This window comes from Hydra vulgaris, chromosome 04 (assembly GCF_038396675.1).
Source record: "Hydra vulgaris chromosome 04, alternate assembly HydraT2T_AEP".
NCBI lineage: Eukaryota > Metazoa > Cnidaria > Hydrozoa > Anthoathecata > Hydridae > Hydra > Hydra vulgaris.
In genome coordinates, this window is record NC_088923.1 from 37864160 (window position 1) to 37934373 (window position 70214).

General features: G+C 28.3%; 3 protein-coding genes across 4 annotated transcripts; 1 reads left to right on the plus strand and 2 right to left on the minus strand.

Moving 5' to 3' along the window:
• Positions 1-7605: 7605 nt before the first annotated feature.
• Positions 7606-38063, plus strand: LOC136079795 (uncharacterized). 2 transcript variants are annotated; one of them, XM_065796249.1, is made up of 11 exons: positions 7606-7696; positions 7860-8630; positions 21269-21340; positions 29816-29896; positions 30000-30077; positions 31902-31946; positions 32181-32300; positions 32401-32448; positions 32565-32639; positions 33755-33861; positions 37889-38063. In XM_065796249.1, exons 2-10 carry the CDS (start codon positions 7860-7862, stop codon positions 33845-33847), a joined length of 1383 nt encoding a protein of 460 aa, XP_065652321.1. In that variant the 5' UTR covers positions 7606-7696; the 3' UTR covers positions 33848-33861; positions 37889-38063. The 2 variants fall into 2 exon arrangements, with proteins under 2 accessions (XP_065652321.1, XP_065652320.1); XM_065796248.1 differs by lacking the exon at positions 7606-7696 and having other exon boundaries at positions 7718-8630.
• Positions 38064-45866: 7803 nt separating this feature from the next.
• LOC136079386 (uncharacterized) lies at positions 45867-46934 on the minus strand. The gene has a single exon (XM_065795121.1). The coding sequence runs from the start codon at positions 46932-46934 to the stop codon at positions 45867-45869; it is 1068 nt and encodes a 355-aa protein (XP_065651193.1).
• Positions 46935-50579: 3645 nt separating this feature from the next.
• Positions 50580-50951, minus strand: LOC136079387 (piggyBac transposable element-derived protein 3-like). The gene has a single exon (XM_065795122.1). The coding sequence runs from the start codon at positions 50949-50951 to the stop codon at positions 50580-50582; it is 372 nt and encodes a 123-aa protein (XP_065651194.1).
• Positions 50952-70214: the final 19263 nt, after the last annotated feature.

The window sequence follows — 70214 nt, forward strand, 5'->3', positions numbered from 1 at the left end:
GAGTCAGGTGCTGTAGAAACGCACTTCATAGTAGTTTACAATCTAATAGAACCTTATGACCTCAATTATCATATACAGTGTATATGTTTTGATACTTTTGCTTCCAACACTGGAAAGCAGCACGGAGTAATAACGAAAATGGCGCATAAGCTTGGGCAGCCACTACTCTCCCTTGTTTAGAAAGACATATTACTCACTTTAACAAGATTTTTACCGGTAGTAAAATGTCTGGTCCAGACAACCAGCTTTTTAAATACCTAAATTCATTAAAGGCCGTTTCTCAAAAAGAGAGATTCAAATTTTGTATTCCTGGTCTGTTGCATTATAAATTATATTTACTTTTGGAAATCATTCCAAACTTATCAGGGTGAAATGTAAAAGAGATATGGCTATGCTTGTACGTATCTTTTACACTCAGTGGTTCCTTAGAGCAGTATCCGCAACTGCTGCTTCATTTAAGGTTTAAAATAATTAGAAGAAACAAGAAAACAGATTAAAAAAGATTAATTAACTAATCAATCAATTAATCAAATTTACTAATTAATTAATTAATCAAATTTTGTTAAAATATTTTGTTGGATATCAAAACGCTGTGTCAGATGAAGAGGTTCATGGGTATAAATCTTCATAGAGCTATTTCAGCAGTAAAACTATTTGGCAGGCACAGCTGATATCTTGATCCTGCCTTAGTTGTGTTTGTTTAAGCAGATGAACATTGCCCAAACAGAGAAGATATTGCCAAAGCATTATACAGTACACTTCCAGCAAAACCTAAAGTATATCCACTTGAACGTGTTATGGTCAATGAAGAGCTTCTTCAATCTCTAGATGTTGCACAAAATCATTCTCCATCTATTAGTGCTCAAGTAACTAAGCAATCTTGGCTTACTTTTGATAAGATTAGACATGAAATGAGTGAGTTGCAGTGACTTAAGGTCCCTTCAAAGTTCGTAGAAAAAACCCGTAGAAATAGGGGAAATTTTTTTTTGTCTGTTTTATTACTTTTTAAAATATACAGAAAGAGTGCCTAACTTTTTTAAAATATTAGTCCTTGTGAGAATAAATATAGAAAGAAAAAAAAAATTAAATAATGTTAAGTGGTGGAAACAAAGGGTCAAAAATGTCAAAAAAGGGTAAAAAAAAAAGCTACTTTGGGGCGGCGTGCCACCCTTAAACTTTTTTTAAATTAAAAAAAAAATTTTTACATATAAAACAAGGGTCTGCTCACCTTATAAGCTTTCACTCTAGTTTGAAAAAAACTTTCACCCTAACCTGAACCACCCTAATATTTATACAGTGCTCGAAGTGAGGCGCAATGCGGTGGTATGCAATCCGTCACCTTTTTATAAAGTACAAACCATCCCGCCACCTTTTCATAAATCTCTATAAATAACAATGATTAGGCGGGATGGTATTTTTAATTTACCGAATACCATCCCCTTACTTTTTTTTCTCCGCTTCGAGCACTGTATATATATATATATATATATATATATATATATATATATATATATATATATATGTATATATATATATATATATATATATATATATATATATATATATATATATATATATATATATATATATATATATATATATATATATATATATATATATATATATATATATATATATATATATATATATATATATATATTTATATTCAAAAAGTCTCTTTTTTATAAACTGTTTTTAAAACAGATAAGGTTTTTTTCTATATATATCTAATAAAATGTTTTCATTTATAAAATAAATTTTGATTTAAACTCCAAACATTTATATATTTATACTTATGTCAAATATGCTGTTTCCAAACATTTATATATTTATACTATTAAAGTTATTTATACGATTAAGTTGAGAACAGTATATTTATGTCAAATATACTGTTCTCAACTTAAGTTATATTCATCGATAAATTTTCAGTTTCATAGTATCATTTCTCAGCGTTCAAAAATTATGACCATATAAAAATTAAATCCCCCTCAATTTGAGGGAGGTTAATCCTAATAATTTATTAAATAATTTCTTAACAAAACTAAAATTTAAAAATAATTGAAAATCATGAATATAAGTTTTTACAAAACAACATGTGTATATTACCAGAGTTGATAATGCCGCCCAGCAGCAAAGTAACTTTCTGCTGAAAGATCAACTTCTTTGGGAGGCGAAAGCTTTTGGCGGCGGCCTCCAAACAATTTTTAGCGGCAAAATTTACTTTCTTCCGCCGACAGCAGGAGTTATTTTTTGAAAAAAAAAAAATTTGTAAATTTTAAATATATACACTTTTGTAAATATTATCTATATTTTACTCTATACTTTTAAAACGTTTAATTAAACGTTTTGAAAGTATAGAGTAAAATATAAATAATTTTTACAAAAGTGTATTTGTTTAATATTTATAAATTTTTTTTTTTTTCAAAAAATAACTCCTGCTGTCGGCGGAAGAAAGTAAATTTTGCCGCTTTAATTAAAAATATAGACTAATCAACTTTTACACGTTTTAAAGTTTTAAATGATTAAAAATTTAAAACGTTTAAAAGTTAAAAATTTATTCGATAGTTCTAGAAAAACAACCGCTGTGACAAAATTATAGGCTTTTTTTTTAAAAAAATTTTTGAATAGTCAATAAACTATATAAAACAAAACTTTGATTTCAAATATTTAACATTTGTTCTCAGTTAATATTTTAATTGCTTGTTAACATAAAGACAAACGTGCAATTATTTTTCGTTACATCCGCCGGCGGGAAGCAAATATTTCCGCCTCCAATTTAGTGGCCGCAGCCAGCTGGGAGGCAAAAGCTATTGGAGGCAGCCTCCAAATGATTTTGCATCCAAAATTTTTTCTGGAGGCAACCACCATTGGCTTCCGCCTCTCTATTGGCGTCGGCCTCGAAAATATTTTGCCTGATTGCAGCCGCCAATAGAAAGGCGGAAGCCACTGGAGGCGGAATAAAGAAACACTGTATATTACGGGCTGATTTACGTGAGTTAAACACGTGTTATTTAAGATATTAATGTCAAATTTAAATATCGCATGCTTTTATAAGTGGTTTTACATTCCTTACAGAAATTTATTATAATATAATACTACGTTGCCGCAACGTTGAAACCAATAATATTTTAACTGGTATTTATGGTAAATAGTAATAGTTAAATTCACCAAGGACGTGTTAATAGATTCTAATAAAGATCCTCCTTGGTTTCACGGTTTAAAAACCATTCTTGACGCGTGTTATTCTTTTTTTTTTTAAGAAAATTTCACGCAACAGAAACCAAGCGTAAAGATTAAATTTTGCACAAATGTAAAGTAGTATATGACTCTTCTAAAAAAATATTTTTTATAAAAAAAGAAATTATTATAAAATTTGTAAATCAAAAACTTCTTTGTTGTCATTTTTTTTAATTTTTAAATAAACGTGTTCTTTTTAATAATATGAAAAAACTTTAAAAGTATTAGAAACGACAAAAAATACATGAAAGCCTATTTTAATTGCAAAATTTATTAATATTAAATTTATATATATATATATATATATATATATATATATATATATATATATATATATATATATATATATATATATATATATATATATATATATATATATATATATATATATATATATATATACTAGCTTTCGGCAAAAAACTTTGTCAATAACAAACAGGTTTTTTTTTTAAACCTTTTTACAAACATTTTCCTTATATTAAGCTAAATTGCTTTATCAATTTGATTTTTAAACTTTAGCGTGTAATTATTTAAATTGCATATATTTCAACATTTACATTATTTACACATTTACACAATTTTTATACAGTGTGTTTTTATGGAATAATTTACTTTTAAATAAGTTACTTAATAAAAATTTATAAAATAAGTTACTTATAAAAATTTTAAATAAGTAACTTACTAAAAACTCAATTAACTAAAAACTTTATAATCACGTTCTTACCATTTTTTAATATAAAACTATACTTAAATGTTTTTGAGAATAAGATGTTTGCTTTTTAGATATGGATGTGTTTAACGTTAAAAAAATTAACAATTTGTTATATTTGAATAACTTTCTAAATCCCATTATTTTTTGTCCAAAACAAACGTTTTGATACGAAAAATTAATTTTCAGTTACCATTTTTCGCTAATTTACTGTTAGTCTGATTGCAAAATCAATGCTTTTAGACTGGAAATTCAATGCAGTTACGCCAACTTACTCAAAAGGTATTTGAACCAACAGCAAATTAATCCAATGCTGTTGCGCCAACTAAATCAAAAATATGTTTGGCTTAAATGCAGATTCAATGTTGTCGCGCCTACTAATTCAAAATTTGATTTGTCCAACTGCAAACTCTATGCAGTTGTGCCAAATAAAGCAAAATCTGTATAGTAAAACTGAAAATCCAATGCTGTTAGACCAAGTAACGTAAAATGCGGTTGGCCAGACATTGAATCCAATGCGGTTGCACTAACTAACGCAAAATGAGGTTGGTCCAACGCACGGCGTTAATTTTTGCTCAAAAATCTCCCGATTGCCAGTTTGCGCGTGTTTTTACACTTACCGACATATTAAATAAAAACCATGTAAGAATAACAATAAAATTTTAATAAACCAATCATTATGGAAAGTTTCCTGTGAGCGGTTTTTACCGGCACAGATATTTTGCGCTAAACTTTTATATGATTTATAAAAAAACAAACGTATCGATCTTAGGTCTATAAACTTCATCCCACTTTTTTTTTAATTATATCTTGAGATTATACTCTCACAATGATAACATAATAACATTTGCAGCAAAATTATTACAAAAAATGGACACTCCAATTATAATTATACTCCTGAATAAAAATTAATTACTAAAAATCTATATGAGCAATAATTTTTTTTAATTTAAAATTTGCTAAAAAACTAGCTTCAAACAATCTCCAAAAATAATTTAAAGAAATCATTCTTAGAACTTGCTGCTATGAAAAATATTTTAAACTGGCTTTGTTGTTGGAGGTTGTTTTAACCTCATTACAGGAAGGTAAGTTGTCAAGAACAGCCTGCCAATACCTAAAAAACAAAAACATAAATTACTACTGTCCTATCAATTAATCATATATATTCTACTTTCATTCAATTTGTAAGTTCTAATTTATAAATCTGCGCACACTGTAATAAACTGGGTGATCAACATAGCTTGTTAAACAGCTTAGTTTTAGTTATGTTATGGATTTAATAGTTAAGCTTAACTTAATCTTAAACCAATTGAATAACTTAATCTTAAACCAATATAATAACTTAACTTTAAACCAATAGAACTACTATATACACCTACACCTTAATTTATTCAAAATAAATAAAAAGCATAAAAAGAAAAGGGGTAATATTTATCAAAACTAATATAAATTAATCAGTTTCATATTTATCCTATCTTTTTCATGAATTATATGAAAGTATCTTGAAATGTGATATAAAATCCAAGCCTGAAAAAATATATTAACTATTATGAAATTATGAATAAAAATAATTTTTGAAATCGAGACATAATCAAAATGAAAAAAGATTTTCAGAAATGAAATAAAACTATCATCATTATCACTAAAAAATATGTTGCTTGTACGTTCTTTTTGATACAATACTAAAAAGAAATAATACTTTTAATATAAATATACACATCCTGGAATGGAAAGGTGGGAGCTAGCGATTTTCAAGCGATTTTTTTTTCTCGTTTTATTTTTTCCTAACATCTTTAATAATTCGATTTTCAGTGTTGAGTTTATTATAATTATGAGAATAGTTAAACTTTAAACATTGCGGTTTTGTAGTAATGTGTCGCTAGCTACGTATCGCAGCTTTAGAAATCTATGACTTTACAAATCTATGGCTGGTTGAAAGCTTCATATCAAAATTTTCTAGACAGTGATTTTATTACGATATGATGCTAGCTAAAATAGCCAGTGGGTCTTTAGCTTTTTTAGCTATCTGTCCTTGTAGCCAAACCGCTGTCTTTATCTTTCAAATATCGATAGCTTTTCGCTAACTTAAAAAAGCTAGCGATCATCATGGCCAAATTGCTGCCTTTATCGTTACAATTATAGCAAGCTATTCGCTAGCCGATTTCCCATCGGAATAGTATCATAAAATTTCATTACATACTGTATAACTACAGTATTCAAAAATTTTCAATTATATTTAATGAAGTTTTAAAATTTATTTTTGAAGATTGGAAAAGTAATCGATACACCAAAGTTTGGTAAAAAATTCATATTCCAGAGATATGGTGCACGTACGAAATACAAAATTAATTAAATCTTGTTTGACGAAAAGGTTTATTTACAAAATCATTACTTTTAAAAGTGTTTCAAACAAAATAAATCTTTAAAAAATAAAGGGCATAAATCGTTTTTCTACACATAAATGAAACATAAAACATTAAATACATTTGATTCGTTTACATTGAGTGTTCTCGTTTCGATAAAAAAATTCAGTATGTGATAATTGATCTGCTAAATTGATGAAACGCATAGCTTGTTTTTGACGGCGGTAAAGACGTTTTAACTTATTTTTGCACGTACTAACAGGCAGTAATTGCATAATTTATGTAACTGTGATCAACTGAGTAAAAAAGTTATGCTAAACTTTTTTTATATATAAATATATTCTAACTTTGTCAAAGATTCCAATACTTTTAGACACTTTAGTAAAAATGTAATTAATGTGTTGCTTCCATGATGTTCTCGTCAAGAAAAATATCTAAAAGCTTTGTTACTAAATCTCTCTTAGAGAGATTTAGTAAATCATGTTGATCAAGATTCATCTTGATCAACTTGGTTTACTAAATCTCTCTTAATTTTATCGGTAAAATTAAGAGAGATTTAGTAAATCAAGTTGATCAAGATTGCATTTTGATCAATAAAAGTTTGAGTCATATTTGTGGGTAAGGAAGGTTATTAGGAAAGGCAAAAATTAAGAATGTTTTTTGGAGAGTCAAAAATTAAGAAAGTTTTTTGAAGAATCAAAAATTTTTTATCAAAGAAAAAAATTAACTTGTAAGAAAAATTTTTTATATCTATAATTAAATTTAATGCGATTTTGACTTACCGTAAAATATTCATAAAAAGTTTGAAATTTACGAAAAAAAGAAAAGGATCTGTAATTTCTTTTTCAATTTGAATGTCTATATCACTCCAATTTCTAATGTTTTTCGTTCAACAAAAATATCTTTAGGCACTCTCTACAAATTATTTGGCTCGCATTAATTTTTGCGATTCATCGTGAAGATAAACAGATAACATGTTCATTAGAATAACAAAAATTGCCTTTATAATATCATGATTCAAATTTCCCCTTATATGAGAAAATTTTTTACCAATTAGGGTTTATATCTTGAAAAAGTACTTCCTTTTTTTAAAGAAAAATAACTGTTGCTTAGATGTTGCCGAGGTAGCATAAATCTTAAAATATAAACAACCAACTCTTATTTAAAATTTTTTCAAGTTAAATATCCTTAAATACTTAAGAGAGATAAATTCTTAAAAAAAATTTTTTTATAAAAATTCTCTATTTAAAGTATAAAAAAACCGATAGAAATTCCTTTTTTCACCAAAAGGAATTTCTATCGGTAGCCGAAATTTCCTGATAGGTTGAAGGTTAATTCCCAAAGTAGTTTCTGAAGAAGCGTAGCAATCGTAAGCACTAAAAAAAATGTAATTTAATGCTTAATTTATGTCTATGTTTAATGCTTAATTTTATGTCTATGTTTAATGCTTAGCTTTGTGTGTTAAATTTTAAACTTTGGCATTAACTTATAAAAAAGATAAAAGTTGTTTTGATTTTTTTTGTGGAATAGTATTTTTTTGGAAATTATAGATGGAGATGGATAAAGATAAACAGAAAGGCCTTGATTGGTTTGTTTATTTGAATTCAGAGCTTAAACGTGAAAATCAGAAATTAAATATTGAAAATAAGAAACTAGAAACAGAGTTATTTTTCTATAAAAAAAGTTCAGAAGAATCAAAAGAAACAATTTCGAGAATATTAAAGAAAAACGATCCTAATGAAATAAGCTATGTGTTTTTAAATGAATCAGCAAGAAAATTTCTTAAATACTTAATTGAAGAAAACTGTAAGATGAAAGAAATCATTAAAAACAAAGACATTTTTTCAAATGTTTCTAATTTCATTGAACAAAAAAAAAAAATCGAGGATTTGCAAAACCAGATTAATAGTCGAAATATTGAAATCAGTTGTCTTAAAAATCAAATTAAACAAAATGATGAAGTTTATATTCTTCACTCAAAAATATCTTCCCTTAGCATCGAGAACTATAATTTAAAAATAGAATTGTTAAGTAAACAAAATGCCATGGACTATTTACAGACATTGTTAAAAGGATTTCAAAGTAACCTTGTTAAAATTTTTTGTGAGTTATACAAAGTATATGGTGACACATTTTTAAATAAGTTAAAAAGTGATTTCATATTTTCTGAATGTCTTGTACCAGAATTCTCCTTTGATGATAATAAAAGTCAGATAAATCTTTTAAGTTATGAACTTAATCAATGCAAAAAACTCAATGAAAAGTTAACGAGTGAAATTTTAGAATATGAGCAAAACATGGATGCTGTTATTAAGCAAACTGTAAGCTACTTATAATTTCTTAGTTCTTTGTATCTATAAAATGAATTATACAAATATACCTACATATTTGCATCTATATAGAGAAAGAGAGGGGAGAGTGGCGTACCCGGGAGATATTTTCAAATTTTTACAAATATAAAAAAGAGTTCTTACAATACGTTCTGTAAAAATTTATTTTCTTTCACTTGATGGTATTAGTTAATTTACGATTTTTTATTAAACATCCAGTCATATCTTTTCATCCCTTTTTTTTAATTTAAAAAAATAGTGTTTTACTTACACTACAGCAAAAGTACACCACCGGTGGTGTACCTTGGAGGTATGTATGTTGTACCTTGGAGGTATTATTGTTTTAACAGTTTAAACACTCGACACAGCTGAAATTTGACATAATGTTTACTTATAGAATAATTGGACTTCACATTAGCTTCATTTGAGATATTTATCAAACTAGTTAGATTTATATAAATTTATTTTATATAAATATTTTACTTAATATCTATATTTTAATTTATATAGCTATATATATTTAGTTTATATAGCTTATATAGCTATATATACTCTATATATTTTAATTTATATAGCTATATATGATTATAAATTTAAACTAATTTAAATTTAAAACTTACATAAGAAATAAAGTTTATTAATGAAAAAGTAATAAAAAATGTCTTTTTTAAAGTTTTGTAATATTAAGTCTTTCACCTTGATTTAGCATTTGTCTAATCTACATTCAGGTAATCAAAGCTAATGCCAAATAATAGTTTTTCCAGCTGTTCTGCTGAACATCCTGTAACAAAGAGATGCTATTTATTAATAAACTATAAGCTTATTAAAAAAATAATGACAAATTAAAAAAGAAATACACACATATTATACTAAAGAAATTCTTTTTAAACAACAACAACAAAAAATCATAATAAACTATAACAGTATATATATATATATATATATATATATATATATATATATATATATATATATATATATATATATATATATATATATATATATATATATATATATATATATATATATATATATATATATATATATTTGTTAATTCTCCTCCCCAAGGCCCAGAAGGCCACTACAGACGAGGAGACTCCTTAATTGTGATTATAACCCTCTCTCAACTCTATAACTTCGAAACACGAACATTATTGAACAAGGCCGCTGCACAGAGAAACAAGTTGAGTTTATTACATTGAAGAAATATTTTCATAACAAATTTTACTCTTAATAGTATTTACAAAATCATGCAACTGTGTACCTTGGTGGTACCCCCTAGGTACAGAACATTAGTTATCTCCAAGGTACACCACTACCATAGTTTTTAAAAAGTCATTACCACATAATAGTAGGTTAGGAGTTAAGCAGTTTCAAACATGCATAAATGTAGCTGAAAATATGCTATACAAATTTTGATAATCAGTTTTAAAATAAATTTTATACCTACAGTTGTAGAAAAAAAACGTATGCTCTAAAAAAGTAATTTTCTGGCACTGGAAACTTTTATTTTTATTACAACAACGCATGTATTATACAGTGGTAAAACAACTTATTACGAGCCTCTAATGGCCAAAACATGGAACTAAAATCTCAGTTTGAATTCATTACTCAAGATGGCAGCGCAAATAATGTGCCTCCAAGCTACACATACCTCCAAGGTACACTCTCCCCTATTTATAATAATAATAATAATATATATATATATATATATATATATATATATATATATATATATATATATATATATATAAATATATATATGTATCAGGCCTTGTTAAGAAGCGTTACGCAGCTCGCATTTTGCTTGCGAAAAGGCGATTTGCCTACGCGCTCAGCAGTTTTGCGCTACGCAAAAACCTATATCTTTTAGAATATTTAAATTATCTTTTGATTATTGTTAACGTGACGTTTATTCTGAAGAAATAAAGTCGTAAGTAAAAGCATTTAACCGCAATTGTAAACTAATAAATTTTTTTGTTAAACAACAAAACAAACTCTTTCTTGTTTAAAAACATTATTAAAAAGAGTTCACAAATTAAATAAGAAAAAAATTATTAACAGTTAATAAAATAACCAAAAACCAAATGTAAAATCATAAGAAAATAAACAAATATTTTACGTTTCTTGAAAAAAATATTTTTTTCAAAATAAAATTTAGTTTATATTTGAAAAAAATAATAAAAATGATTTTTTTAATAAGAACTTAGATTTTATTTGTAACTTTTGTTATAGTGAGAAAAAAAAAACTGTTTGTATGATTTTTAACGCGTTGATAAAATAACTTTAATTACAATGCGGTACTTGTAAAGACGCTAGTGACGCAATATAACTTCTAACGATGCAAAATATATTTGCTGAGTTGAGTTACTTAAAAATGCGTTACGCGTTTTCGCTACGCAGCGAAATCTCGTATCAAGGCCTGATATATATATATATATATATATATATATATATATATATATATATATATAGTATATATATAGTATATATATATGTATATATATATGTATATATACACTCTCCCCTGTTTATAATAATAATAATATATATATATATATATATATATATATATATATATATATATATATATATATATTATATATGTATATATATATGTGTGTATATATATATATATGTATATATATATTAGTGATGTGCCATCAGCAAAGGTCGATTAAGGCTAATTATAGAGTTTAATGTATGTATATAAAGGTAATATCTTAATATTAGGTATGCAACTTGCATAGATAAGGTGTGTCTATGCACCTGTTTAGTTTGGCTTAATAGTCAATACCGATGCATCAGTCAATACCGATTAATCACCCGATGCCATCGACCGATTAATCGGCCAATGGCCAAACTGATTAATTGGTTGCTGGTTACCAATAAGATAGGCTGGTAGGTTGAATTACTTCTGATGAATAGGAACATGTTAAATATGTAATTTAAATCCTTAATATTATTATAATACCCTTAAATAAATACATTAAACCTATTATTAGCCACAATCGGCATTACCCGATGACACATCACTAATACACTGTTGTAAAAAATGACCAAAAACTACTTTGAGCTGACCCGAGAAAACCGCTTTGACAGGGTGAAACTACAATGTTTCCTGACTCCAAAAATGTAAAATTTGAAATCTAACTATTTCGTCCAAGAAAATAATTTTGATTTTTAGTTTTAGTACTTTGCACAATAGGGCAAAATGACAGCTTTTCAAATTTTGCATTTTTACAGCATTCAAAAACTCTCCAAAATTAGCATTTATTACTCTAAAACATAACAGTCTATATAGCAAGTATAATTTGTATTTATTTTAACTCAGAAGATAAAATTTTACCTACAATTTCATGGTTGAACTATATTATAAACATTTTGTTGCATCAAAATTGTAAATAAGCTAAAAATTCCGGGAATAGGCAGTGAACATGTTTATTTTAAGTTTTGCATCAAAATTGTAAACAAGCCGAAAATTCCGGAAATAGGCAGTGAACATGTTTGTTTTAAGTTTTGCATCAAAATTGTAAACAAGCTAAAAATTCCGGGAATTGGCAGTGAACATGTTTATTTAAAGTGTTTCACTTATCAGAGAAAAATTTCAAAATGCCAAATTTTTCAAAAAAATCATGAAGATTGTCGGAAATCTGTCTGTGTCTTGTGTCTGAAGAAGTGCTCTCAAGAGTAGACACAGTTCCTTGTTGAAAAGATCCTCAAGCATTACCATACAAGTCTTGATTTGACTGATACCAGAGTGCCAAGAGGCATTTGTAACTCATGTCAAACAATTCTTCGGAGAAAAGATGAAGGAAAAGATGTTAACCTGCCACCTTTGTTTCCTTTCTCATCTATAAAAGTTAGACCACCAACAAGAGATCAAGGTTGCAACTGTCTTATTTGTCAAGTTGGACATTTGAAGTTGAATTAGAAGAGCCCAGTGGACTATTCTAAACCTGTGGAAGATTGTACCCCTCAAAGATGTGGTGATTGTTTGAGTCTAGTTGGAAGAGGTCTGCCACATCAGTGCACTCCATTCACTTTTAGAGAGAATCTCAAGCAGCTAGCTACAGCTGATCCACTTGCTGCAGAGCAAATAGCTACTCAAGTCATCTCTACTAAACCTTCCACACCTGGTGGTACTGTCAAAATATCGCATCCTAAAGGCGGCCCACCACTTAGAGTTAAAACAGGTGATACTTTTATATATACATATAAAGATGGCAGGTTCAGAGGGAATACCTTTAGTTTTAAAACTTAAAATTACAAAAAGTGTTAATATAATTTCATTTTTAGGAAGCTCAAGTGCAAGAGCTCTTTTTCCTGAACCCAGCATCAAAACTGAAGATCTTGTACAAGTTCAGCTAAACACAGGACTGTCCAACCTTGGCATGAAGAAATTGGCATCAACCATCAACAGAGTCAGTGACACCAAGATTGTGGAGACTAGTTTTCTTGCTAAGTTTGAAGCCATTGGCAAACAGTTGTCTGAGTTTTTTACTCAAACCAGCATCCAAGTTTTATCAGAGAGTAACTCCACTGACTTTGTGGTTGTGCATTGCAAGGATCTTGCCGAGCTTTTAAATGAAGTCCTGCTTTCTCGAAGAGTTTTCCAGAATCATATTGTCAAGTTGGGAATTGATGGAGGTGGAGGATTTCTGAAAGTTTCTCTTGGCATCATGGAGTTGGATTCTCACTGTGATTCAAGGTCACCACCACGGAAAAAACTTTTAACTCAGAGGACTGCCAAAGACAGTATTGTAAAGTGTCAAATGCTTGTGGCTTTATCAGAAGGACTACCAGAAAACTTTGAAAATGTGAGGCAGATCTTGTCTTTAATCAAGTTAGACAAAGTCAACTTTGTTGTCTCATGCGACATGAAACTTGCCAACATCCTTTGTGGCCTTCAGAGCCATGCAAGTACTCACCCTTGCTCTTGGTGCAACACAGAATCAAAGCATCTTTCTCAATCAGGATCTTTGAGGACACTAGGCTCACTTGTTGCCTGTTATCAAGAGTTTGCTAAGTCTGGTGGTGATATCAAAAAGGCAAGATCTTTTGGCAATGTAGTGCATGAGCCTTTGCTATCTGGTTCTGAAAACAAACTCATCTTGGAGTTCATACCACCAATGGAACTCCATCTTCTCCTTGGTGTGGTCAATCACATGTACAAAGCCATGACAGAAGTTTTGCCCAATGTTGTCAAGTGGCCCTCAGCTCTCCACATTCAACAAGAACCATACCATGGTGGGCAGTTTGCAGGGAATGCCTGTCACAAGCTTCTCAGCAATCTTGACCTCCTTCAAAGAATTGCGAGACTGAGTCTGCTTTTCAAGTCTTTGGAATCATTGATGCCCTTAGAAAGTTTAAGTCTGTGGTGACAGCATGTTTTGGTATGGTTCTGGAGGATGACTTTTCTGAAAAAATTGATCGCTTTAGAGACTCATATTTGGCAATCATGAACATCAGTGTGACTCCAAAAGTTCATGCTGTTTTCTTCCATGTGAAGCAATTCATTGAGATCAAAAGGGCTCCCTTGGGGATCTTTAGTGAGCAGGCAACAGAATCAATGCATCATAATTTCAGCTCACATTGGCAGAGATACAAAAGAGACCGCAATCATCCTGAGTATGCAAAGAGGCTTCTTTCATGTGTTGTGGACTACAACAGCAAGCATTTGTGAAGAATCAAATATTGAGAAGAATTTATTTTATGTACTATTTGCTCTTTATGTGTTTAGAATCAAGAGGTTGTTTTTGTGTTTTGGCTTAGAATAACTAAAAGAATTATTTAAGAAAGTGTTTATTATTTCCATCTTGTTAATGAAAAACTATATCAGTTGTGTCAGAATAAACTATTACTCAAGTGAATTTTAGACAGTTATGTTTTGGAGTAATAAATGCTTATTTTGAAGAGTTTTTGAATGCTGTAAAAATGCAAAATTTGAAAAGCTGTCATTTCGCCCTATTGTGCAAAGTACTAAAAACTAAAAATCAAAATTATTTTTTCGGACGAAATAGTTAGATTTCAAATTTTACATTTTTGGAGTCAGGAAACATTGTAGTTTCACCCTGTCAAAGCGGTTTTCTCGGGTCAGCTCAAAGTAGTTTTTGGTCATTTTTTACAACAGTGAATATATATATATATATATATATATATATATATATATATATATATATATATATATATATATATATATATATATATATATATATAGTATATATATATATAGTATATATATATGTATAAATATATATATAGTATATATATATATATATAGTATATATATATATAGTATATATATATGTATAAATATATATATATATATTATATATATATATATATATATATTATATATATATATATATTTATATATATATATATATATATATATATATATGTATATATACACACACACATATATATAAATATATATATACATATATATATATACATATATATATATACATATAAATATATATATACATATATATATATATATATATATATATATACATATATATATATATAAATATATATATATATATATATATATATATATATATATATATATATATATATATATATATATATATATATATATATATATATATATATATATCAGGCCTTGTTTTAAAGCCATTTAATGTAAGCCATTTTTTATCATTTTTAAATATTTAAACAAATCTAAAGAAATCATTTAAGTAGTATGATAAAAGAAGTAATTAACATTATAAAAACCACTTTGGAAGTTTGAATGACGATTATGTAACAAAGTTTGCATGACATTTACATTTGATATTTACACTACTTTGTTTTATCTTAAGTTATTACATTTACAAATGTAATAACTTAAGAAAAAACAAAGAAAATTTTATTTTTATAAACCTAACTTTTCCATCAAAAATGTTTAGTAAAAGAAAAAGGAAAAAAGATGTTATAGACATGTAAAAAAAAAAAAAAAAAGTCATAAATTAAACATAATAAAAAATTTTTTATTTATCATCTAGCATTTATCAAGGATATTTATTTAGACAATTTCTCACAACAAACAATAAGAAAAGTAATTACCCAATTAAAAAAATTATTAGCTAAAAATACATGTTAAATTTTATTTTATATTAAAGCCACTTTTGATATTTTGAATTATGTTTGTTTTGTTTGAATGATTGATTCGGTAAAAGATTGCTACATCTGTCCAACAACAACTGTGGAGTAGTCCAAGATCATCTGTACACTTTTATCCAAGATCATCTGTAGTTTTCTTTTACTCTAATAACTGTCCAATATTATCTGAAAATTCAACAACCTCTAACAGCATCTTTAGAAAGATGTAACTACATCTGGTAATTTTTCTCCAAGTCCAATAACATCTAGAAGAATTTTCTCCAGATGTAGTTACATCTGAAAAAAATTCTGTGTAACTACATGTCGTTAAAATAATGCATTATTAGGTAATATTTTTTTCCCAATGTGATTGCATCTGAAAAAAATCCTTTGTGTAACTACATCTGGTTAAAATAACGCATTATTAGTTAATTTTTTTCCCAGATGTATTTACATCTGAAAAAATTTCTATATAAAATAGCATCTGGTTAAAAAAATGCAATATTAGTTAATATTTATTTCCAGATGTAATTACATCTGAAAAAATCCTATATGTAACTACATCTGGTTAAAATAATGCATTATTAGTTAATTCATCTTAAAAATGACTTTATCTTAAAATCTACAGATGTAGTACCATAGATGTAATAACACTTTCATAAGTTAAAAGATGCAACTACATCTGTAGAACCCACAAATGTAGTTGCACAAATGTTATTACACTTTTATAATTTAAAAGATGTAACTACATATGTAAAATCCAAAGATGTAGTTGCAAAGATTTTATTACACTTTGATAATTCTAAAGATGTAACTACATCTGTAGAACCCACAGATGTTATTATGTTTTGATAATTTTTAAAATATAAGTTTAATTTTTGCACAGATGTTATCGACAGCGACAGCGTCGACTGTATTTGGACGCCCAAAATACATTTTTTTTTTTTACGTTTTTTTTGGCAAATATTGTAATTTTCACAAAAGAATGCTTATTTTTCCCTTTATTTCTTCTGGACGGGGGAGGGGGATACCGCTGCCCAAATTTTTCTCCTAAAATAGCCCCTAATATATACATATATATTTATATTAGTGCTGGGACACGTTTTTTTGCCATTAATTGCAGAAATTAAAAAAAGTTTAATAATGAAATCTCAAGTACTGTATTGTGTAAATTTATTCTTTCATAGTTCTGCTGTATGAACCAAAGGGTAATAACATTTGGTTTGTCAAAACTTTAAATAATTTTATCTATTCTTCCAAGTTTACATTTACTTACTCATCTGAACCAAGCCAGTTGCTAAGACAAACAAGGCCAAACACATTTTCAGACGATAAAGAAACCCTCTTCGTTCGTACGATATGACCAGCACAAGAAAACAACCTTATGCAAAGTTACGGATGTTGGAGGTACTTTGCCAAGTACTTCTATGCAATTGAGACCAGCCTGCTGTGTGAGCATGAACCACCACTGTAATGGACAGGCCTCTGCACTGATGGTGGGTTATGCTCTGTATTGACACACACTGTTTTCAATCCAGTCTTCCTTGTGTTCAGAATCAGACTCTGATAATGCAATCAGAAGAGCAAATTTTCTCTTTACTGGCTTTTATGTTGTTGCTTCCACAGGTTCATCTGCAATAACCCTCTGTTCCTTGAGACCCACACCTCACCTCTCTCAAGATCTGGATACTTGAGGTCTTTGAATCTTGGGTTTAATGCAGTTGCATTCTTTAAATATACAATGTTGGTATTTTGACCGCATAGGCAGGGTCATCATCTGAGCTCTCCATCACCCGTGAGATGATAGCAAAAGGCAAACAGAACCACTGAGGGTGAAACATTTTTCTCCATCCTGATGTTCAATCACATGACTGCAACAAATCAAACCCATTTCACTCAAATGTTTTGCATTCATTTATACACACAAAAAATGTTTTCATAATCAATTCTCTCTCACATGCAATCAAACCAGTCTGTGAGAAATATATGACGTAAATATACCTTGCACTTGCCGGGCTGTGTTAAAATTACTGCATTTGGCCAGGGCATTGTCAAACATGCTGTTGGTCATAGATACTGTGACAGAACGCTGGAGACTGTGCAACACAGGGGACTGGTTCAAAAGGCAGACATTATGCAGCAGCGATAATTCATTTGGAATGTCCCATTGCTATACAACATGAATAAAATGACTTAATTTGAAATATCCCACTGCTATGCAACATGAATAAAATGTTCTGCGTACATTTCAGCAAAAAGTCTTTTTTGTATCTTCATTACTGTCAGAGCAAGTGAATGCAGTTTTCATTGTTCATCAATGTATAAGCAGTAACTCCAAGGTAATTATTGGTAGCAAGCTATATCTAGTAATCTCCGGTGATGGCAACAGTTTGTGCAAGTCGTTGTCGTTGTCAATGTCGTTGCCTTTATAGTCCTCTTCATAGTCCTTTATAGTCCTTTTCATAAAATTCATGTATTTTTCTTGCGATGGTGCATCTTGGACGAGGCTCATTCATTGCGATCCTAATAACTTTCTTCATTTAGTCCAATATCTTCAACAATACTAATGTGCCTGCAGTTTTTAGCTACCCAATTTGCAATGGCATTTGTTGCCTTGCCTTTCTCTTGTTTCTCTATAGTTTTCTCACAGTTTAAAATAAAAATGTCTGTTTACATTTCGGTACCTTTTTCCATTTTTATAATCTTTCTCTTACATCACAACACTTTATCAAATTTATTTATTTATCTCTTGTCGTTTGAACATAAGCAATAACATAAATTTACACAAATTTTATCTATGCCAAGCCTTCCTGGAAAACTCGTACAATTTTTTGTCTTACATGACCACAGGCAAGTGTTTTATTTTAGACAACATTGTCATGGCAGTTTTATAATATTAATTATTGCAGATAAAACTAAGTTTCAAAAACTAAAAAACGAAACTAACAAAATAGAAAATAAAAAGAAATTTATATAGAAAAAAACAAAAAGAAATTAATAGTTTGTGTACTGTTTTTATCTTTGTTTCTTTAGAGTGGTTTCTGTTTTCAGCAACAAAGTTAGATAACGCAAAGCAAAATAAAACAACAGTTTGAAGTCTAAAATATATTTGTATAATGTAACAAGTAAATATTGTCCTTTTATGACGTCTATGTACTAAATGTGTATACTTTTATGTATAACTTTTTGTATTATATAATTATATTTATTTTTTTAATAGTATACGCACATTTAGCTCATTTGGGGATAAGGCATAAACTTTGTAAATGGAGAGTCTGTGGTTTTTTTTTTTTTAACTTCCTTAATTTTTTTGTTTTTTACACACACAGAGCCGAATATTAAAAAAAAAATGCGTCTTGGTTAAAATATTAGGTTTAAAAAATGTACAGGAAAAGAATGGTATAAGAAATCTGAATGTGATGAGATGTGTATCATTCAGAAACATACAAAAAAAATACTTTTTATACAGTACACAAATTATTTAAATTAATATTATTTTTTTTTCTTTTTCTATTTAAGTTTATTTTACTTTCCTATTTTGTTAGTTTTGCTTTCTTTGTTTTTGAAACTTTTTTCAGCAACACATATAATAAAACTTGCAAACAGCCATGAGCAAGTTGTCTAAAATAAAATACTTATACGTGGACATACAAGATGAAAAACTGCACATGTTTCCTGGAAAGGCTTGTATGTATATATATCTAAGTATACATAAATCATCAGCAAAGGTTGTTTTTCTGATATTTATTTATTCAAGCAATCTAAAATTTTCTAGAAAAATTGTTAAAAAGATGGTAGCATTTGACTAATTTATTAAACTCTATTTTAACATATTTAATTTGCTTTTTGTTGAAACTATTTATTGTTTTATAAGTATTATTTTTTGCCGGTTTCTTCTTATTTTTATATTTCAAAAGTGCCTTTGCACTCTTCATTGTGAAACTTCTATTTCAAAAAGTTTAAAAGTTGTACTGAAATTGCTCCAAGCAAAAGAGCAAGTAATTATAAGAAAAGAAAATTAAAACTTGAATGAATGAGTTTAATACTTTTAAAATTGTTTTTGCTTTTAAATTTAAACAAACTTTTATTACTGTTATTAAAAAAGATTTAATTAAAGTTTTAAATCTCTATTGTTTTCACTTTGATTAAGTCTTATTTTACATACTAAATAAAAAATGCAACTATAAAAATATTGTGTGTTAAAAAGTATATTTTATTTTGAAAAAGTTTTTTAAAAATTATAAATAATTGTTATAAATATAATATACAAGCTTATTTTTTATTTTGTATTTACGTAATACTTATTAAAGTGATATTTTAATTGCGATAGATGTTTTTTACTATTTTTGTTAATGTAAGTAAAATAGGACTCACCTAAAAAACATTAAATTTTGCTGTTTGAAAAAAAAATAATCGTATTTTTGAGCAGACTTTATTTTGCTTATGTAAACTGATTTACTGTTTTTAAAAAAATATTTGTATTTTAGCACAGTTTTTATTTAACCCATGTAAACTGGCTTACACATATGAAGGCGGGCTCGGGCAATCGCCCGCCATTTCTGCTGAGGTTGTGGTTGCTGGTTTGATGGCAGAGACCTTTGACTTTAAATAACCCCTTAAAAAGAAATCCAATTTTCCTATTAGTCAAAGTTAAATCACTATTCAGACCATATTTTGTAAACTTTCATTATCTTTAAAATATTATTCAACAATCAAAACAAGTTGTTCTATTGGGTAATGCTCCATTTGTACTAACCCTAAACTATCAGCTGTCAAATTGTTTTTTTCTCTCAAAGTTACATGAATTTTTCTTTTAAAAAGTCCGCAAATTTAAATATACTGTTATATTTAATTACTGTTAGTACACACACACACACACACACACACACACACACACACACACACACACACACACACACACACACACACACACACACACACACACATTTTTGTTTTTTTGGATATATATATATATATATATATATATATATATATATCCAAAAAATCATCCAAAAATAAAGAAAAGTTTAAAAAAATCAGTTTAAAACTAAATTAAGACATATAAGGGAAATGAATTCCGAAATTCTTCTGTATTTTTTTGCATAATGTTTTCCAGATTTTTAAAATACGACTTGATCTTTATCTGTAAGTGACTAGTACGACAGTATATATTTATTTTGTATTATTTCTATTTTTTTCTCAAAAAACTGTGGAGATTAAATAGATTCAAGTATGTATTTTATTTTGAACCGTGATAAATGTATTGCTGATTCTTCATTACAACATATGTAGGACATTTATTACCTAAATTCTTTTATATTATTCATAAATTTTATATTATTCGTAAGATCCTGTCTGAAAAAGGTGGTATTTTGAATACACATTTAAGTAAACATGAATAAAAAATATAATGGATTAATATTTAATTAATAAAACAAACTAAGTATAAAAAATATTGAAATTTGAGTTATAATTGTTTAATTTGTTTAAAAATTTTGAATTATTATTCTTTGAAATAGGGTAAACAAGATGTTCTGATCAAAAAAATACAAGATTTGGAGCAGAAATTAAAATTGGCAAACGAAGAATCTGTAAGTCTTTTTTATGTAACTAATTTTAATTAGTTATTGTAATTATTAAGAATAGTTATTTAGTTATACTTGTATACTGTTTTATGTCTTTTTTAGACATAAAACAGTATACAAGTATACAATACATATACAACAATATACAACAGTATACAATATCTTTTAAAAAAAAAGATTAGGAGTTAATCAGTGATGAATAAGATTTGTTGCTTATTTGAAAGAAATTATGGATTGTCAAATAGGAAAAGAGCTAATAAATACAAAGTTTTTGATTTTTTTGGTAAGGTAAAGAAAGAATTATTACAATTAAAGGTCTTTCCTAGCAGTTAAACCCAAATCCCAAACCACTTTGACAAACAAAATTCCAGTCCTTGCTTATTTGGCATGACTTAGCTTCATGATAAAAAACTTTAAAGTGATATGAATTAAGAGAAAAAATTTTGTGCCAAGAAAACTCAATTTAAAAAATTGTCCACACTTTTGTGTTTCGTCAAAAAATACGAGGGTATTTGCCAAGAACATTTCTGTAAAGCAGTGAAGTCTATTAATTCAGTAAAATTAATTGAGTAAGATTTGATGCAAAAGTAGGGATGACATTTTCCCAGAAATTTTTAACTTGGGAAATTTCAGAAATTTTCAAAAAAAAATTTTGTCTTATTTAGGAAGTTGTTATGAACAATTTTATGGTAAAATATGTGAAGCAGATTATAAAAATTTTAGAAAGCCCCTTTTGAAAAACACTTTTTTTTTGTTGATATTTTGTTGAGTTTTTTTTATTGTAACTATAAGTAGCAACTATGATAATTTGTTTTCAAAATTTTCTACAATTGTTCTATTCTGTTATTTCCTAAGCAATTTTATGTTCATTGCTATAGCAAGCTTTGTTAAAGGCTATTTAAATGTATTAAATATTTAAATGTATGCAATTATTTTCAACTATTACTGCCAAGTAGGTGATTTGTGTGTGTGTTTTATAAGTATCATATCAAGCAAATTGATTTATTATTATTTTACTGAACATTCAATTCATTCAAATGTGTTTTCTAATGTCATTTTTAGATAAATTAACATAATCTAACACAGCTAGTGCATTTATAACATGTACCTTTAATAAAAATGTTTAAAATGTTATCAAATACATCAAAATATTCCAAACTTTTAAAAAAGTTTAAAAAAATCTTTGTTTCTTTAAAACACTCTAATACTCACTCCGCGCATGATTTACAGTAAAAAAAAATAAAAATAAAACATTTTATTAAAAAAATTAAAAATAAAAACATTTTATTGTTTAACATTCTGGTCAATTAAATTTGCGTTTTTGTGGTTTTTTTAAAAAACGATTTATTTGTAATTAAATTAATGGTTTTTACTTTCGTCCAACACGCAAATGTTGGACGAAAGTCAAAAGTAATTAAAAGTGACGTATGTGTTGGCGTAAGAATCACTTTTTTCCTTCCGCTCTTCCCAAAGACAACAAACTATATATATATATATATATATATATATAGTTTAGGCGAAGTAAATATATATATATATATATACAGTTATAGGCGAAGTAAATATATATCTCTGTAAATATATATCTCTTCAAAATATATATTTGCAGTATAAAAAATTAAACATTTTTGAGTTGCTTTTTTGTCAAGTCCTTCTTTAGTTTCTTTCTGTTGTCTCTGGCAATGAGCATGAAATTCTGTTTCATGTCATCTGATCTGTAGCCTCCAACAAAGTTCTGGATCAGTCTGATATTCCTTTCTGCGCAGTCATCGACACATACAATCAACTTTAGGAAGTCTTTGAGCATAATTCAGCTCTGGGAACCTACCAAATCAGTAAGCTCTGTTGACCTCATAATAACCGGTAGCTTTGGTTTCCACACATGAAACTGCATGGGGATATCACACTTGATTAATATCTCCAACATCTTCTTTACCTTCTCACTAACATCGTCTTCAGCAAAGTTGACTTGTTTGTCATATAGGCTTTTGAAAACCAGGGTTCATAGCATAAAGAAACAAATAATGCTGCTGTATTTACCATCTACTCTTCTTCATTCATTATATGGGCTACCTTTTCAGTCATCATCAGGGTCAGCAGGTATAGAACAAAGGTAAAGGCAATAGAGTGAAGTGGTGCTAAACAAAGACAAAAAAAGAATAGTCTGTGGATTCAAACCTAGTTTCCCATTAAATGGGTGAATTCTTACAAATGTAAATGCCCAGGCCAAGCATGTGACTATTGGAGCCTTTACGAATTAAAGGAGATAACCATCAACACTAAGATCACAAGATGAGGCAGCTGAACTTAAATTAGTCTCACAAGAGCAAGTAGGTCTGGTGAACTTTGCAAGAGATTCAACAGTAGAAAAGTTACTTCGAAGACCACGAATATTAGTGAATGATGGATTTAGAGAACTTGGTGATGACGATAGTTTTTGGAGTTTTTTTATATTAGTTTTTGGTACTTTAGTCATTTTAAAATTTGTTAAAGAACTTGACTTAAAGCACAGATAGTACTCAGTACACAATTTAATAGCCCAAGTAATTACCTCATTACTATTAATAAACCCTAAGTCAGAACAGGGCGTCAAATGTGGCCTCGACAATGCACACCAAAAGTACGAAGAGGGACACTATCCATTTCCAACATTGCACTGTTAGTACTCTGATATTTTACAGATGTTGATGAAATCAGTCTCTCTGAGAGCTACCATAGAGTTCTAAAAATTTACCTTTTTTAACTGACCCAATAATGCAATAATTGCAATGATAATTATACTTTTGCTAGAAAATTTACTTTGCTTGAGCCATCAATTGCTGCCATAAATTGTTTTTGGGGAGTGTGGGCCAGAGCGAGGGCTGTATAACATATATATATATATATATATATATATATATATATATATATATATATATATATATATATATATATATATATATATATATATATATATATATATATATATATATATATATTAGTGATGTACCGAGTAATCGGCATCGGCATCGGCTTAATCGGCCACTTTTTGTACAATCGGAATCGGTATCGGCATCGGCCTTTTTTTATTAATTTACCGATATGCATTACCGATGGCATTTTAATACTTTTATCCTGCATTTTGATAATTATTAAATAATAAATAATCTGAACTTTATGCATCGCTTAGAATTTTTAGAAAAATTGTTTATTTTGACTTTGTTTACAGGCAAATTTATTTATTTGGGTGCAAGTATTTGTTTACCAGTATGGATTACATGAAAAAATTTACCCAATTTAAAGCTCTATGGCTTTATATCTTCAAAACTTTAATAATTAGTTAATTCATCGGTATCGGTATCGGCCTTTTCCTATCCATCGACATCGGTATCGGCATCGGCCAAAAAAGTGTTATCGGTACATCACTAATATATATATATAATGTCATTGCTTTTTCATTTTCATTTCAACTGATTTTTTTAAGGGATCAGCATAGCAAATTGTACACACATCAACTGACTTAAATAGGTAGAACATGAAAGGAGTGTCAATGCATTGACTTAAGGTTTTGGTTTGGGCTGGCAAACTAATAATTAAAAAAAATTTTGTAGTGTGACTTTTATTGGCAACGACGGCTACACAACGTCTTGGCATTGAGTTAACCAAGTCCTGACATCGCTTTAGCGGAATTTTGCGCCATGTTTCCTTAACTATGTTCCAAAGTGACTCCTTCGTGGTGGGTTTGGAAGCAGCAACCACCTCCTTTACGTCAGCTCACAAATACTCGATTGGGTTAAGATCCGGCGACTGTGCTGGCCACTCCATAACGTTCACTTTATGCTCCTCAAACCAATTCTTCGCCTTCTTACTAGTGTGCTTTGGGTCATTGTCCTGTTGGAACACCCAGGACAACGGCATTTCATAGTCTGCATACGGCAACATCACTTTACCCAAAATATCAACATAAACGTGTTGGTCCATAATAGTAGTAATGTGATGAATGGGCCCTACTCCGTAATAAGAAAAGCATACCCATATTATTAGACTACAACCTCCATGTTTAATAGTTTTGATGGTATATTTTGGATTGTATTCTGCATTGGGCAGTCTTCTGACATACGCCCAAGAGCCTTCATAAACCTTACTTTCGTCTGTCCATAAAACATTCCTCCATTTTTCGAGTGGCCAATTTGAGTGTTTTTTAGCAAACGCAATACGCTTTACAACATGTCTGGCGCTTAGAAGTGGAGCTTTTCTAGGGCTGCAGGCTTTTAATCCCTTTAAAACATAAAACGAATAAAATAGCAAAAAAAAACCAACACTTTTACAACAAAAGAGTGTGTGATGCTTTTTTGTTTTTCGGTCAGAATTGGTATTTTTGATTAAAATCAAGCAACACCAAGCAGTTTTTTTCCCAAAATGATTTGTTTTTCAAAATAAACATGTTAGCTAATATTTTAAACAGCAAAGCTATAAAAAATTTTTATCTTGCATGGTGTTTTCTTAACAAAAAGAAAATATGCTTAGTGGTGCTATTTTATTTTTCGCAACTGTATATATATATATATATATATATATATATATATATATATATATATATATATATATATATATATATATATATATATATATGAATGCGTTTTCACTGATACTGATGTAAGATTTTTCCTTAAGATTGGGATTAGGTGATGCTAAAGTGGCTTTATATACATTTTTTGATAGTCATTTGTTATTTAACGGGCATGCAGTTTTCTTAATGCATTTGCAATTTATATCATTAGGGGTGAGTTTGTTGTGCAAAATTTGTTGGTTGTGTGAATTAATAATAGATCGAATATTTGGCATGCAGCTGTAACTAACTTTTATTGTGTTTCTGTTGAAAATTATGTGGAGCTTATGATGTTATGGAAAATGCAAGTCAATTAAGTTTAAGAAAAGGTGTCCAATTTTTGTTACCACATTTTTACTGAAAGGAGGATTAAACCATATTATATTTCTTTTTCGTTTATTAGTATTAGAAGGATTTAGATTTGAATGATATTGGAGATTAGTGTGAAATCCAGACTTTTCTAATGCGTCTTTATAAATAGGAGCAGACTTTTGGAAAATTTTTTCGCTTGAAGAATTAGAAGATAATCTATGTTCAATTGAGGTTGGTAATTGTTTTAAAATGCTTGGTGGATGGTTGGGATTAGCATGGATATAATTTAGCGTACTATCAGGTTTATGGTAAGGTTGAAAAGTGCAGTTATTAAGATCAAATGTAACATCAAGGTAGTTAACAACTTTCATATTAGATTGAATGGAAATACAGAGGTTGTATTGTTTAAATATTTGAGTAAAATGCTTCTTAATTTTTTCCATTTTTGGGCCGCTTGCGTTTTTAAACACGGCTAGGCCATCGTCTCTATATAATCCAAAATCAGATTTTTTATAAAATTGCAAAATCCGGAAGAGAAGAAAAATTCCAACTAACTCGCACACTTCCGCTCCATTAAATGCACCCATGGTAACATCAAACAAACCACTCGATTTTTTAATCCAAACTTGATCATTGGTAAATAATAAAGACTTACGCGTGGAGTATTAAAGATTTATGATCAGCATCAATGGAAATGTATTGTTCTGTAAAGTTTATCGAGTCGATAAGTAGCTTTTCATTAATTGAAGGGTAAAAGTCAACGATGTCAAAAATAAGGAATTTATAAAAATGTTTGTCATTGATGTTTTTGAACCAATTTATTACATTTTGTGTACTATTCCACTGATTTAATTGCAAAATATTTTTTAGGTTAATGATAATATCTGATAAAACATACTTATTTATTCTACCAACTTCATTCTTAGCTGGGTTAGTTAGAAAAATAATAGGATTATTTAAAAAATTAGGTTTATGGTCTTTCAATGTAATAAAACAATTAAAAGAACTGTGTATATTGATTTTTTTAAAAGCGTCATGATTCTTTAGAAAAGTTTTTTCTTCTTTATTAATGTGATTTTTTATAATAGGGTTGGTTTTAGATGTAGTAGCGTTCATTAACAACTTAATGTATTCGTCTTTTGATAATTTGTACAAATTTGATGTTTTATCTGCGTAAGTGTAAGTATACGTTGATTTTCAAATATAAGAATTGTTTTTTTTTTATTTATTTTGGAAGGCGCATTAAACCTTCCTAAACTGTATGTTTTTAATTAATTTGAATAAATCACATTTAAACGCACGCATATCTTTATTCTGTTGTGGACAATGTGGTGTGTTAATATCTCCAATATCATTCAAATCTATATATAAATTTTTCAACTATATTTTTTTAACTGTATTTTTTTAACTATATCTATATATAAATTTTTCACTATATCTATATATAAATTTTTTAACTATATTTTTTTAACTATATATAAATCATTCAAATCTAATGATATAAATTGCAACTGCATTAAGAAAACTGCATGCCCGTTAAGTAACAAATGTCTATCAAAAAACGTTGTATATAAAGCCACTTTAGCATCACCTAATCCCAGTCTTACGGAAAAATCTTACATCGGTTTCAGTGAAAACGCATTCAAGCTCAGATTTGCAAACCACCTTAAATCATTTAATGCAACAAGGTATAGAAATGATACAGAACTTTCCAAGGAAATCTGGAAACACAAAGACGCAGGTAACATGCCTATAATTAAGTGGAACATAATTAAAATATCAATAAAAGCCAATCTTATAATCCATCCACAAAAAAGTGTAACCTGTACCAGTGAAAAATATTTTATTATGAATTTTGATAGTGGTTTTCTACTTAATAAAAAGTGAATTGGTTTCTGCTTGAAGGCATAGGAAAAAACTTTTACTTTCTAACTTTGATTCTGACAATTAGCAAATATCGGATCACGTACACTTGACGTCAGATGCCGTTGCAACACTCCCTTGCGGGTCAGGCTAAAAGATAGTAGATGTAGCAGCACTCCCTTGCGAGTCAGGCTATTTGTCAGTCGATGTAGGAGCACTCCCTTGCGAGTCAGGCTATTCGATGTAGCAACACTCCGCCATTGATTTACATTAAAAAAAAATAAAAATAAAAACATTTTATTAAAAAAATTAAAAATAAAAACATTTTATTAAAAAAAAAAAAAAAAAAACATTGTTTATATTGTTAAAAACATTCAGAATGTTTTTAAAACATTCTGGTCAATTAAATTTGCGTTTTTGTGGTTTTTTTAAAAAACAATTTATTTGTAATTAAATTAATGGTTTTTACTTTCGTCCAACACGCAAATGTTGGACGAAAGTCAAAAGTAATTAAAAGTGACGTATGTGTTGGCGTAAGAATCACTTTTTTCCTTCCGCACTTCCCAAAGACAACAAACTATAGATCTATATATATATATATATATATATATATATATATATATATATATATATATATATATATATATATATATATATATATATATATATATATATATATATATATATATGTATGTATGTATGTATATATATATATATATATATATATATATATATATATATATATATATATATATATATATATATATATATATATATATATATATATATATATATATATTGTTGTTTTGATTATGTGATAATAATCAACTCTTTTTTGATTTGAGATATAAATCAATATAAGTGAAATAATCACAAAATAGATCATTAAATAAATTAAAAAAAGGTTAGATGAAATAAAACAACTTTTTGATGGTACTTAAAGTTTCATGCTTTTTTTGGCACTCATCAGCCATATATTTAAATTAAAAAAAAACCATTTTTTCTTAATTTTAATGTCTGAAATAATTCGATTTAATAATATGAGCATGAAACTTTAAGTACCATCAAAAAGTTTTTTTTTAATTTATATAACTTTTTGTTAATTTATATATATATATATATATATATATATATATATATATATATATATATATATATATATTTATATATATATATATATATATATATATACATATATATATATATATATAGATATATATAGATATAGATATATATACATATATATATAGATATATATTGTATATATATATATATTTATATACATATGTCTATATGTATGTATATATATGTATACATATATGTATGTATAAATGTATACATTTATATATGTATGTATATATATATATATATATATATATTTTTATTAACACGGATTTAGGCTAGGGAAGGTAATCTTTTTGATTAAAAAGAATTCATTTAAGGTTTGGGTTTGGACTTGTCCAAAATACATAAGTGTATGCTGTAAGTGACACATACAGCAGATTTTTTTTCCTCAAAAAAAAAATTGTGATTTTATCTGGGAATAAAGAAGGCATTTTAAAGTACACACCTTAATACACCTGAACAGAAAATAAAATAAATAAAATTTTAATTGAAAAAATAATTTTTAAAAGTTAGCTATTTTTAAAAAATTTTGAAATTTGATTTATGATTGTTTAAATAGTTAAAGTATTTTGAATTGTTATTTATTGAAATAGATAAATCAACAAATAGTTTTGAACAGCAAAATAAAAGATTTAGAGCAGAAGTTAAAATTTGCAAACAAAGAAAAAGAATCCGTAAGTCTTATTTTATGTGACTATTTGTAATTAGTTATTGTAATTATTAATTAAGAATAGTTATATAGTTGGTAATTTGTATACTGTTTTATGTCGTTTTTAGTTTGCTGAAACATCTTGTTATTTTCAAAGTCAATGTGACAAATTAAATAATCAATGTGCTGAATTAAAAAAAGAATTGGTATTTAATTATTTTATGTTAATTATTATGATATATCTTAATAATAAGTGCTCTACTGCTACACCGCCATTGCATTAATGTGTTAGTGGTGTAGTGGTAGAGTGCTCACTTCATAAGCAAGAGGTTCCGAGTTTGATCCCCGTCACGACCCTGGTAGTACTGCGCTTAACTTGTTTTTCCGCGCAGCGGCCTTGTTTGTCAAGGTTTGTGCTTCGGAGTTATAGAGTTGAGTTATAACCACAATTAAGGGGTTATAACCACAATTAAGTAGCTTCCTCATCTGTAGTGGCCTTCTAGGCCTTGGGGAGGTGAATTAACAAAAAATAAAAATTAAAAAAAAAATTACTTTTAGACATTAAAACAGTTTTCTTTTTTTTTCTTTTTTAAATTTTAAATTAGTTTTATCTGGATCTACTTTGTTTTGTTGTTTTTTAAAAAACCAATAATTATTAAAAAGATTTTAACAAAATATGAAATTTTAAAAATTTTAAAATTAGCAATAATAGTAAAATAGTTTTCTGTAAAATGATGTTTTCTTTTAAATATTCAAAGATTTTGAAACAAGTTTTAAAATAATTATCTTTAAATTGAGTAATAACAGAATTTGAAAAAACAAATGATTCATGAAAGAAATCTATTATGGACATACAAAAGTTTTAAATGCTGCTGGAATTACATCTTTTACTGTTGGATTTCTTTGTTTTCTTGTCTAAGTTTCTCTGTTCTTTCTTTTAAATTTCTCTGTTTTTTCTTTTAAATTTCTCTGTTATTATGTTGAAGTTTTTCTGATTTTTTTTTTAAGTTTCAATTAAAAATCCTGCTATTTATTATCAATTGAAGTCATCAATATTAACTATCAATGTTAAAATTTAATGTTTATTGCTTTTAAAAGTATATAAACAATGTAAGGTACGATGTTAATGGTATATTTTGAGAATATTATACAATTAACAGATTTTCATGAAAATTAGTTTACATACATTTTGAATGTAGATTCTAATATAATTTACAAAAAAATACTTGAAAAATTGGTATTTAGGTATTTTCTTTCTCTTTTCAGATATTTTCAAACTATTTTTTGCTATAAAAACAAAATTAATTGCAAAATATTTTTCTAGAGATCATCTTTGTTTTTTTCAAATAAAAGTTTAAAGGTTTTTTTGAAACTTTTTTACTTTTAAAACATTCATCTTGGTTTACTTAATGAATTAATTTCAGAGGAATAAAAATTATTTAACAGTTAAATTTTAGAGAAAAGAAAGTCTTTGTCATATTGTTAATTGTCAATTATGGAATCAGGGAATTGGAATGAACCGGAAGTTCTTAAAAAAAAAAATTACTTGGGGCATCGTAAATTGAAAATAAATATTAATAAATAAAAAAAATTGAAAATTGGAATTAAATAAAATTTTTTAAATATTACAAATAACACAAAATATACATATATATATATATGTGTATATATATATATATATATATATATATATATATATATATATATATATATATATATATATATATATATATGTTTGTTTTTATTTTCTAGTTTTTTCATTTTGTGTTAAATCCTGTGTTATTTTGTGTTATATCCTGTGTTATTTCATGTTATATCATGTAATTACTTCTTTATAAGTGCAGTTTACTGATATGTTTTAAGTAGAAAACTACTTATAGAATTTAAAAAAATATATATTGTCTGATTGAAAATCTCTAAAAAAAACCTTTTACACTAACTTTTTCTTTATAGTCATTAACCAGTATGACATTTTCAAATTAGTTAATAGATATAATTATTACTTTATTGTAATTAATATTTTTTTTTAGGAAATTAATAAAACACCTGTTCATTTTACTAATTTACCAATAAAGGTTTGTTATTTCAACACATAAGTTTCTTTGTGGATGTGCAGTTTATATTACAATATTTGTCATGTCAAATGCACACCCAAAAGTTAAATGTTTTTTAGTTTTTTATTGTTATAGTAATGTTATATTTATAATATATATAAATATATATATATATATATATATATATATATATATATATATATATATATATATATATATATATATATCATTTATATCTGTTGATTTTTGTTTTAGTTTTCACAAGAGCCTTGCGCATTCTCTCCTATAAAACTAAACAAATATCCACCAAGTGGCTTAGTGTGTGATGGTGGTACTGTTGTGCGTGATGGTGCTAAAAGTGTTGAAAAGCAAACAGTATGATTAGAAGGGTTTTATTTTTTTTAATTATTATTTAAAAGTAGTTATATCATTATTATAATTGTTTTCACAAAATGTTTTTTTTGTTTTTTTTCAGAAACACCAATCATTTCACTCAAGCATTTCTGATTCTAACTTTGACATAGTATGTTGATAATATAATCTTTGTATTTTTTTGTCTAACTAAAATCATAGAAGATGTTACATGAATGTTTTAATCATCAAACTAATAAACATAAATATTTTAATGTTTGCCTTTAGTACAAACCAATAGATCTGACTACTGAGGTTGTCAAACGTCAGCGAGATGTCAAATCTACTCCAACATCTCCACAGGTAAACATTCACAAGTTTCCTTGAATCTTTAAAAAATCAATTTAAAATTGTGGGAAAATTTTTAAATTTGCATTTTATAAGTCATTTCTTACTTTATTTTTTAATTAAGTTCACTTCCTCAAGGCTCCTGAGGGCTCCAAAGTACTACAATCAAGGAAGCTGCTCATTTTTTTATTTTTACCTCAATACTCTTAAGTTTAAAAGCCTGATTAAACAAGGTCACTGTGTTGAGAAACAGGCTAAGAAGGGTACTTCCACAGGCATAGGGTTAATTTGAATCTCGAATCTCTAGTTTGTGAGCTGAGTATTCTGAGTATCTTAGCAAATAACAGAGAATGTTTCTTTGTCCCAAACCTCCGAGACATGTGTTCATATTAAAGAGAATGGTAAAAAAAAAAAATTTAGGCTATATAGTTTTGATTAAAACAAACTATAAATCCATACCAAGAGTAAACAAAAAAAACTTTTTTTTTAGTCGAAGCTTACCTTCTTTGTTTTGTTGTAGGGCAATAGTCTTCGTAATATACGCTGCAATCTACAGACAGTTTATTCAAGCGCATTTTATTCCTAAGATTTTTGTACATGATGTCATTGATTTTTTTGTTTGTTTAAAAGATCAATTATATACACAAACAAAAAAATCAATGACGTCATGTACTAAAACTCTTGGGAATAAAAAGCACTTAAATAAATTTTCAAGTCTGTAAATTGCGGCGTATATTATGAAGACTATTTGGCCAACAACAAAACAGAGAAGCTAAGCTTTAACTAAAAAAAAAGTTTATTTTTCCTGGCATTCATTTATACTTTTGTTTTAATTTAAAAAAAATTTAGCCCAAGCATTTTTTTGTAGGATTCTGTTTAATTTGAACACAGTGTGTCTTGGAGGTTTGGGATCCCTTTAAGCTTAAATGCTTCCCAGTAGTCATAAGACATTTAATAAATATCTAAAATTTGTGTTAAAACATTTTAATACGTTTTATAGATGTCTTTTTATAAATCATTTCTTGTGGCCGCTGGGTTAGAGGGTAAAAATTTAATTGAGTTAATTATTGATGATTGAACTTTTTTTCTAATTTGTAATTTTGTTTTTACTCAAGTTGTTACTATTTTAGAAACAGGAGTGTGTATATTGTTTCGACTTCTATCCATTGGATGTGATAGAAGCACATCAGAAGCTATGTGGAAGCCGATTTGATGAAATCTAGTGAAAGTTGCAAATGTAATTATAAAAGTTTTTTTGAACTGTTTTTTTAATTGATATATTCAAGGAGCAAGAATAAAATGACTAATACAAGAACTAAATCAAAGTCACCTAAATAATAAAAAATATTTGTCTACACAAACAACAGATTCCAAATACAACATCTTATCAGCATTCTGGAATAGAAAAAACCAACAACATTTGAACAGTTAAAAACATTAAAATTACAAATAAAAAAGTATAAAAATTCTGTTTTCATTTTGTTTTTTTCTTCAGCTCTGTTTTAAAACTTCACACACACACACACACACACACACACACACACACACACACACACACACACACACACACACACACACACACACACACACACACACACACACACACACATGCACACAAATAGGTATATATATATATACATACATACATACTTACTTATTTACATACATACGTACATATATATGTATGTGTGCATGTATGTATAACCATAACCCCATGACAGAAATTGTAAAGTAGTATCCTCAAATAATATATAAGTCGGAATCAGTATATTATATATATATATATATATATATATATATAAGTATATATGTAATCAGCATATTATATATTTGCACTAAACCTATCTTTTTTGAAATGTAAAAATTATTCAAACTAATTAAAATCCTATCAAACTTTTCATCATTACTTACTGAGCACAAAGTGGGAAACTCTGATAATAAAGTGGAGAAAAGTTAAAAAGTATTAAGTATACTATATAAATAGCTAGTAAGTTATAACTTAAATAATTTTTGCTACTAATTTATGTAAGTTTATATTAATTTATGTTATTTATATCTATTTATCTATTGAATTAGTAAGTAACAGTAATTTCTTGATTACTTTTAAAAAAAGGTACAAAAACATTATTATGAATCCATCAAATGTATCTAATGTATATTTATATAATTTATATAAAAATAACATAAAAAAAAGATAACCTTTGTTGCTACTCCTCTTGTCCATAAAAGTTCATGAGATAACATCCACAAACTTTTTTTAGAAATAGCATTTCTGCTTTTTCAATTGACTCCCCTGACTTTAACTTTTGTGTTAATTTGTGACTGCAAATAAGTCTATGCTGCTGCCTCTGTTTTGATATGATATAAACTCACAGATGCTATGAAGTTAATGGAGACAACATGTAGTTAACATAATTTAATTATTATCAATCATCAATTAACATAATTTAATACTATTTCATTTTTCATTAAGTACTATCAAAACCACTTTATCATCATTACATTTTATTAATGCTATGATTATTTTTTATTGTGACATTATCAGTCTCTATTCTTTATTCCATGTGTATTCCAATCTTGTGTTGTTTGCAAACCTTGAAACTCATTTTGCTCTAGTAGTGGTGCAGCTATTATATTACAGATAATAGGTGAGGCATTATCTGACTCAACAATACTCAACAAATGCTGTAGGATATCAAAATCATTAACAAGTGGAATATTTAAAACTATTTGAGTCCCAATCCATTAATAGCCATCCTAAATCCTAATTAGACAAGGTTCTTTCTGTGGTTAATATAAATGTCCTTTGTAAAACCAAGTTCTAATATAATAAGCAATATAATAAATTTAATGTAATTATATAAATATAAATTTAATGATACTTTCAGAAAAAACTAATTAAATTTTTTTTATCAGGATCATATTAAAGCGGGGGCTGATAAAGACTACAGCCCCAGGCCCTTTGAAAAAATAGGCCCTCTGACCCGTGAGCTTTTTTGCTTTGCGCTTCAAAACCTGATAACTTTGTATTGGGAGATTAGGAGGCAGTGCCAATAAATTATAAAGATGTATTATTTAAATTTTGTTTTTAATTAATGGTAACTTCCATTATCGCAGAAAATTTGATCATTCGTGTAGAGGGAATGTAATCGTCACATACAAACGTCCACGTCCCTGGTAGTACTGCGCTCAACATATTTCTTTGTGCAGCGAATAATGAGAGACTGATAATGTCACAATAAAAAATTGCAAAAAGCGCAGTACTTGCTTGTCAAGGTTCGTGTTTTGCAGTTATAGAATTGGGAGAGGGTTATAACCACAAGTAGCCTCATCTGTAGTGGCCTTCTTGGCCTTAGGGAGGTGAATTACAACAACAACAAAATTTTCTTTTTAGGAGTTTCTATAAATACAGTTGCTACACTAAATCTCTTTGTATTAATTTAGTGATATTAATTTAAATGATTAATAAATTTAAATAAAACAGAAAATGAACTTTTGCACTTATATAAACAACTACATGTTAGTATAGATATATTACATATTAGTTGTTGGTTACCTTTGTGTTGTTGCAAATGAACCCCCTAATCAAAACTATTAATATAACCTTTATAACAATAAATGTATCATGTATTTTTTTGAGGAATATACCCATACTGAGGAAAATACCCATTAAATTCATGTTATAGAAAAAATAAAATTTGCTCAAAACAATATTTAAAAATCAACAATTAAATGTTACATTTTCCATCAAATAATTAAATATTAAAAACAGAAGCAAGTTTTATTATAGTTTAGAATATTGCAAAGAGTAAACATCCTTACACCGGTAGTTTGTAAAATTAAATCCTTTAGACATGATCTCAGTTTTAGATCCTAATAACAAATTCAAAGGTGAATTTAAATATTTCTATTTGTCAACATACAATTTGGCTTAAAAAATCTTATATTCTCAGAATTAAATCCTTGCATTTGCTATTGCTTTTTTCGAATTTAAAAATAGTTTGTTAAAAGAGTTTAATAACAAAGTAATGTTAAAAATGATAATAAAACTAATATTGATTTCATTTTAAAATATACGGTTATTATTGTTTAGTCATTCAGAAAATAAGTTTTTGTTAGTGATAATCTAAATATTTTCCATTTGATTTTTTTGTACTTTTGCTATCTTCAACTATTTTTTTATGCTGTTAGAATAAAAATATTCTTTCTATAAGATACCTTCTGGGCTCAAAGCAATTTTTAAAGTCATTTTTTACGTCTTCTATAGAATTAAATTTCTTGTTTGCTATGATTTCATCAAGATGCTTGAAGGTAATTGGTTGGGGCCAGGTCAAAGCCAGTATAGAGAATGAGGAATGACTTTATAACCAAGTTTTTTTTTATCTAGACTTGTTTTGCAATATGCATCCAAACATTATCATGAAGCAGAATAGGATTATTTCTATTGAAATTTTCAGGCTTTAGAATTAACTTTTTCAATTTGTCATGAATGATACCTTCCAATTGCTACCAAACTGTGATTATAACCGCAGGTAATTATCTGGCTTAAAAAAAGTTTATACTGATACACCAAAGTGCAAAGATTCTTCTCAACCCCTTTTTTGAGGATTCAGTTTAACTAGTGCTATTGAGACAATGTTATTTAAGTCAGGTGGAAGACCAGGACCTTTTTCAGTGAAGTTAAAATCTCTAAAACAAAATTGATAGAACCAACGTAGTGCAATATGAGATTTTAGGTCATGCCTCTTGACTAAGTTTGAACTTATGAAATAAAATTAATCAAGTTTTTGATTTTTGATTGTAAATTCAATATAAAAATATAGTTTTTAATTATTTATATATATACAAGTTATTAAACATAAGTTTAAATTGAGCAAATGTTATTGGTTCAAAAAAAATAAATTTTGATGGAAATTGTGTTGATTGTCTATAAATTTCCACACAAAAAAAAATATCAGCCTTTAGCTGACATTTGCCAACTGCCAGCTAAAGGCCCAAATTTGCTGATTAATTTTTGATTAAAATTCACCTTGGGGGGTTATTGAAGAGTACACTATAAGTCGTCCGCCTAGGGGAACGGCTCTTAGTGTACTCCCCAAGGTACGTTTTTTAATATTTTCAATTTTTAATTTAAAATTGATTCCTTCATTTAAAATGTTTTTGCATTGATTTTTTTTTTAAGTTTATTTTAAATTTCTTTAAAGTATTTTTGAAGTATATTTGAACATTTTTTCCTTCAAATGGCATTTTTTTACTTTTTTTAGATTAGAAAAAAATTCTGTACAACGTTATCCAAATTGTATCTAAAAGTTTTTGGAGTTGTTTTTATTTTTATTTTGAACTTATTTAAATTTTTGTGTTAAAACAAGACATAATAATAATGGCATGTACAGTCTGTATCATCATTTGAATGTTAAAATGTATGACAGTTTTAATAAACACTTAACGTCGTTTTTTGTCGTCGTTTTTTCAGAAGATTTATGATGCATTTTTGTTTTTATTGTTATTTTATTAAGTGGTATTTTGATTGAAAATATATCGTTTTTATAGTTTTTGAATTTATATAGACTTATGTTTTTTAAAATTTACTACAATATTCACACAAAACAAAAAAAAAATTAAAGTTAAATTTCTTTATATAAGGAACCATCCACTGATGATTTTAACATAATTTCGGCTGTTTATATTTTTAGCAAGAAATTTTTTCATATAGTTTTTACTTTAAATACAGAACGTTTTAAAAAAATTTTTTTTTCATCATTCATTAAAATGTATTAAAAAATAACCTTGATAAGTTTTAAATGTCCTTGAGATATAGTTGTGTTTTTTAAATTGTAAATTATGTTTTAAACTATGTTTTAATAGTGAATTCAGTTTTTTGACTGCTTTTGCAGTTTAAAGAATCTTAAAATCTTCAGTTTTCTTAGATGAGCAAACTTTTTTTTATTTTAATAAAGAAAATTAAAGCTAAAATAATATGGAGTTGTAGTATTATAGTTGATTTAAAATCAGCATTTTTTTTGCACAGTTCTGAAATTATTGTCTTATTATTTTACATTTATAATTTCTTGATTTCTGTAATATTATAATTTTTTATAAAAGTTTATATAAATAATGGAGTATAAACAATTGTAACAAGTATATATAAAAGAATGAAGTTTTCTATGCTTATTGTACAAAAAAATATATATCATTAACTGTTTCATAAAATATGTAAAAATTAAATGTTAGCACCAAATATAAAAACACAAAATCGAAGATTAACGTCAAGCTTGGGCTCATCCATAAAGTGCGTACGGCAAAAACTTAGAAATTTTGGCAAGCCCTTGTATATCATTTTGTCTTTTATTTAAATAAAATATATGAAATGAACAAAATAAACTAAATAAGGTGAAATGTACAAATTAAAGAAATCATAAAATAAAGTTTATTAATCTGATTGGTGCAAATATTTGCTTTCTTATATATAGCTGTAACCTTGGCATATTTGCAATATTTCTAACCTTTAATTAACTTTGAATTCGGCGCAAATTAACTTATATTTCGGCAAAAAAACTTATAGTTTAGAATTAAAAAAAAAATTATATTTCAGTATAAAAGCTTTTTAAAATTGATCATAACTCTCATCAAGCCCCTTCTCACCCTCCACCCCTTCCTTGTTACTTTCACTCGCAGTCGGAAATACGTCATCATCTTTGCTACAACACAGCTACCGTTTTGGATCGGTGAAAACAAAATAGATAAAACATTGACATCACTTTAAAATGCCTTATAGTTGTTGTGTTTTTAGATACAAATATATATATATATATATAAAAACACGCATAAATATATATTTTTGTGTGTATGGTAGAGCGGAGCATAATAGGACAATTATGCCTAAAGGCTTATATCTCAGCTAAAAAAAAATTTTTTTTTGATAAAACATTTTAAATTATTGAGCTTCACTATTGTAAAAAAAAATTAATTTTAGAAGTACCAAAATGAATTAAAAGTACCAAAATGCATCATTGAGTTTGCGAAAAACAGAATTTGCGTATTTTCGACTACATTGCGATACAACGACAAAAGATTTATCTTGTCTAACTATTGCTAATTTGCTTATTTTATAAATTTTATATTTTTCAGGCAGTATTTTTCATGTTCTTTTCGAATATGGTTTTAAAAAAAATATCTGGAATTAAACTTTTTTTCTTTACATTATTGTAATTTTAAATTTAGTAGTAGTTACCAATTTAAAAATATATACTAATTTTGCCCTACTTAAATTATTATAATTAAACACTAAAAGTTTTTTTTAATTTTAGTTGTTTCCTTTTTTTTTTTTGTGATGTATGGGTGTATGGACGTGTAATTTGTATGGGTATGCTACTTTTTTGAGATTTTAATGTCTGAACATACGTTAAGACTTTAAAGTAAGGACAAAGCGGGACAGTTAAAAAGCAGCAGTTATTCGTTAAAACATTTATTCAGTTAAAACAGTTATTTCGTTAAAACAGTTATTCGTTAAAACATGCATGTTTAAATGATAAAATGCCGTCATTTTTTTAATCACTTTTAAAGCTTCACAATCAACGAATAATAGCTGCTTTTTAACTGTCCCGCTTTGCCCTTTTTATATAATTAGAAAAGAAAATTAAAAACAAAAACAGTATAGGTGAAGAGGAAAAGAATAAATAACGACAGCTCGAAGATAGACTCAGAAGGAAAAATCTTTGCATCGACGGGCTTCCCGAAAACGATCAAGAAACCTGGGATGAAACTGAAAAAAAATTATTAATTTTATTTGAAAACGAATTAAATATTAAGAACGTTGATATCGAGAGGGCTCACAGAGTTGGAAAAAAAGAAGAAAATAAAACTAGAACAATTGTTGTTAAAATTCTACATTACAAAGACAAAATAAAAGAAGACTTCTCTTTTGAAACAATGGTCATAAGGAAAAAACTCGTAGAAGAAATAAAGATGCATAGAAAAAATGGTAAATATTCTTCTATAAAATATGATAAACTTATAGTTAGAGAATTTAGGAAAAATAAAGCGAGTGCTTAATTACTTTATCATTTATATTTAGAATTATTTTTTTTAAATTATTATTTTTTTATTATTATTATTATTAATTTTTTTTTTTTTTTTGGAAAAATATGATTTAACAGTTTATAAAAAATACCCTACCTATGAATGAAGATAATGTTACACTTAACTCAGAATTTAATTCATTACAAAATAAAAATAGGATACTTCTTGATAGACATTCTGACCCGGATATTAATTTTTTTAATAATAACAAAGTATTTCAAAATATTAATACTTTATATTATGACCCTAAAACTGAAAACATAATGCAAGGACTAGATGCAAATTCATTTTCAATTTTTATGCGAGGTTAAACTTAATTTTAAATTATTAGTCTCAGCAAGACATGGTGTACTGATGAATAATATATCGAGACAATTACAAATTTTCAGCAACCAAATTATAAAGTGAGTCATCAATTTAGAGGATCTGGGAAAAAAGGAGGGGGTTTGTGTGTATTTATTAGTAATTCTTTGTCATACAAGCTAAAAAAAGATTTGTGCTCAACCACTAATGATTGTGAATCGCTATGTGTGGAAATAATAAATAAAACCACAAAAAACATTATCATCCACGTTTTATACAGACCACCTTCCGGCTCAATAAAACAATTCGAAAATCATATTAAAAACATAATTAAAAATAAATTAAGCAAAAATAAAAGCATTTATTTTGTAGGTGATTTTAACCTTGACATGAACTTGCGTCATTTAAATACAAATATTAATAATTTCTTTAACGTCATATATCAGAAAGGCTATATTCCACTAATTAATAAACCCACAAGAATTACTCGAGAAAGCGCAACAATTATTAATCAAATAATCACCAATGACTTCAAATCAAAAATAAAAACAGATATATTTAAATGCGACATTTCAGACCACTTTCCTGTATTTGTTATCTCACAAAAATGTGATAATATTTATGCACAAAACGTTAAAAAATTTACGCCAAATATAAATGAAAAATCCATGAGAAATTTTAATACTCTTTTATCAGATTTAAATTGGGATGCCCTCCTTGATATTGAACACACAGATAAAGCATACGATAAGTTTATTGATAAATTACAGCAACTTTACAATACGGCTTTTCCTGTAGTTACAAAATGTGTGAAAAAAACAACAACATTAAATCCATGGATAACGCCTGGAATTATAAAGTCGTCAAAAAAAAGCAACGATTATATAATAAGTATCTCAAAAAAAAAACTTTCAAGAATGAAGCTAATTACAAAAATTATAAACGTGTTTTTAAGATGGTTATTAAGAAATCAAAGAAATATTACTATACCGAGCATTTAATAAAACATAAAAATGATCCAAAAAATACTTGGAGCATAATTAAGGATGTAATTGGCATGAAACAAACTGACGGAAATAGTCTTCCTATAAATCTAAACGTTGAAAGAATAACTATTACAAATAAATCTTTAATTGCTGAAACACTTAATCAATATTTTAAGAGTGTAGGTTTCACTTTAGCGTCAAAAATAGAAACTACTGAAGTAAACTTTGAGTCATATTTTACTCCTAATAATACCTCTGAGATGGATAATTATGAAATTACTGAAAAGGAACTCTTAGATGCAGTATATCTTTTAAATCTAAACAAAAGTGTGGGGTATGATAATATTAGTAGTAACGCAATTAAAAAATCGATAAAATACATAACAATTCCTCTTTTACATATTTTTAATCAATCTTTAAAACTCGGTATTCATCCGGAGAAACTTAAAATTGCGAGGGTCATACCTATTTTCAAATCAGGAGACATTTCTAATCCTGAAAATTACAGACCAATTTCAATTCTTCCTTGCTTCTCGTAAATCTTAGAGCGAATTATGTATAACCGAATTATAACTTTTCTAAATATAAATAATATTCTATATAATAAACAGTTTGGATTTCAGCTGACCATGCCATTATTAATATTGTTCACGATATATTTAAAGCATTTGACGAAAGTAAGTTTACCCTCGGAGTTTTTATAGATCTTAGCAAAGCTTTTGATACAGTAGACCATAGCATTCTTATAAAAAAATTTGAAAGTTATTGAATTAAAAGCACATATTTAGAATGGCTCAAAAGTTATCTAAGCAATTGAAAACAATACATAACAATACATGAAGAAGGAAAAACTGATTACTTGACTATAACTTGCGGTGTTCCCCAAGGCTCATTCTGGGTCCACTGTTATTCCTTATTTATGTAAACGACTTCCATAAGTTTTCAAACATTTTAAATTCAGTTTTATCTGCAGATGACACGAACTTATTTTATTCTAATGGAAATGTCAACCTTTTATTTAAAATAGTAAACTAGGAATTTTTAAATCTAGCGGAATGGTTTAAGGCAAACAAATTGTCCTTAAATTTAAATAAAACTAAGTATACTTTTTTTCATAGAATTCACAATAAAGACAATATTCCATTAAAACTTCCTGATCTTAATATTGGTAACTCTAAAATAATTAGAGAGTCATCATTAAAGTTTTTTGGAGTGATACTTGACGAAAACTTGACATGGAGAGAACACATAAGAACGTTAGAAGATAAAATTTCAAAAAATATTGGCATTCTATACAAAGCTAAGCAATTATTAAACCAAAACTGTTTAAAAACCTTATATTTCTTCCTCATACATTGTTATATAAACTATGCAAATATTGCATGGTGCAGCTCTAATGTAAGTAAAGTTAAAAAATTGCTTAGTAGACAAAAACACGCTGTCAGAATTATTTCAGGTGCAGGTCGTTTTACACATTCTAAAGAACTATTTAAAAATCATTACATAATAGCTTAATTAATTACATAACTTAATGTTTTTCAGTTGAACCTTAATCAAATTCTTATATTTATGTACAAATTTCATAATAAAGTAACTCCTATAATATTTAATACACTTTTCAGTAAAATTAACCGCGAGTACTCTACAAGATTTTCCAATTACAATTATGAACAACCTAAAATGCACTGTTTGGTTACTAAATTTTCTATTGCCATCAGAGGTCCTAAAATATGGAACACTTTGTTAAATAACCAGCTGAAAAATTGTTCTTCGCTTTCTCTATTTAAACAAAAACTAAAACAAAATCTTCTTAACGATGTTAAATTAAATTCTTTTTAAGATTCTTTATTTCGTCTTCTTTTTTTTTTTTTTTCTTTTTTAACAACTATCTTTTTAACTGGTCTTTAATTTAAATTTTCCTTAAATTCTCCTATTAACTTATTTTTAATTTTTGGGTGTAATTATTATTATTATTTTTTTATCTTTTGTTTACGATTTTCTTTTGATTATAGATTAGTTACTGATCTTAACATACTTGTAAAATTTGTATTTGTTTTTTATATCGTACAAAGTAATTTTATGTTTACATTTTAAGGTGGTAGGCCTATGTAAACCTTTTTATTAGCATCAAATTTATATTTACAATAAAACTAAGCAGTTGTTAACAATAATTATACAACTAAACATAAAATCAAAAAAATATATCAAAAAGTGTCTCACTTGCCTCAAAATTTTATTAAAAAGTGTGAAAAAAACGAAAACTTCAAAACACAATTTCTCAAAAATGACAATAAATCAATACTCCAAATTTGGTATGGTAGTTCTATATATGTACAAAATTCATTTGTCATAGGATTTTTAAATTTGCCCCCCTAGTTCAGATTATATTGACTTTTAAACTTGAATATATATTTTTATGAAAAAACTCTGGCAGATGAAACCACATTGTAGCGCCCCCAAAAAAGAAATTTTAAAAATCCTATGACAAATGAATTCTACATGTATGAAGAACATCTCCTGAAAATTTGAGCTTAATTGCTTAATTTATACTGGAGATATTATGTTTTAAAGTTTAAAAAAAAACTAAAAATCTCAAAATGAGAAAAATCAAGTTAAAAATTAAAAATCAAAATTTATGTCAATAAACACTCCTTAAAAGCTAACAGAGCTATATGAATCTGTTTTTTCAGTATTTAAGTATTCCTTATGAAGAGATCTAAAATTTTTTTCTTTGCTTTTTGCATATTGAAGTTGATTTACAACGCTTGTTTACAATGCGCTTTTGGTCCTTTAAAACCAGTTTTGGAATAGTCACAGATCCTTACAATCCAAAATAACTTAAAACAAATTTTACCCCATCTCCACTATCATTATAATGAACTATTGCAGAGTTTATACAAAGTTCAAATGTTCTTCTACTTACAAAAATGTTTTTAGGTCCATAGAGTCCATAAAATTGAATGAAATGCTTTATTTGAATTTTGGGTTTGACCATGTAAACATTTTCTTTTTATACCAAAAACAATATAAATAGTTTATTATGACAATTATTATAAGATACAATTATTATGACTTAAAATTATTATGACTTAAAAGCATGACCAAAAACACCGCAGATCACTATTAATTTGGAAGCTTCACAAGATTTGTCATTTTGGCCATCTAATTTGGGTAAAAAAGTGTATTAACTTTTCGTTGCTATGCCGTTGCTAAGGCAAATAAACAAACTAGCTAATAAAATATTGTTTTGAACCCTTTTAGTTTGATCAAAACCAAAACAAGTTATATATCAGCAGATAGATGATAAATTTTTACATAAATACAATATATTACCTATTTTTTCAATTTTTAATAAAAAAATCTCTATTTTTCATAGGCCTACCACCTTAATGATTGTACACGCTTGCTGCTGAAAGCACGTCGGGGCGTAGTGATAAAGCAAATATTGTCTTCTTTTAGCCCCGGTCATGTAAATTTTATTTATTTAAAACGGCATTGTATTCTTTTTTTAATGACGAAATAAATAAATAAAAAATAAATAAACAACTTTTTTTAAAAAGAAAATGCGAACAAAAATGTATGGAAACATCTAAGTAATGTAAATGTAGTTTTTTCTCGTAATCAACAAATCAATAAACAGATAAATTAAATCAATAAACGATAATCTTTTCTCCTAACTAAAACTCTGCCATTTTACAAATTTTTCCTCAATATATATACTCTATGCTTTTCCTAAAATATCCTTCAAAACACCGTCATAAATCACCGCAAAAACATATTTACAATTATTATTGGTAAAAACTATTAAAGCTATTAAATCTCTAACGTCATTAAATGTTCTAGAACTTTCCGGAATTACACTCCTCCTTGATCCTTACGGATCATCCAAATAGCAATCAAAGTATTTCGAAGGCATGCGCCGTTCCCGACCACTCCGTCGCAAAAGCATGTCGATTTCTTGGGGTCTATCAGCTTCGACATTTTCCTCGTTCGTCTCATCTTTAACTTGCTCTCCTTGATTTTTAGCGTTCTCTAGACCAGTTTCAGTATTCATCTCTATTTCCACATCAGGGATAATGCAGGAATGAGTATCATTTCGAGGTCTAACGTGTTTCACATGACGCGGAATGCCGTTCACTTCTACGATTTGTTTCGACGCATTCCGAGTTATCGTAGCTGGTTGCCACTTTGTATAGCACCTCGCATTTGGTGGTTTCAGCCAGACTTTATCGCCGATTCGAAACCTCTTGTTCGTGACATTTTGCGCAGGAAGATTCTCTTTTCCCAATCCTTTCACACCAATGGTATAACTGTATATTTTGTCCATCGGACTTGCACCATTTTTGTCGGCTGAGACATTGTACCAATATAGTGCTTCCGGTATCGACATTTTCGATCGTTCTGCTATTCTCTTGATCGTACGGTGGTTTCTTTCTACAATTCCATTTCCTTCAGGATAATAAGCGGCTCTAAATCTAATTTGTACTCCCCAACTATCAAGGAAACTCCTTATCTCTTTAGTTTTAAATGTCGGCTCATTGTCAGTCAATATTTCAGACGGTGCTCCACGTTCACAAAAAATAAGACGGAGTATTCGGACTATGGCAAGACTTCCGTATGAGCTTGATAATTGTCGCCACAACGCGTATTTTGAAGGTCCGCAATCAATTAGACTCAAAAACTTGTCAGTGCCATAATGCGTGATGTCCATGGCCAATCTCTCCCAGTTTCCTTCAACATCCAATTTCCCTTTTTCCCACCGTATTGGCGCTGGATCTATTGACTGACATGGTTCGCAATTTTTTATCACATTTCGAACATCGTTTTCAGTAGCAGTCGAAATTGCTTTACGAACAAAGTTTAACGTTCGATTCACTCCGAAATGTCCAGTTCTTTGGTGTATATCGGAAATAGATTCAGCCTTCGTAGCTACGATTCCCATACAACTATTCCGACACTCTGGCACAGTCAGTTTGTTGAGCCATCTGCTGCGAACTCTTGTTAATGCGTCAGCCAAATTATCTTTAGAAGGAATGAGTTTTACCTCAACGCTAACATTGTATTAGCTGTTGCAACACGCTCAGTCTTCTTCGAATCAGCATTTCACTTGTCGCTTTTGATCTCAACCTTGATTTTCCTGTAAGGGCGTCAGAAACCCAGTGGAATACTGTCGTGGAATACTGTCACGGAATCGGTAAAAACAGTCACTTTCTTCAGCTTCCACATCAGAGCCATATTCATTCCACGTATCACAGCGTCTAATTCTGCCATGTTTATATGAATATCAGACGTTTCTTTTCGCAGCCATGTTGCATCCTCCACAGTAGTTTCCCCAACTTGAATAAGAGCACCCATCGCTAAAGAACTGGCATCAACCCACACTTTTCCCTCATCACCACACACAGCACAATCACCACAAGCAGCAACGCAACGTTCCACCTCAGCAAATACTTCTTTAAGCACCCACTTAACGTTCTCATCACAAATTTCTTCGTCCCAACCCTTCGTCAGACTGACAGCTTTCCTCTTCAAGAGACTACAAATCACTCGCAGCCAACCACACACGGGTAAATGTCCTACCAACTGTCCACAGATTGAAAACACAACTCTCCTGGTTAACTTTTGCGAGATAGCATCAACTCGATTCCCTCTGGACCACATCAGTTTGTTACCAACCTTGCGCACACACAAACCTAACACACGAACTCCATCATTACCAATCTGCTCACCTTCTTTACTTTCTAAACCATATTTTAAAAAATGCCTCTTGACATAATCAAGACTCACCACACTTTCGTCTACGAAAATGTCGTCAACATAAGCGGACGTTCCACTCTTCACTAATTCGTCTTGATCAATGACGGCACTCACAACGGATTTCATGATCATTGGCGCAACGTTCAATCCGAAACCAAGTCGTGTCAAACAATACCTTTTATTTCGAAACACCACTGTTTGGAAGGGCCAAAGAGATTTATCAGTTTTTAGTTGAAGATAAGCCTTGCGTAAATCAATAATTGCTGGTTTGTTACCCATTCTTCTCTATTCTCTAAGCTTTTCGACACACACATCTGCATCTCTCGTGATGTCTCAATGAAATCGTTAGCTTCTCTCCAGTCCAGAACAGGTCGGATTTTGTGGTCTTTGTTTCTCTGAATGACAGCCATTAAAGAAATCTGCCCTTTGGGGGGCCCCAATTCATTTTCGTCATACTCTAACAGCCACTTCCGATCAATCCAATCCTGTAGTTCGTTTTCATAGTCTGCTCTAGCGTGTTGTGCAATTCTGTACTCTGCCACTTTATTGCGCAATCGGTCGGGGCTTTCTCCATCTCTCCATTTCCATTTGACTCTCCATTCAACACTATTAAAAACTGCTTCGTGATCTTTCTTTTTTATTTCGATTTTCTTAACTTTGTCCTTGTTCAAAGCCGATGCTCCACAGTAACTCAATCCGAACTTCGCTTTTCCCAAAGGAGAAATGGATACTCCTCCTAGTAAATTAATGGAACTCATTCCAAGCATCATATCAACTCCAAACAATTGGAAGTCCACTAAAATAACTTCATCACGTGCTTTAATGCCATCAGCCTCAAGAATCACGACCGCTAACCCAGTGCACTGATAAACTTTTCCTTCAAACGTTACTACCTTTTGAGAGTTTGAGTACCTACATTGACTTTTGTGCAGGAATTTTTTATTCAAAATCGTCTTCGAACATCCTGTGTCCACTAAAGCTGTCGCAACCATACCGTTAACTTTTAAACGAATAACAGATAATGCGCTCATTCCACCGTTGTTCAGGAGCGAGGTAGCGCAGATTCTTCGCTCCTGCAATCGTTTCCCTGCAACTTCCAGCATTTCGATGCAATGTGTCCTTCCTCACCACATTTAAAACATCTAACAGTCTTCGGTGACAAGTTATTCGCAAGCCAACAATTCTTTGCAATGTGATTCAAACCTTTGCAGTTGTAACACACTAACGCGGTTTTTGTAGCATGGCGTCTAGATACAGCGCCAACAGCGTCACTGTCAATCACATTTGCACAGTTCAAAGCAGCTCTCACTCTGGGTAACATTATATCAATCGGGTCCATTACGGCTCGAAATCTTGATGATAAAACTTCTGGCAAATCCACAACAAACGCCAAACGCACAGACTCCTCTGATAATTTAGCAAGATAGGCTAATCGTCTTAAATCAGCCAAAAACACGTCAGCTTTTTCTCCGTCACATAATTTTCGTTTTTTAACAGTTCATATGCAGTATAGGTATCTACAGAAAACGCCGCTAATAACACACGCTCGACTTCCACAACATCTTTTTTATCTTCCGCGGTTAAAGCATCGTACACTGCATAAGCAGCTTCTCTGAGAAGTATCGGAAAAAGTAATTCAAGCTTTAAGTTCTGAATCTCAGCAATCACTTTCGTTCGTTGAATCCAAACAGCAGCATCCGAAGTGCCATCATACGTTTCAAACATATCAAATAATCTCATACTTGGTTCCATGCCCGGTTAGCTTGTAGTTTTTTCTCGTAATCAACAAATCAATAAACAGATAAATTAAATCAATAAACGATAATCTTTTCTCCTAACTAAAACTCTGCCATTTACAAATTTTTCCTCAATATATATACTCTATGCTTTTCCTAAAATATCCTTCAAAACACCGTCATAAATCACCGCAAAAACATATTTACAATTATTATTGGTAAAAACTATTAAAGCTATTAAATCTCTAACGTCATTAAATGTTCTAGAACTTTCCGGAATTACAGTAAATTATTTTCAAAATTATATAGTTATTAAACTATATTATGTTATCAAGTTTAACAGTTTTACTTTTACTGAAAATGTTGTTGCGGCAAAATATTTATTTTTATTTATTAGTTACTTTTTATGTAAAACTCAAGGAAGCGGTCGATAAGACATTGAAATTTATAAAAATACAATTAAAAAGATTTTGTAAAACTTAGTTTGTTAAATAATGGCTGTCCTTATTTTAGGACACTGGGCATTAAAACATTTTTTTTTCTATAACATCGCCGTTGGTTTTACGTTTCTCCAAAGTGTAACCTTTTACATCAAATCCGTAACATTAGTTTTTGGTGAAGATGGTAAACTCATTGGCCTTTTTTTCACGTCCCAATTTAAGATTGTGCTATATTTCTTCTGAAATCCTTTATTGAGCTTTTTTCATTGGGATGAGTTTTGGCTTTCACAAGGTATCTATTAACAATAAACATATAAACTATTTTTGTGAACAAACTGAAGCCATTTCTTTCCCTTAACTCTAATAGCACGCCTCTATAAAAGCCAATCAGGGTGGTCAACTCCACCCATATATTTGTGTTAATTTGCTATGACAGAGGTCTGTGGAATTTGTACTTTTTCTTTTTTCTCTTGACTCCATTGAGAGACTGATGATAATGGCTCAATTTTATTAAAATTTGTTTCTATTGTCACAGCCCGATTGTCATTACATCTTACAATCAAAATTTTTTCATCATTTTGAAATTGAAAATCATAAGTTCCTCAAGGACATTTCTTAATTGCTTTCTGCGGTTTTAGAGGACATTTCAGTGTCCTATTTATTTTGCATGGCTCCTGTTGTTTTACAACTCTTCTCCTTTATTGCTTCAAACAGATTATAGTTTGAAAAAATATTATCGAAATAAATTTGATAACTGCTAGGATTTTCAATAATATCCAACATTTTATTAACTACTCTAGTTCCCACAGCTTTCTGTACTTGTTCCTTTCCTTTTCCACAATACAGCGAGAAGTTGAAACAATAACCACTACTACCACACAATGACCAAAGCTTGTGCCCAAATCTAATTGGTTTCCCACGAATAAATTTCTTCAATCCTTGATGTCCACAATATCGAACCATCATTTCGTCAACAAGTGAATGTTGTTCAAATACGATGTTGTTCGATTTGCGAAGTAGCTTCATAACATGTCCCTGAATTTATTATTGTCGGTAAGCGTAATTTAAGTACTCTATCAAGATTGACATTAGAAAGTACCAGTAAATACATTTTACATCACTTATCTGTACCTGTAGTTATAACAATATTATTAGAAGAATACGTAATGTGAAGAATACTCATTATAAGAAGAGTACTCAAAGTAAGCATGAAGTTAACTATTAGTTCATTTTCTGTAACTCAAATCAGTAACAACTCTTGTGTTAAAAAGATATTAACTGAAAAAGTAATAATTAAGAGGTTGCTTATAAAGAAGCTTGGGGTGAGTTACACTTTGGAGAAAAGGTTTTATTTGTAGAAAAGTATTTCATTTAAAATGTTCAAATACCAGATTATTACCAATCTATTACCAGATCTATCAGCGGTCTAATCTTAAAAACTTTTTCATGCTTATTTTCCTTAGCTCTAGAGTTGTATTAAAAATGTATGTTTAATTTTATTTCAAGATAAGCATTACGGCTGAACGCATTTTTTACCGGCTGCACTTCTAGATCTTCACTCTCACTCTAACAGTCCCGTTCCCGAAAATCCCAAAAAAATATTCATCATATCATCCACTGAGACTACAAAATGTTGTCTATTTTTAATTGTTATTGCATACCAAATGTTTTTAGCTATGATAATCATTGCACAGTTTTTCAAACGTTTCTAACATAGAACAGGTTTCCAACTATTGACAAGCTTTATGAAACTTTTCATCACCAATAATTTTCTCGGGCAAAACTTTATAAATTGGTGATATTTTCTGCCAGTTGGACTTTACCATATCTGTATTTTGAAGGCAGCACATTTTGCGTAAAGGTTGATGGTGACGATGTTGCCAATGGTTCACTATTATCTTGATCAAATAGTACATCTAATTCTGCAGTCCCAGTAACGTTAGAGTCTGTAGGTATACCTAATTCATCATTATTAATGTTTTCCTCATTCTTAAGCATGTCTACTTTAGGAGGTAGAGCCAAAATATCTGCTTCCATTTCTTTAAAAAAGACTTAACAGCCTGTTCGAGTGTTAAAAATCTTTTTCGACTCATACTTTTCAAAACTGCTATGAATTAAATAAAAAGTTAAACTAAAACTAAACTATCACAAAAAAAGCTACAAATGCCCAGTGTCCTCGATCGAGGATAGACAAATATATTATAGTTTAAAAAAAAAAAATGTGCTTAAAGCATTTCTGTTATTTTTTGAGCATGTAATATACAATAAGGACTTTATAAAAATAATTAAAGTTTTAACCTTAGTAAAAAAATAGCAGTACAACAATTTATATTTATGGAGGTAAACTAAAAGTTAATGTAATAGTGCTGTGCGGAAACTAATAATTAAATCTAAAAAACTAAACATCCAAAATAAAAACGAGCCATGTATATATGTGACTTTATATCTATTATTGGAATCAAATATGTAAACAAGAAAATTCTGCAAAAAATTTACAATGTGTTCTCAATTGAGAACGCTGAATGCTAATGGGTAAATAGAAACCTAATAAAGAAAAAAATTACTAGGCCGGTCCCCATTTTATATAGAAGTTTCCAATTTTACAACAACAAGTTATAGAGTAATTAATTCATTGTTAACTCAAAACAAAGATTTTATATTTTCTACCACTTACTAAAATTTATTGAAATTAAGCGATTGTATAAAGAATAAGTACAGAAACGGTCTGTGTGGAGTAGACTTCCACATGTTTCACATCTTTTTATACTTTTTATACTAATCGTAAATATTCAACCATACATACAAACATGCATACAAAGTTAATTATATTATAAAATATTTTTTTCGTAACTTTAAAAGGTAGTTAATATGTATAGTTTCTCTCTCTCTCTCTCTCTCTCTCTCTCTCTCTCTCTCTCTCTCTCTATATATATATATATATATATATATATATATATATATATATATATATATATATATATATATATATATATATATATATATATATATATATATACCGTTATATATATAGACTCTCTCTCTCTCTATATATATATATATACAGACCGTTTCTGTACTTATTCTTTATACAATCGTTTAATTTCAATAAATTTTAGTAAGTGGTAGAAAATATAAAATCTTTGTTTTGAGTTAACAATGAATTAATTACTCTATAACTTGTTGAATTAATTACTCTTCCTGATGATCCAGCAATGGTGAAACTTCAAGTCGAAGATAAAAGTTAGATAAGTGTTTTTTTACTAATTAATTATTGCTCTGTTCTTTAAGAACATTGAGCACTCTATTTGTAAAATACACTAACATAATTTACATATATATATATATATATATATATATATATATATATATATATATATATATATATATATATATATATATATATATATATATATATATATATATATATATATATATATATATATATATATATATATATATATATATATATATATATATATATATATGTATATATATATATATATATAAATATATATATATATATATATATATATATATATATATATATATATATATATATATAGAATATATATATATATATATATAGAATATATATATAGAATTATTTTTTATAGCTTACTATAAAATATTGAAGTAAAGAATAAATATCGATATGATCGACGTCGAGGAGGCTGCTTTAGTAGTTGTTACAACCCTCTCTCAACTCTATAAATTCGAAACACAAACCATGACGAACAAGACTGCTTTGCGGAGAAGCGAGTTGAGCGCGGTACTGCCAGAGACGTGGTGGTGATCGAACTCGGAACTTCTCGATTATGAGGCGAGCGCTCTACCACTACACCACTACTGTACTACCGTTGAATAATAACCTAGACGCGTATTATTCGACAATTTTAACGGTTTTAATGTATGTATAGCACAACAATAATAAAATGTGACTTAAACTTAGTTTACTATTTCATACTATGTGAATGTTTTAAATACAAATGACATCAAAGAAACGACACACTTCATGCCACACTAAAACTTTATTTTGAAAATGAGATCAAAATATCCTTACACAATATAAATAGCAAAATAAAATAACATGGTTTCTAAGTCCTTTTGAAAAAAATTAACTTGGTTGAAACTTGGGCATTTTTGGAAGAAATTCAATTTTTCCTCGTGGAATTACAAGCCTATATAAAATAGAAATATAGTATAATATAAATAGTATCATAAAATCGCAATGAATATAAAAAATAATGATAAAAATACCTGCTTTTGTGCCAGAAGAGTACTTAATAAATGCATTGATCAATATATGTTAATAAATTGATTTACAAAATGAACTCTAATTGTGTGCCAGAAGGATATGAATTTTTAAATCATATAAATGTTAAAAATGTTAAAACAGCCATGATATGAACATGCCAGATTAGTCTATACTTTCACAATATTCTATAAAAAAATTGATCAAATATCTTATTATAATTAAAAATTACACAGCCATATTTTTATATACTACTTTTGGTGTAGTTGTAATAGTCGCTATAGTTAACTGCAACTGCAACAAATGTATGCAAATAAAGAACTGACTTAAATAACTGTACCTATTAACTATATCTTATATCGATAACCTTAGTTGAATAACTGATGACAGTAAGAAAAAAAAAATTACAAAGTGATTAAAACAAATCATCATGCCAATAACAAAATAAAGAACAAGCAATAGTTGACCTAAATTAGCCAATTGTATAGCTTTAGACATCTATAAGACACTTTCAAAAATTAAATAAGTAATAAACTTTTTAAATATTAACTAAAACATAAGGTACATAAACAAACCAACCATAAAAAACGAAAAAAAAATATTTATGTATATTGAGTGAATTTAAATATTCAAATAAGTCATAAAAACAAAAACAGCAAAAATTAAAGGATACATTCACAGCAATGATAGTACTAAAGACACACCTTTTATGACAGTATAACACAGTAACAAAAGGAAACATCTCTAATTTACCATTCTCAATACATTTCAGGTAATGCTACCTCATGTCATTGTCTTTTTATATAATTAAACTTAGGTTGATGCTGCTACACAAAGCCATTGTATTTCCTTTTAAGAAAAGATCGCAATCATTTTCATGTGCAACTCTATGCACTTACAATGGGACGTCATCTTTAATTAAACTATTAAAGAGTGAATTATAAAACTGAACACACTTCCAATGTGAAACAACATCAGGACACATTACTTAGAAACATCCGATATCATTTTCTAACATTAACTATTTGCATACAACTGTAACTTTCTAAAAAACCACCTAAATTAAAACAACTAAAAATGCAAAAAATCCAGATATTTTAAACTTGGAAACCCAAATATTTTAGAAAACTGATATAAAAACAAACTTTGTGCTATATCAATTAAGATGTCATCAAGCCAGAAAACTTTAGAAAAATTTGAATTTGAACTTCGACAGCCCCTTTTACAATAATACTATCATTTACAAATAGCTTTTTTCGAAGCTTTACCGTTACCAGTTTAAACTCAAAACCTTTTTCTCGTTGATTGGTTTGAGAAAAATAAGCAGACTTTATCAAATAATCTAAAATTTTAGAGTTTTTTGGAAGAGTATCAAAAATCTATAAAATAAAGTAGTTATATAATTGTTAATTTTTCAATATATTTGTTTCAATGATCAGTAATTGCAATAATATTTTTTTTCCAATTTTTGTTAAAATCAAGAGGACCAGTTAGGTCTTGGGGAAGTTTGTGTACCTATGGACAGATTTTTTCAATGCCCAAATTCAAGGCCCCAGACTTGTCTAATAATGGCGAAACTGATACGATTACATCTCTATACTAATTAATTTGTATTAGTATAAGTATATTGACTTATACTAATAAAATTCCATCAAGTAGAAGGGTTTAAAAATTAGTGGCCCTAGGTACAATAAGCTTTTTTTGAACTGTACCTAGGGTCACTTTCTGAAAATTAGGTTCAAACCCATAATAAATTTACAGTTAATTTGGTCTTAATATATTACTATATATATATTACACTTAAATATATAACAAAATTGACTAATAGTTCTGAGCAAAATTGACAAATAAGTCAATGCATAAAATGGAAGTCCCAAAACAACTGTGTGTTTTGAGATGCTGAGACATATTACAAAACTAACTTCAGAAACATACAATAATATAAAATATACAATAATAATAAACTCTTACTCATGAATTATATAAAAGTTTAACTTAAATAGTGGGTTATATATACACATACCACAAAATAGACATTCTTTTATTATAATAATTTATTGTTCCATCAGAGACATACCACAACAAAGTCAAGGAATTTATCCAAAATAAAAATAATAAGTGAAGCTTCTGCTTTGTTATTTATCTCAATAATTGTTTTTACGGTAACAAGAACATGCTATTGATGTTCTTGTTACTGTATTGTTATCTTTCTATTTAAAAGCCTGTTAACGGGTGATGCGGAAGTTATCGGACAAATCCTAATTTCATTATTTGAGCATAATAATTAGTTTTAGTGGTTTTTTGCGTAGGCATAAACGTTCTATAAAATATAAACTTTATTATTTGAAACACAATTATTTAAAATGAGGTTAAATGCAGCTGAACGAGAATCTTTTCGAAAGCGACTAAAAATGTTTTTTGTAAATAAACCTTAAATAAAAATAAAAAAAATCGTAAATCATTTTGAAAAGGAAGGATTTGCTCGAAGTACAATATATGATAACCTAAAAAGACTTGAAGCTGTTCAATCGTTTTCTGATAGAAAGCACCCTGGTCGTTCTGATAGAAAGCATCCTGGACTAGAGAAAAGAAAGCCGAATTAACGAGACTTGTCAACAATCGAAAAGGGGTCAGTCAGAGAAAAATAGGTATTAAATTCGGTGTAAATCAATCGACAATTGGTCGTCAGTTAAAAAAAATGAATATTAAATATAGAAAACGTGAAAAGACTCCAAAATACACTATAGAACAACAAATAAAGGCAAAGAAAAGAAGCAGGAAACTAGTTAACCTACTCTATAACACAAAATCGCTTTTAGTCATCGATGACGAAAAATACTTTTGTTTTGCAGGGGACAACATGCCTGGAAATTCTGGATACTACACAAACAACTAAAAGACAAGTATCATGGAGACTTTAACTGTTTATTTTGGCCAGATTTAGCAAGTTCTCATTATTCTAAAGATTCTCTAAATTGGATGGAACAATATGTCTATTACGTTGATAAAGAATCCAATCCCCCAAATGTGCCTCAAGCACGACCAATTGAAAATTTTTGGGGACATTTGGCACAGAAGGTTTACGAGGGAGATTGGCTAGCTTCAACAGAGCAAGTTTTGATTGATCACATTAAACTAAAACTACAAGAAATTGATTTAAACTTTTAACAGTCGCATATGAAAGGCGTCAGAGCAAAATTGAGATCAATTGCAGATGGTGGTGTTTTTTCATATAAAAAATAATATATTTTTATTAAAAGATAAATGCTTTATTTAAAAAAAATATAATAGTAGTTTGTTTTTTTATTTATAAATAAGTTATTGACGTTTTTATTTTGTCCGATAACTTCCGCATCACCCGTTATTTATTATTTTTAGGTTCTTTTTTTTTTGAAGTGCATTCTTTTTTTTAGTTATTTTTAGTATTTTTTTATTTTTTATTATTATAATATTATTATTATACTACCTGATATTATTCATGTACTAGTAATATGTTTTACATTTTGTCAAATTTATAATGAATAGTAGTAATAATAGTAGGTCATCGCGTTTTTGTCAGTTAAATAACTGTTTGTGACTGATCCTAACTTTGTATTTACTATATAAAGTGAAATAAATGATTGATTGATATTGCTTAATGAAAACAATAACTTATTTCTTGTTATATTTATAAGATATATAATTATTTATAATTGAACTGTATATAAATGTGTGTATATATATATATATTATATATATATATATATATATATATATATATATATATATATATATATATATATATATATATATATATATATATATATATATATATATATATTAGTAGAAAATCACTTAACTAAATTTTTCCATTTGACACTGTGTTTCATCAACAAAGATTCATCAGAAATGCATTTCTGATGAATCTTTGTTGATGAAACACAGTGTCAAATGGAAAAATTTAGTTAAGTGATTTTCTACTAATATATAATTGCTCTGTTCTTTTAAGAACATTGAGCACTCTATTGTGTAGAATACTTTTTAAAGTTGTTTAAATATATATATATATATATATATATATATATATATATATATATATATATATATATATATATATATATATATATATATATATATATATATACATATTAAGGGCACAAAGACTCTTGGCGGGCCTGCATATGATTAGTTAGCGTCTAAAAACAATTGGCTTGGATTCCATTGGTTGTTTTTTTCCCGCGCTAGGCACTTAAATATAACAAAATAAATAAAAATGAATAAAGTTAGGACGTTGTTTTAAATCTTATACATAGTTTAGTTTCCTAATTTATCTGTTGTTTCATTTCAAATTTCCCTCGATTTTAAATACAAATTATTGGGTTGAGTTGTTAAATCATTAATTGATTTGATGATAGGTGAATTGATTTGTATTTAATTTTTTTTCTTTGGATTTTTTAAATTTACAACTTTTTACATAAATTTGACATAACAATTAACTATAAGATTTGGTATAACAAAATATTTGTATTAACATTATATTTGTATTGTTATTCGGGTTAGTTGTAAAGTGGGCAAGTTGCAACGGTGCGGTTTAAAAGATTTTGTCTATTTTTTTAACAAAATATTTTAAATTTATATAACTACAATGGTAACACGCCAAGTAATAATAAAATATTGTAAAAGGTAACACAGTAATTTGAGTACTACTGTAAACTAAGAAGTATATTAACAAGTACATAATTTTTTAGTATATTTTGTATAACTATTTTTAATTTATTATTTATTTTAAAATTGTATATTTATGCAATTTAATTGGTCAATTACTGAATAAAATGCAAATTCGAACAAAATAATTAAAAAAAAACAATATTTAATACAAGAATTGGTAGTTACATATATATTTAGAAATGTCAAAATCAACTAAAAGATTCAAGCATGCCAAAGAGCAAAAGGTTATGAAGGAAGCTGGCAAATCACTTACTAAAATTACGAATTTTTTTGGAAAATTGATATCTACTCCAAACACTTTTGACATTCCTCAAACAGGTGGCAGTGATGGTAATACTGCATAAACATCTCGAATTGATGGTGTTACAGCTCAACAATTGATGGTGTTACAGCTCAACAATTGGAACTTGATAGTAATGCAGCACAACAATCTGGAAGCAATGGTTGTACAACTCAACAATCTGATATTGACGATAATGCAGCACAACAATCTGGCAGCGATGGTAATGTAGCAAAATCAATCTGGCAATGATGATAATGAAGCGCAACAATCTGATTCCTTAGCTCATCTTTGTTATGATATTGGATAAAACACTGCCATTGTTATCCAAAAAACTTAATTTGATTGATAACCATCACCGACCTGTGTCAACACCTCTTTCTTTATCAGTCGATGGAAAAAAGCAACGTTTCCCCAATAAACTACTTGATAAATATCCATACTTAAGGTGCAGTAAGGAAAATAATGGTTTATACTGTGGTGCTTGTGTTTTTTTTTGTGCCAACTGGTAGTAAGGAAAGTAGAGGACGATTTGTTTTGACTCCAGCTGTTGACTGGAAAAATTTAGCAAAACATTTTAAAAACATGTTTCAAACAAATATCATTCATATGCTTTGGTGTATTTGGATGATGCAAAGAGAATGTGCAACAACCCCAATATACAAATACACATAAAACTTGATACAACATTGCAAGAAAGAATTCGCTTTAACAAACACATTCTTGAAGATTGCATTATTGAAGCAGATCTTTTTTTAGCAAAGCAAGGTCTGGCATTCCGTGGATCTAACGAAAAGATATATTGATACTAATACAAGTGTCAACCAAGAAAACTTTATTGCACTGCTTCAGCTTCTTGCAAAGCATAATTCAGAATAACTTCAGCACCTCAATTCACCAAGACTAAAGAATGCTACATATCTCTCTGGAACAATCCAAAATGAACTTATTGACATTGTTGGTAATCATATGATTCAAGCTAATCTTCCCTTAGAAAGAAAAAAGGCCAAACTTTATACTCTTTTGATAAATGAAGTATCTTTACACAACAAAGAAAAGGTGGTGATTTCAGTTCGGTTTGTTGACTTTAAAAATATTATTTGAGAAGAAGTTCTTGATGTTATTCCAGTTGACAGAATTACAGGTTGTGCTTTATATCTTTTGACAAAAAAAATGACTTTTAGACCATGGATTAGAAATTGAAAATCTTCGTGGCCAAGGGTATGATGGAGCAAGCAACATGCGGCACGGTTTGGCAAAGGCCATTTTAACAGACAACAGCTTAGCATTCTACGGACATTGTCAAGGTCACTGTTTAAATCTTGTTAAGGCTATAACATTATGGATCAACAATTCACCAAAGAAAGAACAACTGCTTATTGAAATAATAAAAAAAGAAGCCGGACAGGCTGCGCACAGAAAAAGTCTCCTGAATATCTGTATTCAAGATGGATAGAGAATATTGATGGCTATCATTATTTTTATGATGCGCTATGCTACATTGTTATTCTGTGTGAGGTTATTGCCGAATTGAATAAATTGCAAATAAATTGCATCTGAATGTATACACCGGTAAAAATGAAGATTGGTCAAGCTGGACACCGGAAGATGGGCGAAATGCATTGTCTTACAAAAGATGCTTACAAAACTTTGAATTCGTTTATAAACTGCTAGTAATTATAGGATTGACATCATACCTGAGAACCACAGCTATTTATTTACAAGGTCCAACACAAGATGTGGTTGGCGCATACAAAGGAGTACAAGAAGTTGTATTAGAATTAAAACACAGACGTGATGCTCAGCTTAAACAACTATCGGATTCCATCTTCACACTTACAGTAGGAACACCAGAACATTTGGACATTGACGTGGTAACATCAAGAGCAGTTCAACGGCAAAATTATCGTCAGAATACTCCAGGTTATATTCCACATGAAACTTGCAAGCGTAACATTCTTATTCCTTATTTAGATTTCATTATATCGGACCTCCAATTAATGTTTAATAAACAATCTTGTCAAGCAATAAAACTGTTGCATGTTGTGTGTGAAAATGTACCTCAAGCTTCAATATGTGACATAATCGAAAGTCTTAAAGGTGTTGCCGAAATCTATAGCAACGATCTACTTACTATATATATATAAATATATATATATATATATATATATATATATATATATATATATATATATATATATATATATATATATATATCAAAATGTATTATATATATATATAATATATTTTGATATATATATATATATATATATATATATATATATATATATATATATATATATATATATATATATATATATATATATATATATATATATATATATATATATATATATATATATATATATATATCAAAACAACACAAGAAAATAGCTCATGTGGATCATCTTACAAATAAATTATTTCATTACAGAATTAATATACTGAGAGTGTGATGTCTTGCCCCTATGTAAATAGTAATGGCTTTAAACAATTTCTGACTCAGCCCTCATTTCTTCAATTTGGTATATTGGCAGGATTTATAATTTTTAACACATATCTGATCTTTTTACTTAGAAGATTTTTTTGATGCAACTATTCTTTGCAACTGTTTTGTCGATTCATTTTTTTCTTTACGAGCTTGATATTTGTTTAAGTTGTGATTTTGGTCCATTCAATTCATATAACCTGGTGTTTGTATTTAGCTTTGATTCTTAGGAGCTTTTTAATGAAATCCTGCAGTACTAATTGGTGAAGAAAAGTACAACAACAGCAAAAAGAAAAATATTAAATTGCTGTCGAGATTAACTGTATATACAATCAATAAATTTTTTTCAGTTCAGAAGATCTTCTTTACAATAAACATTAAAGCATCTAATTTTTTATAGTATAATAATCTATTTTTTAGTTTAAAAAAATACAAAGTATTTAAAGAAAATCATTTGATCATATCAACCATTTAAAAATTAAATTGTATGAAATAAAAAGAATATATGACAACTTATGTAACGATGCTTAAATTTTTGAAATAGAGAGAACTAATTTGGTGCTCAACTTCTAAAGCAGGTAAGAGGAAATCTAAGGAAACTCAGCGAGAAGTTTGCCTTTTTTCTTTTATAAACTATTTTCGTAAATCTTCTTAGGAAAATTCTTAGAAAAGTATAGGAAGCATGCTTCTGATTTAATATTATACTTCTTATTACTAATATCTTTTTTCAGGTTTGGATTTTTTTCTAATTCTGATGTGCGCATATTATTTGCTTGGATTGCAAATAATATGCGCACATCAGAATTAGAAAAAAATCCAAACCTTATATTAAACTGCTTGGATTGCAACAAGTCACTTAAGTAACTTTTTTAAATACTATTCATCTTTTCATTATATGATAACAGATTGTATTTTGAAAAGTTGAGTAGTTTTACATTGAAAAAAAAAATTTATTTAAAATCCTCAACGAGATTGGAAAATAGAGAATCAGTATGCCAGGTAGCGTTTTTTTAAGGTAATTTAAACCATCGTAATTTATGTAAATTAAAACGTCATTTTGAGGGTCTTGTTATATGGAATGATAGTTTTTTGATTTTGATCAAAAATGACAGAATGACTGTTTGTCAAACATTTCATTTTTGAAAAAATAATATGTTTGATGTACAGTTAGTTAGAGATGACAGAATGGTGTTTTACTTTAAAAAATGCAAGTGTCAGGTATTACTTTACTTATATATTGTTTTTTTTAAAGGTATTTCCACAGCTTTTTAATTAACTTGTTTGTTTGTTTTTAAACTGGGTAATTAGCGTTAATCTTATATTGGTTTTATTTACATTTTGTTGAATGTAGGTACGCTAATGACGTGAAGTTACTTGCTATCAACTCGCTATTTGATACAAACCCTTCAAAAGGTGTCTATAAAGACTGAAAAGTTTAGTTTATTATGTTTGTTCTAGTATAACTTAACTGGTTGATTTCTATATTTCGATTAATATATCAGTGTCTTGTTTCAGGACTATATTAAAAGTCTGCAGTCCCCTATGTGAAGCGATTTTCGTTTAACCTTATTGTTTCTCTACGGTATGTAGTATCCGAGTGAAGTGTGAAATGTTTCTTTTTATATTGAAAAGAGTTTTTAAAGTAGAGTTGCCAAACGCAATTTAAACATTAATTTAGATAATAATTTTATTATGAGTATAATATGTAAATTTTACTTGTAAATCTTAATCTTGAATTAATTTCTGTTATTATTTTAGATTGTTTTTTATTTATATTTGTTAACCGGGTATTAGGTTAAAACGCCAAAGCGTAGGCTAATTAATTTACCATAAGTGTTTAAGCTAGTAATATTATTTAATAAATTCGAAAAAATTAAAAATGTGTCATCTATGCATTGTTTTGGATGAGGTCATGTAATAGAAATAATAAACAACTCCGCTAAAGATATATTAAGAAGGTTCATACCTCGAAATTAAAGCTACAGAAAGTCCTATATCGAAACGCTGTCGCTCCAACATTGGCTTGCCGCCAACGGACTGCTGTTAAAAGTTTAGCGCTTTGCCGCCATCGGTCCACTGTTGAACCGCCTGAAGCTTGCTGCTAACGATCCGATGTAAATACCATGTGCAAGCCAACGCGGCAACACAGCGAGCAGCATAAATGCTGGCAGCGGTCCGTTGTTGGTCCGACTACTTAATGTTTGCTGGGTATATACCTCATTCCTGTTGACAAGATTCAAGGACTCTGGGATCACGTGTCGTAGAACTTGTCCAAATTAATGGGCAAGTTAACTTTTCAGTGAAGAACTAAAAACAAAACTATTTACTTTCAAAAGGTATTTTGAAAGCTATTGGCTGAATAATAATTCATGAAGGATTTAGTGTTTACAAATTTTACCGTAAATTGAACAATAATGCTGAAGCACTAAATAGACACTCAAAACTAATAGGGCAACCGTCATTGAGTGTTTCGGTAGTTTATGCACCTTTTACAACAGTAAGTTTTTAAGCACACTGTGTATTTACTACAAGTCCAAGCAAACAAACAAATTCCCTATAAAGATCAACGCTATTATTCAACAATTCAAATTGAATCGGCAGTATGAAGAAAGACTCCAATCAAGCAGTTGGTCCACTGAGCGTTATCTCTCCATTTTATACACCTTTCAAAATTTCAAAGTTTTTATAGTTTCTATCTTAATGAAATATCTTGATTTGCTCATATTTATTAGGTAAATTTTTTACAAATTAAAGAATAAAGTAGCACAAATTACTAATGTAATGGCTATTCTTTTTTTCCTCTTTTTGACTGCATTCAATTTCATTATTCCTGCAGACAATCTGAAGGGGACGAGTTTGAAGTCCACGAAAATCTGAAGAAAGAAAACTAAAGCAAAACCGCTTTTACAGATTTTAGGCTGACTTTCTGCTAGTCCGTTTTTGTACGAAAAAACAAACCTTTGCTAAAGCTTGTGTAGTTGTGCTTTCATTTGCAAGACTGCTTGCCCAAATCTCGGTCAACATATATACAGTCTCTGCGCCTATCTGTACAATTTTTACGATAATTGTACTAAGTGTACTATTATTTTAAAAAATTACTTTCTTTATAATAAACAGTTTGGCTTTTTTCAAAAATCATTCCACGGAACATGCAATAATTGATTTTGCGAATCAAATTTTGAATAGTTGTGAAAACAATAGTTATACACTCGAAATTTTTCTAGATATATCTAAAGCATTTGATACTGTCAACCACAAGATTCTTATCTATAAACCTATAAAATAAGCAATTATGGAGTAGTTCACTCTAACTTAAAGTGGCTGCAATGTTATTTAAAAAATCGTAAACAAGGAATACCATATATTTTAAAATGCACACGATTTGAATACTTGTACCTTTACTGTTTTTAATTTATATGAATGATATTTGTCCACAAAAATTCTTAACTATATTGTTTTTGCTGATGACACTAATTTTTTCTTTTCAGACTCAAGTTTAAAAAATATTTTAATTTTGTAAATACAGAACTAATTATCTTAATGAGTGGTTTATAGCAAATAAATTTTCACTGAGTACAGACAAAACGAAATATATTTTGTTTGCTAAACCATCTAAATCCAAGAACCTTCCACTTAAACTACCAGAACTAACAATTAACAATATTAAAATAAAAAGAGTTTTTTCAATAAAAATACTTGAAATAATTTTTGATGAACATCTAAATCGGAAAAGGCAAACAAGTCAAAAACACGGGCCAAACAAGTCAAAAATAAAGTTTTAAAGGCTCTAGGGATTAAGTACAAAATATCTTTTGAATAAAATATGTTAAAAAATACTTATAGTATTCATTAATACATAGTCATATAACCTATTGTAATATTGTCTGGGCTAACAATCTTTCATTTTTCCTTAAAGATATTTATACAAAATAAAAGCAAGCAAGTCGATTAGTTTTGGGCACATATAGGTACGAAAGTGTTGAGTTTACTCAAGGAAATAAATGCTCTAAAACGAACTACAAAAAACTACTCTAAATACGTACTAAATATCTACCATAACTTGTTATTTAAGTTTAAACTTCAAAATGAAAAAATTCAAAAATGTTTTAATTAAAATTTTTCTTTAATTAATATAAATATGAAACAAGACACTCAATAAGCCATAAGTAAGCAGCAGCGGCGCAGTGATAACGCACTTGCTTCAGAAGCAAAGGATCCAAAGTTCGAACCCCCTCTGGACAAGTTTTCCGACATCGGTTAGGAAAAAGGCGTGAACTTCCATTTAAATGCTCTTCCACGGTGCTCTGTGATAAAGCCATAAGGACTTCTTGTGTAAAATAAAAATAATAATTAAAGTAATTGGTACATTTCATTAGAATTACTAAAAAAATCTGACTTTTCAATTACATGTCGACCACGTTTGTGAAACTCGTTTCTTGAAGAAATATGAAAAAAATAAAATCTACTGATATATTTAAAAGAAACAAAAAATACATACACTCTTTCATTTATTTAAAAAAAAAAAAGAGTTTATTTTATAATATATCTTTCTTGTTGTTTTTGTTTGTCTGTTTTAATTTTGTATAAAAAATATAAATAGATGAATTTAAATCTTCAAAATATCTTGAATCTTCTTAAATTGTAAATATATAACGTAATGTATTGAATATGTATACGTATTTGTACCAAATTGTTAATTTTTTTTTTTTGAAAGATTTTTTTCTTTTTTGTAAACTTTCTAATTCTTTTTATGTTTTTTTCAAACTTTTTAATTTCATTCTTTTGTATAATATTAGAACTTAGAAACTTTTATTTTATTTTTCTCTATTTCGCAAAGGGGTTTGATGATATGAAACTTTGTCTTCAACTTTCCCAATCAGATTGTAATTATACATATATATATATATATATATATATATATATATATATATATATATATATATATATATATATATATATATATATATATATATATATATATATATATATATATATATATAACATTGCAAAACGTGTGCATATTGATGAAATAAACAAACTAACCAATGAAATAATTGAAGCACTCCCAGGCAAAATCAGTCAAATCCATATTTAAAAATTTTAACATATCTTGATATTTTTAATTCCTTGATTTATGTTGGCAACATTCTTACGTCACTTACATAGCAAACATCCACAAAAAATCATGGTCACAGAACATAAAAATTTCACAAGAAAAACATTGTTATAAGATTTCACGAAGAGTAAAATTTGGATTAGTCTGTATTTGCACCAAAATAGGAAATTGTCTAGATGCATCATTTTCTCAGCATAATTGAGAACGATACTAGTATTACAAAATGACAATTATAATGACTATTAATACATAGTTTGTTTACTAACGATATCACTGTCTTTAACATTATTTCACTATAGTGTACTCTTGACCATAATAACTAGTGATGTCACCAATGTTCGGCGACTTAATAAAAATGTCAATTGTTTAATCGTCTTTCCCATTAAAGTTAAACCATGCTTTAAGTTCAGGTTGTCGTGATAAAATAATAAAATTTTTAATAAGTTTAGAGCTTTCTATATTAATTCAATCTACAGCATTTTTTGAAATTACCTCAGAAGTGCCTTTTGAAATTACCTCAGAAGACATACCTGAGCTGATTATTTTTGAACTTTTTTGAATGGTTTGAAGAGTATGAACTTTTAGACATAGCTGTAGTTAAAATATTTGGTCCATCAGTCAAAAAATAATGCATGCTGTGACACAACCTATTTATAAATATCCACAGAGTAATTGACTTATGAATTCGACTATACTACAACAAAGCAGGTCGGAGACCTCAATATAATTAAATATTGCCGAATATTCGGCCGAATAATTGTGGCATCTCTAATAACAACTGCTTATTGATGTTGCACAGAGTCCACACTACTATATAAAACGTTTTTCAAACACACGCCAATTCACCTTCGGTACTGCAGTTGCAGTGATTTTCAAGATTATCTGTATCAATAACAAATTCACTGTTCGCCAGCGTCTTATAGAAAGCTAACTCTAGAATTCTTTCCAAGCTTTCACGAAACGTTACTTTAAGCCTTAAAGTTTAAGGAGATTTTTGATGTCCGCATGTTTCGCAGTAGACAAAAGTTGGGAACCTGTCACTTGTTTTGGCTTCATCTTTGAATAAAATGCTTTTGTTTTCAACAGTGACTGATAATTGTTCATAATTGTATGATAATCTTTCTCTACACTTACAATAATAAAGCACTTTCCTTTTGACTCATACGAATGAACGAGTATTCTCTTTAGTTCTTGCAGTCCAACAAGCGGTTTGTATGTTGCTGCTGCAACTGATTTATAATCATGCGATATCCGGTCTTTACCATAAACAAACACTTCTTCAACATGAATTTTGAATACCTCATGATACTTTTCAGGTGTTGTAGTATTTGATTTGCTGTGCCTAGTGATATTCTTCTAAATAGGTGATCACACGGTAAAAAGAAATAACCCCGTACTGAAATATTGACGAAATATTGACGACACAATGTGTCGTCAGTGGCAGCGGAGACCAGATTAAAGGTGTTATCTTTAATCTGGTTTCCGCTATCAACAGTTTTTTCATGCAGCCAATGTTAAACCATGCCCAAAAGGATGTTGTTTATATTCTGCTCTCTAACGCTAAATAATTTGACACGCGACGCTTGCCTAAAACTGCCAAAATTAACAAAGATCTCACTAAGAAAGTGGTATACCACACTTGCTCTTATTTAAACTACATGCTGCTTCACTCTCTATCCATGTATAACAGTAGTTTTTTCTGATACATGTCGTAGATTGCAAAATTGTATAAAGCTAGCTGTCTGGCATAGAAAGTTTCCTGAGCTTAGAAAGAACTTGTACCTGCTGCAGATCGTAAGCAACCTTGTATATGTTTTCAGATAGCTCTCCAGTCTACATTTTCAGACAAATCCACTGTGTATCTGAAAAAAAAACATACAAATATTGTTGACAGATATAGTTAAAGGAAGGTTGGAAAGCAAAAGAGTGGAGGTAGGGAGAAAAAGGCTATTTTGGAAGACATAATGGAGTAATGGGTAAGAGAAAATGAAAAGAGGTGCTAAAAACAAATAAGTGTGGAGCGAGTGGATGCCATGAACCTACTAACACGTAGGGCCAATTTTATACAACACATTTACAATACAACAAGTTTACAGTTAGAATTAGAGCTAAAATTAACATAACACCGGTAAAACTTTTTTCCTTTTTTCTTTTTTCTTTTGCAAATGATCGCTTTGTTTTAATAATTTTCCGCTTCCTCTACTACGTTCTCCAATAAACTCTAAATCGTCTACATCTTCGTAATAAATTTGCAGCAGGTCTAAACTAATAATAACTAATTTGTAACAATTTAAAAATTAGAACAATTCAAAATGCAGCAAGTAATCATAATTGTTTTTTAATTTTCAGTTTTGGAATTTATAAACATCTTGTAATTTGTTTTTATAAACTTGATTGGCTGTTGGATTTGTCTGATTATGTGCAATAATTGTAACTTGTCTATTTAATTACAGTAAAATAGAGCCCGCTTTTGTTCGAAAATCATAAGCCAATAACACTCATTGTCTTCTTTACACAATACACATAATCTCGTAATTGGGAAACATTGGATTTGTCTGGTATTGCACAGAAGCTATTCAGTTCTAATATAAAAATTTTTTTTACACCAGATAAATAAATTTTTTGTTGTTGTTATGATTTTGTAGGTGCTCCTTAACAATGTTGCTTCGTTTGCCTTTTTCCTAAACAACGTTGCTTTTTGGGCTAGAGCCGGCGTCGTACCTCGGACCTTTGGTTCTGAGCTCTATATATATATGTATATATGTATATATATACATATATATATATATATATATATATATATATATATATATATATATATATATATATATATATATATATATATATATATATATAATGAGAGAGAGAGAGAAAGAAACTGTCACTTCTAATATCCGTGTTATATAAATTTGCCAAAATAGCTCTAAAAAGTTTATCTAAACATGCAGGCTGGATAAAACATGTTTTAACTCTAAATTATAAGCGTCAAATTCAAAATCACATTTCAAGTTAACAATGTTTTTGAGAGACAAGCAACATACTGAAATTTGTCATAGTTACTAAAACTGTCTGCATTTTTCTATCCATAATGGTCAATTCAGTAAAACATTCTACATTTATTTCATTCCCAGAAAAAAATAATGGAGGGGGGGGGGCGGAGGATCCAGGACAGCACGCCCCTGTATTGGTATTTCCCCAAAAAAACACTGGTTAACCTAGTTTATGGAACTGAAAGTTCAGCAAATCAAATTAATGAAAACATGGTTATAGATTGCTTTAAACAACTTAAAGTTGTTCTTTTTAAATTCTTTAGACCTTCTATCCATCGAGGAGTATTTCCATAACAATTAAAAATTGCAAAATTGTTCCTATTTTGAAAGAAGGGGACAAATCTGAAATTGGTAATTATCGTCCCACCTCTGTTCTCTCCACATTTTCGAAAATTC

Coding starts and splice junctions, on each gene's coding strand:
- LOC136079386 (XM_065795121.1), bottom strand. CDS start 46,934: ATGGGAATCGTAGCTACGAAGGCTGAATCTATTTCCGATATACACCAA.
- LOC136079795 (XM_065796249.1), top strand. CDS start 7,860: ATGGAGATGGATAAAGATAAACAGAAAGGCCTTGATTGGTTTGTTTAT. Junction 32,301..32,400: donor AAAGTGTTGAAAAGCAAACA/GTATGATTAGAA, acceptor GTTTTTTTTCAG/AAACACCAATCATTTCACTC. Junction 32,449..32,564: donor CTGATTCTAACTTTGACATA/GTATGTTGATAA, acceptor GTTTGCCTTTAG/TACAAACCAATAGATCTGAC.
- LOC136079387 (XM_065795122.1), bottom strand. CDS start 50,951: ATGAAGCTACTTCGCAAATCGAACAACATCGTATTTGAACAACATTCA.